This window comes from Cetorhinus maximus, chromosome 8, assembly GCF_964194155.1.
Source record: "Cetorhinus maximus chromosome 8, sCetMax3.hap1.1, whole genome shotgun sequence".
Lineage (NCBI taxonomy): Eukaryota > Metazoa > Chordata > Chondrichthyes > Lamniformes > Cetorhinidae > Cetorhinus > Cetorhinus maximus.
The window spans coordinates 17,691,748-17,763,836 of record NC_135886.1 but is presented as its reverse complement, the minus strand read 5'-3'; the positions used below and the strand labels follow the sequence as shown (position 1 = coordinate 17,763,836).

Sequence of the window (72,089 nt, the reverse complement as noted above, 5' to 3'; positions counted from 1 at the left end):
TAATGCGACTGACCCAGTCAGACATCTGATATATGGGTGAACTTGGGTTATGATGATTTGTGTCCCACTGGCAGAGGTGAGTCAATGCCCAATGGGTCTGACAATGCCTGACGCAATCATGATATCACCATGTTGTACCATAAAACCAAAAAGCACTTTATATTCATTCAACATTGCAAAAACCCTTGAGCTGGTAGATAAAACTGAGAAGTAATTTTAATTAGTGTGCAGTTAGTTGACTTGCTACATGTACTAAATGCTGCTCTTGCATCTGAATCTCGGAATGCACAGATGTACATTGCCATGAGTGTCATGCAATGCAGAGTGTACCTGCATGTAGAATAGAATCGAATCATAGAATGGTTACAGCGCAGAATGTGCAGAAACACGGCTTTGGGAGAGAGCTGGAGTTTGCACTCTGTTCAGCAACACGTTAGTGAGATGGAATTTGCATTTTAATTATTCCAGCCAGCTAAAAAGCACTGATCAATGCGTGTTAAATATTTTCACAAAATTGACGCGACTCCCTGTTATTGTAGCTCAATGATTAGAGCTTTGGTCCCCCGTGTTTTTAAACTCCTCCTTTGCCATTTGTGCTTTCCTGCCTTAGGGGACAACCAGGTGACTTGCCACAGGGCTCTGCTGCTGCTGATCACTGCAATTTTCATGTTGCCAACAAAATTTATAGAGGTGGGAGTGACAGCCTTTGTAATTAAGGCAACATTTGACTGACTGTGACATCAAGGAGCCCTTGAGAATTAAAAACATTCAATGGCATCACCATCACTGCACCCTAACCCCACTTTCAACAACTTGTGGGTTACCATTGCCTAGAAATTGAAGTGGACCGACCAGATAAGCACTGTGGATATAAGAGCGGGTCCAAGCCTGGGGATTCTAAGGTGAGCAATTCATCTCCTGCTTTGGTCATCAAGTCCTGCATTGGGACTTGAACCCAAAGCTTCTGGTTCAGAGGCTGGGACAAAACTGGCCCACATGACCTCCTACTGCCAGCTACTCAAGCACAATTAGGGTTGCGCGACAAAGGCTGGCCTTACCGGGGATGCCTATAATCCTACTTCAACCTTCCTCCTCTTTCCTGTGGCACATCATGTTGCGAAATGTTTGTCCTGCGCTGAGGTATTTCTGTTCAATTAAAATTTAGCACCAAAAGGAGAAAGCAGTAGAAAGATTAGGACAATAATGATTTTCACCGGTTACTTGTAGTGGAAATAAATGCATTTGCTTATGTTCCTTATTCTAAAAGCACAATCTGTTCAATTTTACAACAGAAACGAAAACCTTAAGACACTCCTGTCCATCGGAGGCTGGAATTTTGGAACTCAGAAGTAAGATGGAAACATTTATTTTAGTATTGGGTGAAAAATGATGATTTTCCAATTGCTAATAATGTAAAAGAAGCTGGTGTCAAAGAGATAGATTTGGAAAAGATAATCATGTAGCTTTAGATAAATATACTAATTATCTGATAATGAGCATACTGTGACTATGTTCAGCTGCCTGTAAGATATAATCCAAAGAATATTAATAAGATGATATCTGCAAGAAACAAATGCATCATTTTTGCATGGACTTAATTTAAGATAATGCACTCAGTGAAGATTGATTCAACTGATTATCAAGTGCAGCAACAATGCAGCACCATATCATAATTATATTTTTGTAAATTATTATTGGTTTCCTGGTATATTTTGAAATTATAAAAAATACGAAGCTCTTAAAGGTTCAAGTGGCAAGTACTGAAACCAAAATATACCTGTTCTGACTTGTTTTATATTCTACTCTACTCTAGATTCTCCGCTATGGTTTCCACATCAGAAAATCGCCAAATTTTCATAAATTCTGTGATTAAGTTCCTGCGTGGTTTTGGGTTTGATGGTTTGGATATTGACTGGGAATATCCTGGGACACAAAACAAACATTTCTTCACTTTGTTGGCACAGGTAGGACCAAATGTGTTTAACAGGATGTTTAGTCTACTAGCTAAAATAAAGCATCATTCAAACCTTTTTGTGATTGTAAATTTCCTCTCAAGGTCCTCACCAAGGACAAGGGACATAGGAACAAGCGGAACAAGTGTAGGCTATTGAGCTCTTCCAGCCTGTTTCGCCATTCAGTGATATCATGGCTGATCTGCAACCAAAGCAACGAGATATGCGTGCTTTGAGAGTCAGTTTTAAAGGATAGAATTTCACAGAATTTGTGAAACATGAAAATGGTATGTTCAAATGTGAAACATATGAATTTATGCAGCAAAATAATTTAATAAAATCCTCACTAATCACTGTACTGGCTACTGTGCAATAGCAGTTATCGATTTAGACTCCACTTAAATCCGGTCCTACCTCTGACTATACCCTTAGATTAGATAAATTATTGTCTGACTCTTGGCCATGGATACATTTTATGAAGCTGAAAAATTCTCTAGTCCATGTTTGAAACCCTCCATTTGACGAGGATCTGTTGTTAAGAGAAATCTTATTCATTTTCAACTTCTAGGAAATGGTGGCAGCCTTTGAAGCTGAGGCGAAAAGCACTGGAAAACCAAGAATGTTGCTCTCAGCTGCAGTTCCTGCTGGAATGGCTCTCATTGAGATGAGCTATGAGGTTTCTCAGCTTGGACAGTAAGTATCCATGTTAGTCACACAGTACATAGTGCAGGGGAGATGAAGAGAGAGAGGGGCTGAATTTGCCAACTCGAGTCTGAGCTCGACTTCTGACATGGTAATGCTGAGAAAACTGTACAAATGCTTCTTTCTTTCTTTCAATGAGTAGTAAAATATGAAAAGCAGGTGAGTAGTAGAAAAATAAATTTGAATTATGCATCTCCTTTCAAAGCTTCAGGGCATCCCAAAGGTATTCACTGTCAAGAGTATTTAGGAGTACTGTAGACACTGTTGTAATGCTTGGAAATGCAGCAACCAACAAACTCACAGCAACACCCCAGAAACAACAATGAGATGATGACCAGGTATTCTGACATTTTTCTTGTGGTTATGATTGAGAGATAAATGTCATTCAAGAAACAAGGAGAACATGTTACTCTTTTCTTTACTAAAAAAGACATTTCTAAGTTATATAAGAAGTGTCCATGCGTTTAGATTCCCTCTCCTCTATCTGTTATGTAGTCTATTATGCTTTGACTTTGTTTTCTCATTTCGATCCCTGAATGTAAAGGCCCTTCTCATCAATTGGGTTTGATGTAAAAGTTATATGTTACAGATTCTACTGCATTGTGCTCTGGGCAGACCATACTTACTATATCCATTTCTGGTCACTGCAGCATTTTGGAGACATTCAAGCAATGGGGACAGTGTAATAGAGAGTCACATGGTTGAACCTGAGTGTCAATGGTTCCACCCAGTGATCCATAATGATTCCATTTGGCTTCGACAATGGGCGTATTAGCCCATTTAGGTGCCTAAATAAGTTTCTTGTCTGTTTCAGATGAGCACTGGCCGCTTCCTAGCTTGCTTGAAAATCGAGTTGGACAGGTGTCCGGCTGTCAGTGGCCAGTACATTTCATTACTCTTCATTTTTCAGCATAAAGAGGGTGATAGGATTTTAAAAAATGCCTCAAACATTTTAATATACTATAGAAACACACGGAGGTCTTAGTGGTGGCTCAGTGGTAGCAGTCTTGGCTCTGAGCCACAACTCAATTTGATTGTCTCAGCTGACACACCAGTTCCATGCTCAGGGGGTGCTGCACTGATGTCTTTCAGATGTGATGTTAAACTGAATCCCAGTCTGATCTCCTAAACAGATGTAAAAGTTTCCATGGAATTATTCAAGGAAGAGTTCTCCCTGTGTTCTGGCTAACATTTATTCCTCAGCCTAATTTGTCATTTATCTCAATGTGACAGTGAGTGCGCGTTGAAAATAATTCATCATCTGTGAACTGCTTTGGGATATCCTGAGGCTGCAAAAGGTCCTGTATAAATGTAAGGCCCTTGCTTATTTTCCGTAGTTTTAATTGTCAGAGCTAATTTATTTCATGAGTTACATGATTACCATTTATTTTAGTAGACAAGATATAAGTGTAACTCAGGTCTCTTTTCATGCAGATACTTGGACTTTTTCAATGTGATGACATATGATTACCATGGATCCGGGAGTATTGTTACTGGAGAAAATAGCCCTCTTTATCCTCTCCCAAATAACAACCACTATACCAACCTTTACTTTAACGTGGTAAGTGTTCATGAAAATAATATCCAATCCTATTTATTATTTCCAATGGGTAACTGTCTTCAACCAGATGGTTTTCAAAGCCCTTCTAACATATACTTTCATGCTTTTTTCCTTCTGTAGAACTTTACAATGAATTACTGGAGAATTCAGGGAGCTCCTTCAGAGAAACTGAACATTGGATTCGCTACATATGGCCATACCTTCAAACTGACCACATCCGACACTGGGATTGGAGCCCCATCAGGAGGTCCTGGACCACCTGGGCCGTACACCAGAGCTACTGGAACCTTGGCCTATTATGAGGTGTTGATGCCGATGCAACTTCTTTATTCGAAAATATCTTATACTAATACTATTATAATACTAACCAACCAAGTACTGAACTCTACCCGATAAAAAGCTCAGTCTATGCTGTGAGAACATCTGCATTAGCTCAACCATATGAACCTCCTCAGGCAGATTAGGTAGCATGTTGCAATGTATTTTAAAAGCATGTGCATCCCTTGTGCATTTCAAGGGATGAAAGCCCAATTTAAGGCAAGCAATGCATTCTGACATCCTTACCAAAGACATCTCCATCTGAACATCTGTCCCATGTATGAAGACCTTGCTGCCTCTGCCAGCATCACAACACATGGCCTGGCTCAGCTTAGGCACCAAAGGAACAGGAGCTGAAACATGTGTCATCATACTCTGATGGACAGAGACATAATGCTACACCCTCCATTATCGGAAGGTGTTTGACCGTCTTTCTCTGGCCATCGTTGTTAGTTTTGTAAAATACACATTGAGGTAACGTGGAGAATATAACCATTTACATTCCCAACCTCTCTCCCTACACGAAATTCCAGGGTTTTTTGTACAGAGGTTACAGTCAATCCTTCGCAGTTTGTGTGCCAACCTATGCCTTATTTCCACATTGTTGGAAGGGTAAGGAAACTGATGTTGATGCTATTACTTAAATCGATCTCTTTATCATGTGTGTGAGTAAACTCCAGATGCTTCTTTGGCTCCTTCAGTGCCTCAGATTGGAAACATGCAGTGTGAGGGATCATTGATTACCTTTTAGTAAAGGGTAATATTAGCCAGCATTTGCTGTTTATGATTAAAAATACTTTTTCAACAGCAAAAAGAATATTGCCCCTAGTTTAAGGATTGTAATTGAGAGAAAATGATGGCTGAATAAATCAGTAAAGAAAAGTTAAGTGAAAATGGTCGTCAGTCTACATTGCAAATCACTGATCATTTGTGACCGCTGATGATTTGAATGCCATTGTCTCACTCTCCTCACAGATCTGCACAATGTTGAAAACTGGCACTTCCGAATGGGATGCTCCACAGATGGTTCCATATGGTTATAAAGGAGATGTATGGGTTGGATATGACAATGAGAGAAGCTTTGCAGACAAGGTATCTTTGATAAACTGATGTCCTACATTTTTTATTTGGTGGTTTTGCAATATTTGTTGTGATATACAGCTAGTTTGTCACAATCAGCATGAGGATCATGATGTTTTATCGATTAATTGAATAGCTGGAACATTACGCCATTACACATACGATTGTTGGAGAACACCTTATGGATGAGATATCTTGTTTGATGTAATTTAACTAGCATTTTTATTTATAATTGAGTCTTCTATGTAAGTGTTAAGAGAAGTTCATATTTCTGTCAACTCACCTCTTTGTAGCAGATAGCAGTGCATTCTAGACCTTAACCGCTCACTTTCAATCTGTGACCTCTCGATCTTGATCCTTTCACAAGTGGGAATAGTTTCTCCACATCTCCTCTGTCCAGACGTGTCATGATTTTGAATACCTCAATCAAATCTCTTTTCAGCATTCTTTTCTCAGAGGTAAACATCCTAATTTCTCCAATCTATCTTCATAATTTAAGTTTCTCTTCCCTGGAATCATTCTCATGAATTTTTTCTGCCCTCTCATCTTCACGTCCTTCCTAAAGTGCGGTGCCCAAGACTGGACGTAACACTCCAGCTAATGCTGAACTAGTGACTTATACAAATTCAACATAACCTCCTTGCCCTTGTAGTCTATGCCCCTATTAATAAAGTCCAGGAGACTGTACACTTTAGTCAGCACTCTCAACCTGTGTTGCCACATTCAATGTCTTATGCACATATATACTAATGTCCCTCTGCCCCTGTATCTTTATTAAAGTTGTACCCTTAATTTTATACTTTCTCTCCTTGTTCTTCCTATCAAAATAAATTGCTTCACATTTGTCTGCATTGAACTTTATCTGCCACCTGTCTGACCATTACACCAACTTGCCTATATCCTTCTGAAGTCCAACTCTAATCTTCTCACAGTTCACAATGCTGTCAAGTTTTGTATCACCTGTAAACTTTGAAATTGTGTCCTGTACACCAAGGTCTAGGTCATTAATATACATCAGGCAAAGCAAGGGTCCCAACACTGACTCCTGGGAAGCATCAGTTATATTTGGGTAAAAATAGTTATTTAAATTCATTCACGGGATGTGGGCTTCGCTGGCTGGGCCAACAATTATCGCCCATCCCTACTTGCCCTTGAGAAGGTGGTGGTGAGCTGCCTCCTTGAACTGCTGCAGTCCATGTGGTGTAGTTACATCCATAGTGCTGTTAGTGAAGGATTTCCAGGAATTTGATCCAGCAACAGTGAAGGAACAGCAATATATTGCCAAGTCAGGATGGTGGGTGGCTTAGAGGGGAACTTCCAGGTGGTGTTTGCAAACAAGGATTTGTGAATTAAAATGATGAACAATGTCTTTCAGGCTGAGTGGTTAACAAAGAACAACTTTGGAGGTGCTATGGTGTGGACTCTTGCTATGGATGATTTCTCTGGTGCTTTCTGCAACCAAGGGCCTTATCCTCTTATTGGTGCACTGCACACGAAACTTGGAATTTCTACAGGTAAATGTCAGGATTGTTTAGACTTTGACTGGTTACTTGTTGTTACCAGAAAGTCAGCATGGAGAACCGCTAATAACTAATATAACTTAGCAATTATTTGGAGTACCTAAAGGTATTTCTATTTCAGCATTGTTGGAGCCACATAAATCTGACTACTGCATTATTGCTAAGTGTCTACAAGCATAAAATTCATAAAACAGGATGAACCATACAGTAAAATAGTGAAACATGTAAATATGTTATTGCGGCCCAGGTTGCAGGGATGAACTGATTACTCTCTTTATCCCACTTTTGAGTTGGTTGTAACAGAGTTTGAATTTAAAAAGGAGGTACGGTTGCCAATTTATATATATTTGACCGTGTATAGCTTGGTGTAAGAAATAAGCCAGCCAGGTTCCTTAAGTTAACAAGTAAAGAGTTAGTGTTATTGGTAAAACTCACTCAGGTGAAGATGTAAAAGCTATGAACAACAGGTTTAAAATGAACAAATATGTCCAAATCCAGCTCACACTGTAGTATTAGGTTTGTAAGGTTTAATGTGTGGCACTGTATAAACAACACTGCCCATAATGATGATGCAAGAGATCCAGAGTCGAGAGTGAGAATGTTTCTAGCTTCAGCAGACTAATATCTCGATTTGTATATCTGTATATAGTTCAGTTAAATCTAATAAACCAGCTATTGTTTAGACATAGAAATGTCTCAGCAATCATTCCTCAGCCAGTCCAACCAACATACAATACACACAATCCATCACTCCCCATCCCCCACCCAACGAGCATACAAAAAGGAAGTCAGACTCTGCAGGATATCAGATATTGAAAACTTGGCCAAGTCACAAGTAGAGTCTGTGAGAAAAAAAAATCACGGGGTGACCAGATGCCGCTTTGCAGCTGAAGGGTCCTGGTCCACAGTAGCCACTGGTTCTAGGTGTTTTTCACAGAATCACAGAATCACAAAATCACACAGTGCAGAAGAGGCCCTTCAGCCCACTGAGTCTGCACTGACATGTGAGAAACACCTGACCTACCTACCTAATCCCATTTACCAGCACTTGGCCCATAGCCTTGAATGTTATGACGTGCCAAGTGCTCATCCATGTACTTTTTAAAGGATGTGAGGCAACCCGCCTCCACGACCCTCCAAGGCAAGCGCATTCCAGACCGTCACCAACCTCTGGGTGAAAACAGTTTTCCTCACATCCCCCTAAACCTCCTGCCCCTCACCTTGAACTTGTGTCCCCTCGTGACTGACCCTTAAACTAAGGGGAACAGCTGCTCCCTATCCACCTTGTCCATGCCCTTCATAATCTTGTACACCTCGATCAGGTCGCCTCTTAATCTTCTCTGCTCCAATGAAAACAACCCAAGTCTATCCAACCTCTCTTCATAAATTAAATGTTTCATCCCAGGCAACATCCTGGTGAATCTCCTCTGCACCCTCTCCAGTGCACTCACATCCTTCCTATAATGTGGTGACCAGAACTGCACACAGTACTCCAGCTGTGGCCACACCAAGGTTCTATGCAACTCCAACATGACCTCACTACTTTTGTAATCTATGCCTTGATTGATAAAGGCAAGTGTCCCATATGCCTTTTTCACCACCCCACTAACATGCCCCTCTGCCTGGAGACAGTGGTTTTGATTTGTAACTCTCCTTTTGGAACTTTTGGTTTGCAGCAATAAGGTCTTCTGGTGAGTTTTTCAAATCACAAGCAGGTCAGCTTTGTTGAGAGAGGTAACAGAAGAAAGACAGATGGGGTAAGGCTGTTGCCTCTGAGGCAGTCTCACTTTGAATCTTCAAAATTCAGTATCTTTTCACCCAAGAGCTGGATTATGTGACCTCTCTCTGAGATCTCCAGGTCTCCATAAAAAGCAACCTGTGTCCTTCTCAAATGAAACACAATAGTTGCTGTAAGCCAGTGTCCTTTGCTTAGAAAAAAATGCCCTTTTCAAAAAAGGTTAATTCACGTGAATGTCCATCCGATGACATTATAAATTAATTTCCAGATGATGACATAATAAATTAATATACATCCAGTTGATGGCATTATAAATTAATATTTTATATAACACATCATCACAACATTAACAGGCTAACTCATGATTTTGCACAGGTTGTTTCATCCAATATGCATTAATAGTTAAATAAATTGAAGATGTGCAGTGTATTATTGTGTCATTTAAAAGGATAATGGAAAGTGATACAAATGTATCAATTTTTTATCAGATGGAGTTCAATAACATTTTGTGTACCTTGACTTAAAATAAAACTACAATTAAATCGCTCTTCAAAATTTGCACACCCACAAATAGACTCCAGACAGAACTGGCTATGTCACAAGATTTGCTCAGTAGCCCTTATTGAACTGAATTTCCAATCAGCTCGCTCCTGACCCCGTAAGGAATTGAGTTCTAGCTGAAGATTTTCAATGCAGCAACAGCCCTTGCCTTTAGAATGTTTACCATTGTTTGCTACTAATTTTGAAGCAAGCAATGAATTAATTAATTTCATTCCCTTCTAGATTGTGTTCCATCTAAAACAACACTGCCGCCAGCTGTTCCTCCTACTCATGCCTCTAGTGGTGGTGGCAGTGGCGGAAGTGGTTTCTGCGCCGACAAAGCTGATGGTGTCTACGCTGATCCAAAGGACAAGAGCAAATTTTATCAATGTGATGATGGAGTGACCTACTTGAAGCATTGTGTTGCTGGATTAGTCTTTGATTCTTCCTGTGCCTGTTGCAACTGGCCGCAATGAGAAAGCAGAAGGTAGGCTTGCTTAGTAACCTAAGTTACAGTTTAAAGCAGGCTTTCTGTGAAAACAATAATGTTGAGGTGGTGTAAAAGATCAATGTAGCTTTTATTAGAAGTCCTGAAATGGTGCATCAGGAGTTCAAAGTAGATGGGTAAAATTTAATAAACCACATCGCTGGGTATACAATTCCAACGAATTCTCACAATGTGCATGTCAAATGAATGTAGGTTCATTTTCCTAGTTTTGGTTGGGTTGAAATGGATGGAGTGCTCTCACATTGGTGTTATTTTTATTAGTTCATGGGGTGTGGTGTGGCTGTCATGCCCAGCTTTTATTGCCCATCCATTACCCATCATGAGCCACCTTCTTCAACCCTTGCATTCCCACAGCAGTCCCCTGGCATCATAGAGATCTGCAATGATATTTTCACAACACAAGGTTACTGAGTTTTATTTCAGCCTAAGCTGCTTTTACATAAATGTTCCAGAAACTGGTTGTGGAATTGGGGAAGTCTTTGCGTGTGATCCTGGTCAGTTCTGTTGGGTGAAGATGTGTTGTTGGGGAAGACAAAAGGCGAGGAAACAAGAAAATGATTACAATTCAAAATAGGCCCAATATATCAGTTGTTTATTTTTATGCTGCTGATGTGATATTGAAATATTATTGTTGAATAAGAGAACACTAAAATAGTCTTTATTTTTCCAGCCTGCCATAAATCTTCGTTGGGCACCAGTGAAGCTGTAACTGGTCTTCAGTTTAATTACTGAGATGACACTACCTTGTGGATAAAGACCATTCCTGTACCACATCTAATTTGTCTCAACTGAAGATATAAATTGCAGTTTAAACAGCAAAATAAAATGGTGGATTCATTAAGAAAACAGTTTACTTATTTTTTTAAATTAATGAAATACACCAATTTCAGTTGAAAGGAATTCACCTGCATGAATTTATTTCCAACATAACAGTTTAAGGCAGAAACAGACGTTTGAAACTTTGACACAAACTCAAAAGCACAGCACCCTGATATCTATAGGCATTCCAGCACTTCACAGGGAAAGCATTTTTGGGTTCAACACAGGAAGGAAAGTGGAAGTAAATGAGTTTTGGTATCCTGCATTCTACTGACATTTGTTTTCACAAGAAAAAATGAAACTAATCATTTATATAGTGGATTAATTAAATCTTTGTAAGATAGATATGGGGTGGGGGTGAAATTTTAATTGGCAGTACATTTCCAACGCAAAAACACTGTTTTCAGTTAGATTCCAACCTGCCTGAGGGGACTTTTTTTGTTTATAAAAATTTTTTGAATGTGAGTGTCATTTGCAAGGCTACTACTTGTTGGCCATCCCTAATTGCCTTTGAGAAGGCAGTGGTGAGTAGCCTTCTTGAACCGCTGCAGTCCATGTTGTGGAGGTACAACCACAGGACTGTTAAGGAAGGAGTTCCAGGATTTTCACCCTGTGATGGCGATGGGAAAGTGATTTAGTTCTAAGTCAGCATGCTGTGTGACTTGGAGAGGAACCTGCAGATGGTGGTGGCCCGATCCGTCTGTTGCCCTTGCCCTTCTAGCTGGTAGAGGTCATGGGCTTGGAAGATGCTGTGCAAGGAGGCCTGATGAGTTCTTGTGGTACATCTTGTAGATGGTACATGTGGCTGCCACTGTGCACCGATGGTGGATGGAGTGAATATTTAAGTGGGTGAATGGAGCACTGATCAAATGAGCTGTTTTGTCCTGGAACATGTGGAGTTTCTTGAGTGTTTTAGAGCTTCAATGTTATATTGATGCTGCTTCCTCTTGTGTGGGTGGGATATAGGCCCAACTTTCAGAGTATTGACCTGTGCATTTATCCCTGAATGTTTCTGTGCGAGCGCAACTAAATATGGGACAAAGCAAATTAAATATCCAAAACAACATAGCTGAAAATTTCCAATCCAAACATTTGACTTATCTTTCAATATATTTTGTCAGAAAAAACATTACAGAGAGAACAAAAGAATCCAGGGAAAAGATGACAGTTTTAATAAATCAAGCAGTGTCATTGTTTACTGTGTCTAGGGGCTGATTCTAAAATCACACACTTATCATGCTTAGGTGCTTTGTTGACACCATTGTACCTTTTCCCATTGAGAAATAGTCAAACTATTTTCATTTGTGTGATTCTCTGCTAACTTATTAATGAATCATAAAACCAGCTTGCTCATAAACAAGTAATTTATCACAGCAATTGACTTAATAACATTAAAATGCAGTTGTGGTTACTTAAGACACAATCTTACATTATCACACTGAAATGTGGTAAAAAACAATGACAAACCAGTACATTAGCAAATTCATTTTCATTTTGCATGCTTTAATTGTTTATTTATGCTTTGAGGCTGTATGTTGCAAGCAAATGTATTTATTACCATTACATTAAGTAAGGCCAATTCCAACAACTACACTTTTCATCAAAGATCAAACTTTCAGCACAAATCATGTGGTGGTAATATTTACTAAGATCAGCTGGGTCAGCATAGGACCCATCAGCCTTGTCTCGGCAACATTCGTGGAGTATAGAAATAATAAAGTGTTAGTGAGAATTATGGGTGGAATTTTCCGGTCCCACTAGCAGTGGGAATCGTAGTGGGTGAGGGCAGAAGATCTGGTGGGGTGCGAAAGGTTGAAAGGATAAGGGGAGTGGGCAGGGTCCGGGTGGGCAAGGGAATGGTGACAGGTGTGGACTCAGAGGGGAGGGAAGGCATGTGCAGAGTTATATTTATGGGTCCAGTGTGATGGGAGGATTTCAAGGGCTGCAGAGTGAAGACTGAAGGTGACTTTGGGCGTGGCGGGGTCGATGGTGATGGGAGGAAGTTGGTGGGTGACTGTGGGAGGGTTAAAGGTCCTGGAGCAGGTGCAACAAGTGATATGTACTGTCTTCCCACAAAGGCAGCTCAGTAGCAAGGCAATATCCTCAATGTACAAATGCAAAAAAATAAGCTGGGAGGAGGGTCTTCTTGGGTGGGTGGAGCTGAAGGTCAGCCCATCTGGCAATTAAAGGAACACCCTAATAAGAGTGGGAGATATGGCTATGATTGCTGTGGTCATTTGAAATCCTAACAGAATGGTGAAGTCCACAAAGCAGCAAGCCTGGCCCAGAAAATTCTCCATGTATTGAGATTGCAGCAAGGTGTTGGGCTGCCGCTCGTTCTGATCCATTAGCCCTCGGCTGTGGTCAGAGTGAGGGATGAAGGGAGAGAGGGAGGCGGATGCCCACAAGGAGCACGCTGGGTGAATGGCTGCCAACTTGCAACTGGTCATGGTCATGCACAACAAAGACTCGTGCTTAGCCTTTCTATTATGGCAAGGCAAAGATTTCTCTAATGGTCTTAAGGCAAGTGGAGGCAAGTGGAATAGCGTGAGAGGGAGGCTTCAAACACATGGCTCTCATCGCCCGTGTCAAATAGCGATGGCTCCATGTGCAGTAACGCATTAAGGGGCGGGACACCCATCCTTGGTCCTCATGGATGTCCTTCACCTGAAGGGTGTGAAGTGTATGTGAACATTGCAGCAACTAGCAGCAAGAATGAATCCAGGAAACTTCCAAACAGTGCAAGTTGACATATACCGACAAGTGCCCAAACATACATATGATTATATACCCATACACCCACCAGTGTGCATTTAGGACTGCTTAATCTTTCTAACCCCACAGCTACATCTAGGTGCATCCCTGATATCTGCAGCACAGGTGGAGGCAGTCTGCTGACTACTATGCCCTCCTGTCTGTGATGACTTTGGCAGGCATTGCCTGGAGGTCCGAGGCCTTTTTTGGGTCTCTTGCTAAGGGGCAGGTGCACCCTTCTTGGCCTGAGCAGCTGGAGTTGATCGGGTCACGGGCAGAGGGGATTGGGAATGTCTGGACATGCTTGGAATGTCCTGGGTGGATGCCCCTGTTATGTCCGGCTGGTGCTCCTCCTCCTATTGGATGCCCAAGGGGCACTCCCTTACTCCTTGAGGAGAAGGAGCACTTAGAGTAAGATCGAGGTGCCACGTCCCCCCTCTCACCTAGCCACTGCTGGAACGCAGCCATGACTACAGCGATTGAATGCAGGCCTGAGCACATTTACGGCAGAAACTGTGCATTCTGCTGGACGTGGGTCTCTATGGCATCCGCGATCCTCCCCATGAAGACTTCGATGTGCTCACATGCCAAAGGCACAGCATTAGAGAGAACACGCACAGACTTCTCCATCTCTCGTGCCGCTCTGTTGAGGTTCTCTTGCACCTCTAAATGATGTTCCCATTCTTCTCACTGTATCCAGCATTTTCTCTATGGCCGATTTCAAAGGCTCGTCATCGGACTTGGGTTTAGCAGGTGCCTGGTATCTAGCTATTCTCCGAGTGCCAGAGACCTTGGCTGCTCCTGGCTCCGCCTCTGCCTGCTGTGGGTCTGGGTCTGTGAAGTGACCACCAGAGTGTGACCCGGAGCCTACACTAGATCTATGACCCAGTGAGGTGTGTGTTTCTGGGCTGGTGGAGGGTGCAGGCGAATGTTGCGATTGCTCTTTGGGTGAGAACTCGTCTTCCTTCATGGGCACCTGGGGGCATGGGCTTTATTCCCTCTTCTTCATTGAACCTGAAATGGAGAAAAGAGAATGAGCGGCTGGCTGGACTGGCACAAACATTGCACGTATCAATCACCTTGAATTTTCAAAGGTCTCACAATAATGCATGCTTGCTCACTGGATTGTTGGGTGAGGCCGACCTCGCCCTTGGCACAGGCACGGTTTCTATCCTCCCCTCCCAGCTCTGTAGCTTGCTGCGCGAATGCAGTGAGGGTTGCGGCTCTTACATCCCACCACCTGTCTGCTCTCTCTCCCTCCCGGTGTGGGCTGTCTTCTCCTGCATAAAGACAGATGGATGGATGGTGAGCAAGTTTGATGAAAGACCAGGTCACAGGCTACTTATTCTGTGGTGACTAACTGACCCCCTGACTCCCTGAAGTCTGACCACCATGTGCAAGGCACAAGTCAGGGGTGTGATGGAGTGCATGAGTGCAGCTGTAGAAAGATCTTACAAACTAGACAGCATGTAGGGTGAAACAGCCTGCTTGATTGGTACCCCTTTCACCACCTCCAACATTCAGCCTCTCCACCAAATGACAGCAGTGAGTACCATGCACAAGGCAAATTGCAGCAACCCATCAAAGCTCCTTTGATATCACTTACCAAACCCGTGGGTGCTACCAGCTAAATGGGCAATGGCAGCAGGCGCATAGGGACAGCAGCACCTGCAAATTGTCATCCACTCCACACCCCATGGCTGTGGCTTCACTGTGGCTGAGTCAAAATCCTGCTGTTGCCTCCCTAACAGCACAGCACATGGGCAGCAGCAGATCACAAAGGCAGCACCCCAGCACCATCTCAAGGCACTTAGTTATGGGCATAAAAAATACTGGCCTTGACAGTGACACCCACATCCCATGACAGAATCACTAAATGAGTGGTGATATGAGTTTGAAATGAGTAGAAGGTTCACTTACCTGAACGGAGCGGATTAGACCATTGGCCTGTTTCCTGCACTGCCAGGTAGTACTCCTATGGACCACACGGCTGCTGCCACCCTGGCAAACTCCTCCCAGGCTGCCATGGTCAGTTGGGAGGGCCTCCTGCTGCCATCCTTTGGAAAGGAGGGGTCCCGCCTCTCCTCGATGGCTTGGAGGAGTGTCTCCAGGGAGGCAATGCTGAAACGTGGTGCCAGATGTTACTGCCTTCTGCTGCACATCTTTCAGCCAGTGTCCTGGCACCGCTAGTGAAGGGCTGACCGCATACCTTTTAAATATGGTGCCCGGAAGTAACAGTGGGGTGGCCGACTTTCTGCCCTCTCTGCCACAAGACTCGATATAAACCACGTGGCTGCACAATGAATGAGCTGAACATCGTGCGATTCAGCGTGCTTACCCACCATGTTCTGCAGCGGAAGTCCCTCTGGCATCTTTTCCAGCAACGGGACTTGGTCCCGGAGCGGACAATTCAGCCCAATGATTGCGGTTGGTGATGTTATATCTGCTGATGGCTCAAATTCTGCAAAACAAAATACAACTAGTATTTTAATGATTTGGATTAGACTATCAAAAATAAAATATCCAACATCAACTTAATTGAATTAAATTTATATTACCCTCATAAATTTGCAAAGTTATTGCAAATTGCAGCATCAGAAACCCAGATCACTTTGTTATACTTCAGGTGAAAGTGCAAAATTGAAAAAATCAGCTATTTCAATAAAGGAATCCATTGGAATAAGCGCCGATAGATATCATGTCCTACTGAAATAGGGGCTTCACTCTCATTTGCATTAAATGGTAGAGCTACTCACCCCAATCAGGAATGTCAATGCAGCTCTAACCAATGCTGTGTGGCTCCGATGCCAGATCTGCTTCCAATCAATATTTTCTTAACGGAAAGTGTATAAAATACATGTTAATCCAAAAATGACCTTACTTTGGACAGGCAGATACTTAAGGGAAAGAGGGTACAAAGTGATCGTGAGACAACTGAAAATCACAAGGTCAGCAACCAGAGGGTGGCAAGTTAAGGTGATTGTTTGTCATGAGGAAACATTTTTGTGTACAGTGAGTTGTTGTGATCTGGAATGCACTGTCTGAAAAGGTGGCAGTGCAGCTCATTGGAAACATTCAAAAGAGATAAATATCTAAAGGAAAAACATTTAAAGGGCTTGGGGAAATGTGGGGGTACGTGATTAGTTGGATAACTTTACCAAAGAGCTAGGGAGAGGTGTCATCGGTGATAAGCAGGTCTGTGCTGACAATCCTTGTTATCACATGATTTGAGCCTAACTGGCAAACTGTTGGATATCTCCCTAACATAAGAAATAGTAGAAGGATTTTAATGTCTTGGCCAACTGAACTCTATCTTCCTATGTTCTCCTTAATTGCTGCTTGCAATCAATATTGGGGAGAGATTGATGTAAGAATAAATGGTGATGGTTTATTGAGACATAGGGCAGAGTACCACATCATATGTGCTCACTTAGAAACCTCCTAAGCTAGACTTACAGTTCCCAGTTGCCCATGCTGTACAGTGATTCGTCAATGCTGTCACATAATCAGTACACTTGCATTCTCTTAAAGGGACAGGGTACCTCACTTTACCACATCCCTGCCCTTTACTTAAAAGTGCAGTTAACAAGCTGAAAAACCTAACTATTTACAGGTCAAGTCACTCAGAAGGCCTTCTTTCACACAGGTTGAGCAACACGGCCCAACAACCTTGGCTGGTGTTTCTGAGACCTCCTTTTCAGGGGCAATTGCTCACTATACCCCTCAGTGGATGATTTCACCATCTTCCAGGAGTAGTCACATTCACTCCTGCTGCCCCTCCCCTCCAAGCTGAAACAGATGAAGGGCAACAAGCGCAAAGCAATACAACGATGAGCTACATGATGTGCGAGGAGAAAGAGGAAAGGGAAAAAATAAATCTTTTTGTATTTCTTTCTGAGGACTGTCAATGATTTCTCTTTTTCTCCCTGCGTGTGTCCTTTCCTTGGCGGCACTGACCGGTATCTCTGTCTTCTCTCTAATTTCGCTGTTGGCTGGACTAGACTCAGGCGCGAGCTGAACGTGAATGAGCTCAGTAGTTGGAATTTCTGACAGCTCTTCTGAGATTTCAAGGTCTCCTACCTTTGAAACATCAGGGCTTTTACGCAGCTGCTGCTTCAGCTCTCCCAATTCTTTCCTCTTCTCATTAATAGGTTCCTGGGGAATCGCATATTGTTGCCCCTTCTCAGCTAATCCATTCCTTAACTTGGCCAGGGACAGGCTCCGTTTCTTCTTCGTATCTTTTTTGTGGCACAAATTGGGAGCTGATTGAATTTTGTAGCACATGAAAGTTCTTTAATAGATTTTCCATTTCCTTTTGAAGGATGGTAACTCCAGCTTGAACTCTGACCCGGTGTAACACCTCTACGGGCTTCACCCGTTGGGTCTTTACATACTCATTTTTTCTTGCAGCAACATTTCTGATTTTCATTTGGGAACTTAGCAATCCCTCAAGATTTGTCCCTCCCAGTCAGTTCCTCCCAAGGAGACTCGGTCCCCTGCCTGACATTACAAATAGGTGTAATTTTGCAGACTGGTCCTCATACTGCACCTTGACTTGACATACCCCTTTCACATTTATTTCTTTGGTCGTGTATGTCCTCAGCTTTGAGTTCGAAACTTCTAACTTCAAAGGATGGGTTCCTTTACCCAGATTTCTAAATGTATGTTCTCCAATGGCGGACATCTCCTGTATCAGCTTCCATCTTAATGGGTTGTCCGTTAATTGTAATGACGACTTGGATTCTCTCAGTTCTACCCATTTTGAGGTTATATAATGTACGGATATCTGATTCTATTTCTTCTGGCTCTTCCATGAGGCATATTTCACGATTTTTCCTTCTGCCTTTATAGTGTTGTTTTAGCCTTTCTCTGCAGTGCTGCCTTATATGTCCATAGCGGTGGCAGAAAAAGCACTCGACTTGTTTGAGTTGTCATTCACTCACCTGGAGGCCTGGATGTATTTCTCTCATTCATTTGGTGGGTTTTCACTGTGGTACCATTGTTTTTCAATGGTCTGGAGCTAGAGAGTGTTTCCTGCCTTTCCGTGGAGTCCGAAGTTTTCGTGCCTTTTGTTGCCGGATTGTCCCACTCGACCAGATGGACGGCGCCATTTTGTGTAACTTTTAGAACTTTGGAATTTCTAACTGTACCCTCCAACGTGGTAGCTAATTCTAATGCCTTATTGAAGTCTTGGCTAGGTTTGGCTAGCAAATGCCTTTGGATAATATCATCTCCAATCCCGCATATCAGCCGATCTCTCAACAAGTAACTAATGGACGTTCCGAATTCGCAACACTCAGTTAATGCCTTTAAAACAGCCAGATAGTCAGCTGTTGTCTCCTCTGGAAACCTGTTCCTTGAATTGAACTTGAAGCACTGCGTAGTAACTGAGGGGTTTGGCCTCAGGTGGCTCTGTACAATTTTTATTAACTCGTCAAAAGTCTTTGAGTCTGGGGCGCTAGGTGACGTAAGGCTGCGGATCAGCCCATATGTTTTGTTCCTGCATGCGGACAAAAGAATTGTCCTCTTCTTCTCCTCCTCCACGATGTCGTTAGTGGTAAAAAAGAATGCTAGCCATTCGACATACAGAGACCAGCCATCTGAAATGGGGTCGAATGGATCGACACGCCCGAACTGCGGCATCATGAACGACTGCAGGGGGACTGCACTTCCCAATAAGCTTTCCAGGTAATGGCGAATGTAGGTGTTTGGCTTACTGTGGAGTCACCCACTCTCTGGGGTCTCATAATTTTCAGCCCATAGCCATTTTTCATGTATTTATCCTTATAAATGTATTGTTGCTTTAAGCGCAGTCACCATTTAAAAAAAATTCTGTCTCTTCAGCTGTCGGCTTTTCTGTGCTGGGTTTTGCATTCTTTTTGATTTTTGACCCTCAGCATGAGGGGCATTTTTCTTTATTCTTTCATAGGTGTGGGCATTACTGGCAAGGCCAGCATTTGTAGCTCATCCCTAATTGCCCTTGATTCGGCCATTTTAGAGGATTCTTAAGAGTCAACCACTGTGGGTCTGGAGTCACATGTCATCCAGACAAGGTCGGGTCACAGATTTCTTTCCCTAAAGGAATTTAGTGAACCATATGGGTTTTTACAACAATCTATGATAGTTTAGTGGCCACCACTGAATTTAATTGTATTTAAATATGACCAGCTACCATGGTGGAATTTGAATCCATGTCCCAGGACATTAGCATGAGCGTCTGGATTACTAGTCCAGTGACATCACCACTGTCTCTCCCCAGTCGGCAGCTTTCTGATTGAAAGTGCACCCTTTGCTATATTGGTTAAAATGGTTGCGCTGATGTCAGAAGCTCATGTCAGGAACATTGAAAGGCAGAAATAATTTATGTGAATTAGAGGCCTGCTCGTCTTGCAGGATCAATTTTTGATTTTTGAATTGTCCACCAGTTCATTCACCATGTACTGGACTTGCACAGCCCAACACGACGCTGACCAATAGGAAGATTCATACTTACCTGGACCTGAAGCATCGAGCTTTCCCGCTCTTTTTGATCCCACATTAAAATTTGGGAAATTGTGCAGCTTTAAAAATAATGCTGTGATGTAAGATCACATGGTCTGTGTAAACCAATGTGTTAGCAGCACGGGGAACCTCTGGAGCAGAGTACTCTCTCAACCCTCCTCACCACATTCCTAGCCTCCGTTTATAGCACAACAGTAAGTTTTGGGTGATAGTGAAGGTCGACAATCGAGATGACATTGTAGAGGAGACAAGTTGTTACTCAAGAGAAGGTGAAGGTAATATTACGAAGATAAGATAAGAACTGTTATTTTTCCATTGTGGCTGATCCTTTTCCAGTGATAAAGCTAATGGCTTATGGAATTGTTTATCACAAAGGATAAACTCAGTGTATAAAAGAGAGAGGTTGATGCCCACAACGTACCAGCTGCAAGATGGTAAAACTTCTATTTGGAACAGGTAAGCCTATTTTACTATTTAATTACCTTTCATATTGTTATAAAACCATGTTTTATATTTAAAATGACTTTATTGATTGAGGAGCTGAACTTAGCATATAAGTTTGAAAGCTTGAATAACTATTTTATAGAGTTGATCTTCAAACAACTTTACTTAGCGGAAACATTTGGTTTTATTTACAAGACAGCAATAGCAACTACACGCTTTCAGCAAACTCCGTAAGTAGGAAGTACTCTGCTCCAGAGGTTCCCCGTGCTGCTAACATGTTGGTTTACACAGATCATGAGATCTTACATCACAGCATTATTCCTAAAGCTACACAATTTCCCAAAACTATTGTTACTACACAGCATTTTAAAAGTGACTTGAACAGCAGCTCTTAAGATGGTTGAACAGTCACATAGCTGTACCCTACAAATTATAAAGCCACAGCAAGGAGCTGGGCTGTCTAGAAGTAGTGCATAAGAAGCAATTAACATGGATGAATGACCCATCTCCTGAACCATTCACAACACATCCAAACATAACCAATGTATTCAGCTGGAGGTGGAACAAGGCATTAAATCAACCACTTTGGACAATGGACCCCGACTGAGTAAGGAACCCCACTGGGCATATAATGTAATAATTTTTAAACAGTGGGCTTGAAACCAGCTAAGTATGACCATGTTTGTATGACTGGCCAGTTTGTGAGAGGAGATTGTGTGAAGAGCAAGCAAACGCTCTTTGCGTTTTAAGAAACTGTTTTGTTCCAGGCCAGTCAGAGTGAGACAAAAAAGACGTTCAGTTGGCGCCCTCTCTCTCTCTCTCTCCAGCTGCCCTGCAAGTTTGTGCCCTGCCTGACTTTTGACCAGCCACACAGTGCAGGCAGCTTCTTAAATATCAACACAGCAGCTTCTGACTCTGCAAGAAAAGATGGAAATCTTCCATAAACATCTTTTTGAGCTGTTTGATGCAGAATCTGGAATGATCATCGAATCTAGGCTGAAATCATTGACACCATCAATCTACAAGATCTGCATACGCTAAACGATTTCAGACTTTTAAGATTTAACCTACCCTCCCTCTTTGTGTGAGTGTGTGTGTGTTTGTGAGTGAGAGTTGGAGAAAAACTATTTCCTTTTCTTGTAATACGTACAAGAAAACCTATGTGTGTGTGCCTTTTACTGTCACACTTAAACACCCATTAAATTGGCAAGCAAATTCTTTAAAAACACCTGTTGCGGTTAACCAAAGGGTGAAAAGAGAGGGGAGCCATTCTACCGTTCCCCACCTGACCTTAACAGATATTTGGGGGCTGCATCTGTGATTGGATTCATGGACAATGAGGAATTAGCAGCAGGAAATCAAATTGATCCCGGGACGTGTTTTAAACCTCACATCGAGGTTGTCCTGTGGTTTACGGTACTAGAATACTTAACATGTCCACATTCGGGGATGGTACCTTCATTGGACAGAATGAAGTTACTTGGGACACTTTTAAAGCCTTATCCATTGAAGAGTTAGGGAGCGTAGCTAGTGGCTGTCCAAAGTCGAGGAAACCCGAAATCCTCAATCTTCTGGTCACTTACATTTCAATTGAACCTGATGAACAGGAGGAATGGAATCTGAAACGGACAGGCTAACATTAGCAAAGATACAGCTGGAGCAGCGGAAACTAGAGCTAGAATTTCAAGCAAAAAAGAGGAAAGAAAAAGACAGGAGAGAAAGGAAAAAGAGGAATGAGAATTCCAGGAAAAAGGAGAGACAGGAAAGAAAGGAGGAAAGAGAATTCCAGGAAAGAGTGAGAGACAGAGCCTTCCAAGGAAAAAGTTTGAAAGGGAGTTAAATGCACAAAAAGACCAGGAGCTAATGTAGATGGAACTGAGTAGGGAAAGGTTGGCTGTATTCAGTGGAGCTGGCACTGTTAAAATCAATGACCATAACTCAGGACCAAGCATTGAACTTTTAAAGTACTCACACTTGGTATCAAGGTTTAATAAGGAGGATGTGAAGGTATTTTTTTGTTGCATTCGGAAAATTTGCAATGAGGTTGGAGTGACCAGCAGAGGCTTTCACCCCAATACTGCAAAGCAGATTAACGGGGAAAACCCATGAGGTTTATTCCCTTTTGTTCGATGAGAATTCGTCAAACTATGAGTTGAGCAAAAATTGGATCCTGACCGGACACGGACCAAGAAAAATTCCAAATTTCTTGGAAATGACCCGAGCAAACTTATATTGAGCTTTAAAGGCTTAAGCAACTCGCTTTCAACCAATTGATACGGGTGCTTCAGATAGATTGTACATACAAAAAGCTCAGAGATGTGATTCTTCTTGAGGAATTCAAAAACTCACTCTGTCTTTCTGTAAAGACACATGTTCAAGAACAGAGTGCCTCCAAAGCCAGGCAAGCAGTGATTATGGCTGACGACTATGAACTTGTGTCCACAAGCACTTTTCCCAAGAGAAATCCTTTCCTCGTCATCCTCAAAGCCCGAAAAGATAGAAGGTGGGAGAGTGATAGAATAAGCAGCCACAGGTGAGAAAGTAAAAATGGCAGCACAGGGGTTCCTCCTCAGACTCAGAATGAAGGTGCTGAGAACAGCAGTGATGCCCAAAAGCCTATGTGCTTCCATTGTAACAAAGCGAGCCACATTTGAGCTGACTGCTGGAAATTAAAGGGATAATTTGTATGTTTTGTGAGGTTACACCAGACCAGTGCACACAAATGGCCCCTGATGGAAAGCACAGCAAACAAGACTGTCTCTAAATGTGGCAGTAAATCCCTGTTAAAGTAGTGCTGTGTGTGCGGTACAATTTGACCAAATCGCTAAAAGTTACCAGGATTTTGGTTTCAAAGGGAAAGTGATGCCATACCCCTCAAATGAGGCAAGTTAGCTCATAGTGCTACTTAGGACCAGACAATCCTCCTTGCTGGATAAAGGCATGACCATCCCAGCTGAGAGCGGCTGAATGCAAAGCGCTAATGGAAGGTATTGGGGGGAGATACATGCCCGTACCTTCGTATTGAGTGCACCTGAAGTGCAGCCTTATTTGAGGACCGGTTGCCATAGTGATTGTCCCTAGTTTACCTGTGGATGGGATTGACCTGCTCCCAGATAATGACCTAGTGGGGGCTAAGTGGTAGCTGTACTAGTGGTCTTAGAGATGCCAAATGAGGTTAGGGAGACAGAGCAGTTACAGGAGAAGGTTCCTGGCTTTTTCCCTGACTGTGTGGTAATTCAGTCCTTTGTCAAACAAACTCCGTCAGAGGAGGCTGAACCAGCATCGCAGAAGGATGACTCTGCAGTCTGGTCACCTGAAGCTTTCTTCAGAAATTTAGATGAGCCAGAGGAAACATAAGCAGTCTTCCTTGGACAAGGCTCAGCAAGCTGACACCAATGTAAAAAACATTAGTCCAGACTAAATCTGGGGCAGAGGCAGTTCAGAAGGGCTACTATTTAAAAAACGATCTCCTGTTGAGGAATTGGAGAGCTCCTCATAGACCTGTGGATGAAGGATGGACAGTGGTCCCCCAGTCAGCAGTGCCTCTGAGATACTGTCATGAAACACTGAGGATACCCCATGAAATTCCAATGGCTGGACATGTCCTTATCCTAAAAAAACAAGCCCACATAAGGCAGCATTTTTATTAGCCACAACTCCACAAGCATGTGGCAGAATTCATAAAACCTGGTCACATGTGCTTGTCACATTGCTGGGAAGCCCCAACCTGCAATAAAAACTGCTCCACTAATTCCCATACCAGCTTTTGGGGAACCATTCAGCAGAGTGTTGGTGGAAATTGTGGGACTCCTACCGAAAACAAAAGAGGCTTACCAATATCTTCTCACCAACATGGATGTGGCTGCCCGATTTCCAGAGGCCATTCCCCTGAGAACTATCTCAGCCAAAGTAGTAGTTTAAGGGTCTAACTCAATGCTTTAACTTATACGGGCTGCCTACCTTGATCCCACCAGATCAGGGCACAAATTTATGTTTAGCATTTTTGAAAAGGTCCTGAGTAATCTGAGAATAATCCAGCTAAGGTGTTCAGCCTACCACCCACAGTCACGATGGGCACTACAACTGTACCACCAGGCCCTGAATACCATGATCAGGGTATTTGGCTGTGAGTATTCTCTTGATAGGCATAAAGGGCTGGGAATCCCCCTGTTTGCTACCAGGAATTCATCAAATGAGTCTACTGATTTTAGTCCCTTTGATTTAGTTTATGGACAAGAGGTGAGAGGTCAGCTCTTAAACTAATCAAGGAGAAGTTTTTAGAACAAAGGTGTGAGGCTTCCTTATTAGACTATGTGTCCATGTTCTGTGAGCGGCTCACGAGAGCCTGTGCTGTGGCTCAAGAGCACCTTAAAATCTCACAGAAAATTATTAATAGGCAGACAAACAAGTCAAGACTTGATCATATAAACCAAGGGACCAAGTGATAGTGTTTTACAGCCAATACACAGGGTGAAACTGAAAGCCAGGTTCAATGGCTCATACAGTGTAGTAACGAGGATTGGTGAAGTGAGTTATTTAATTGACATCCCAGACCGTAGGAAAAAACAAAGGTTGTGCTACATCTACAAGTTAGAGCTGTATTACAGCTGGAAACATGACTAACAAGCACCGATAAGCCAGTGAGGAAAGAGGAGGGAAAAAAGAACAGTGACGAAGAGTTAAAGGGAGAATGAAGCCTGGACGACTCCAAAATTGAACTGCCTGCCTTCCAGGCAACACAGAAAGACATGGGAGGGTAGACACTGCGCTGTCTTACATAGTTGCAGAACAGAGAGGCGACTTAACAAAACTGCTTGTACTGCTTAAAGAGATCTGTAAGGACAAGTCAGGATGCACGACCCTAGCTCTACACAGTGTAGATGGGGAGAGAGACTGCTGTGTAATAACTTGATGCACCTGTCACAGCCCAGAAGGCTAGGTCCTTCACCTGTCACTATGATCACTGGAAGCTGGGCTGCCTGTTGCCTCTAGGACACAGGCACAGGTACTGTGGTGATGCCCTTCACCTGTATGGATTCTCCAGTGTATATCTTCAATTGAGCCATTGTTCGCTGCAGATTCAGTGGCTGGGTACCTTCATTTGGGTATTTAAATTGTGCTCTCCCACCACTGTGGTTGACAGTCCCGTACCTGCCTCCATTATTAGTGGCTTCCCATTCACTTTGACTGTGATGGTGATAGGTTCGGTTTTTACAGATGTGACATTTTACAGGGAATAGATGTCAGTGTCAGCAGCTTGAGCTTCTGTTATATTAATCACTTCAATCATTTTGCTCTGCTGTCTTATGGGCTGCTTTGATTTTGCTCTGAATTGCTTTATTACCTGCCCTTTCTTATGCCAATAATGGCACCCTGCCTCCTTGAATCTGCAGTTGTCTGGCACATGGCACCTCCACACCTAGAACAGATTCCGCTGAAATCTTCCACTAGGCCTTCTCTTTTTTCCAGCATGCAGGGATTGTTTCTCACTTTGCTGCTGTGTACCAATGGTATTTGTACCACGCCTGGCGGTAGGTTCCCGACCCACATGAAGAACTGCGCCATGTTGTATGTCCTGTAAAGCCTGTGAGTCTCTTGCAGCACTTTCCATGGCTAGTGTTATTTCCATGGCCCACTTCAAATCGGTGCTGACTTCTGTGAGTAAACTGTGCTGAGTGGCGTCGTCGTGAACTCCACAAACGAATTGGTCCTGCAACATGCCATTGAATGTGACTCAGAAGTCGCAGTGTTCAGTCAACTTCTTCAACTTCGCTATTTAGATTGTGATGCACTCTCCCGGGGGGGCCCTTAACTCTGGAGTTAAACTTAAACCTCTGCATAATTACGGATGGCTTTGGCTGGTAATGCGTCTTCACGAGGTCCACTAATTCGTTAAAGACTTAGAATTAGGCAGGTTTGGGGCCATCAGACTGCGGATGAGATTGGATGTCTTGCTATCACATACACTCAAAGGATTGCTTTCTGCTTCTCCTCTGCGGTAATTTCACTCGCCACAAAATAAAAACCAAGGTGCTCTACATACTGGCTCCAATCTTCCACAAACACATCGTAAGGATTAATCCTGCCAAAGAGTGGCATGACTAGTGAGTATACTTTTCTTTTTTTTTTCTTAAGATCTGATGTACTCACATTCACAAGGCGAGGTGCAGTGTCGGAGCTATTTTACTCTCCTTGCCAAATATAATAACTTGATGTACCAGACAGGTTTCTACTTGAAATAGATAACTTTATTACAGAGAACTTTTTCAGGAGCTACATGCTTGAATCAGGCCCTCGACTAGAAAAGCCATACCCCCACCCCCCAACATTACCCACGCTTAGGGCTCATTGACCGGAGTCTCCAAGAACAATCAGGTGACCCCTGACAGGCAGTAGGAAAGGCTATACCTTCAATTACTACACCCTGCCATCAAGCAAAATCCTTATCTCTTAGGCCCCGAGGAACTGACCCAGGTTCAGGATGAAATTAAGTCCGTGCTGGATCACATCCTGATGGAGCCCGGCCACAGCAGCCTGAGTTCTCCAGTTGTACTTGTGCCCAATCCCAATGGCTCAACCAGGCTCTGCATTGATTACAGCAAAGCTAATGCAGTGACCAGAGCTGACTCATACCTGACCTCTCACCTGGAAGACTGTATTGGCAGAGTAAGAAACTCCTCTTACAGTCACAGAGATAGACTTGTTAAAAGGAATTTGGCAAGTTTCCTTCACCAACCGAACTAAAGAGATTTCGGCTTTTGCCAAACCAGATGGTGTTTTCCAATCCTGAGTTATGCCTTTTGGGTTAAGAAATGTCCCAACCACCTTCCAAAGACTGATGAAGCAGGTAGCAGCTGGCCTGCCCAATTGTGTAGCATACCTGGATGATGTGTTAGTATACAGTGACACCTGGAGGGATAACCTAGACCAGTCAGAATCCCCATTCTGAATGTTACTGTTACTAATTTAGTGTTAAACCTCACAAAGGGCGAGCTTGTTAAAGCTCGGGGCATATTATGTGTCAAGGGTGGTGTTGCTCAAGGCAGTGACAGCGCAAGAGCTGGTGGATTTCCCCATCACCAGGGCTGAATGGGAAATAATGCAATTCTTGGGGATGTGTGGGTTCTGCCGCAGGCTTGACAAGAACTTCACTACTTTAGCCGCCCCACTGACAGATTTTCTGCAGAAAATGGCAAAGGTAGTGTGGTCAGAAAAGTGGCAAACAGCTCTCAAGACATTGAAAGCCATATTAACAAATGAACCGGTGCTGTCAGCTCCAAACCTTAACTAACCATTTAAAGTGGCCAATACTGGTGACATAGAGATAGGTGCAGTTCAGCTCCAAGTTGATGAATCAGGCATCGAAAGGCCGATTGGGTATTTCTCATAGAAATTGAATCGGCACCAAAAGAGGTTCTCCATTGCAGAGAAGGAAACTCTCAGGCTGCTACTCACTGTCGAGCAATTTGAAATATATGTTCAAAATGGACATAGAGAGATCTTAGTCTACACAGATCACAACAAATTAACATTTGTGAAGAAATCCAAAACCCAAAATGCACGGATATTTTAATGGAGCCTGCTTTTGTGTTCATATCACTTAAAGAAAACACACATTGCAGGATAAAACAAAGTGATACCTGGTGTTTTATTGACAGTTTGAATCAGCACAAAACCATCCAAGAAGCTATGGATAATGGGAGACTGGGTCCAGGCTGTACTAAATTCAGCTGCTGTGTCTGATGTGGGCGTGAGCGAATGTATGAAAATGAATGTGTCTCTATTACTTTTCCTTTTTTGAACAAAATAATTGTAATGAAATGCTCATTTGCCCTGGTAGGGAGATGTTATTAAACCCTGTTTTATATCGAAAGTGACTTTATTTGTTGAGTGAGCGGAAACTAGCAGATAGGTTTAACACGACTGAACAACAGCATTTTAAGTGACTTAAACAGCAGTTCCTAAGATGGTCGAACACTCACAGAGCTGTACCCTATAAATTATAAAGCCATCAGCAAGGAACCAGGCTGTCTAGAAGAAGCCCACCAGAGACAATCAACTAAGCCGAGTGTGAATGACTCATCCCCCAAACCAGGCATAAAACATCCAGACACAACCTATGTATTCAGCTGGGTGTGGACCAAGCCATTAGTCTCAATCACTTTGGGCAATGGATCCTGGCTGAGAAAGGAACTCCACTCACCATATAATGAAATTATTTCTAAACAATGGAGTTGAAACCAGTCTCCAAATAAAAGGTGTGGCTATGGGTACCCGCATGGGCCCCAGCTATGCCTGTCTCTTTATGGGGTATGTGGAACATTCCTTGTTCCAGTCCTACTCCGGCCCCCTCCCACAAATCTTTCTCCGGTACATCGATGATTACTTTGGTGCTGCTTCGTGATCTCGTTGGGACCTGGAAAAATTTATTAATTTTGCTTCCAATCTCCACCCCTCCATCATTTTCACATGGTCCATCTCTGACACTTCCCTTCCCTTCCTTGACCTCTCTGTCTCAATTTCTGGTGATAGACTGTCCACCAATATCCATTACAAGCCTACCGACTCCCACAGCTACCTCGACTACAGCTCCTCACACCCCGCTTCCTGTAAGGACTCTATCCCATTCTCTCAGTTCCTTCGCCTCCATCACATCTGTTCTAATGATGCTACCTTCAAAAACAGTTCCTCTGACATGTCCTCCTTCTTCCTTAACCGAGGTTTTCCACCCACGGTGGTTGACAGGGCCCTCAACCGTGTCCGGCCCATCTCCCGTGCATCCGCCCTCACGCCTTCTCCTCCCTCCCAGAAACATGATAGGGTCCCCCTTGTCCTCACTTATCACCCCACCAGCCTCCGCATTCAAAGGATCATCCTCCGCCATTTCCGCCAACTCCAGCATGATGCCACCACCAAACACATCTTCCCTTCACCCCCTCGGCAGCATTCCGTAGGGATCAACCCCTCCGTGAGACCCTGGTCCACTCCTCCATCACCCCCTACTCCTCAACCCCCTCCTACGGCACCTCCCCATGCGAACGCAAGATATGCAACACCTGCCCCTTCACTTCCTCTCTCCTCACCGTCCAAGGGCCCAAACACTCCTTTCAAGTGAAGCAGCATTTCACTTGCACTTCCCTCAACTTAGTCTACTGCATTCGTTGCTCCCAATGCGGTTTCCTCTACATTGGAGAGACCAAACGCAGACTGGGTGACCGCTTTGCAGAACACCTTCGGTCTGTCTGCAAGTATCACCCAGACCTCCCTGTCGCTTGCCATTTTAACACTCCACCCTGCTCTCTTGCCCACATGTCTGTCCTTGGCTTGCTGCATTGTTCCAGTGAAGCCCAGCGCATACTGGAGGAACAGCACCTCATCTTCCGACTAGGCACTTTACAGCCTTCCGGACTGAATATTGAGTTCAACAATTTTAGATCTTGAACTCCCTCCTCCATCCCCACCCCCTTTCCGTTTCTTCCCCCTCCTTTTTTTTTTCCAATAATTTATATAGATTTTTCTTTTCCCACCTATTTCCATTATTTTTAAATATATTCCACCCATCATTTATCTATACCTTTTATGCCCTTTTAGTCTTATTTCACCCCACCCCCACTAGAGCTATCTGTACCTTGCTTGTCCTGCTATCCACTCTCAATTAGCACATTCTTTTAGATAATATCATCACCCTCAACACCTCTTTGTTCTTTTGTCTGTGACATCTTTTGGTTATCTCCTCCCATCACTACTTGCTTGTCCCAACAAGCACCCCCCCACCTTCTCCCCACCCCCCCACTTAAACCAGCTTATATTTCACCCCTCTCCTATTTTCACTTAGTTCTGTTGAAGGGTCATGAGGACTCGAAACGTCAACTGTACTCTTCTCCGCCGATGCTGCCAGACCTGCTGAGTTTTTCCAGGTATTTCTGTTTCTGCTTTTGTCCCAAGACCATGTTTGCATAACGCTGCAATTTGTGAGAGGAGATCATGTCATGAGCAACCGAGCCATCTTTGTGTTCCAGGAAACTGCTTCTTTCCAGGCCAGTCAGAGTGAGACCAGAGAGAACCTCAGTTGACTCCCTCTCTCTCTCTCCAGCTGTCCTGCTGTCAAACTTGTTTTTTGACTAGCCACAGACCTCAAGCATCTTAAGTATTAATGCAGCACCTACTGACCCCAGAAGCTCTAAAAGAAAAGGTAGAAACCCTCCACTCACATCTTTGAAATACCTTGACACAGAATCTGGAAAGACTATCAAGCCCAGTCTGAAATCACCTAAGCCATCAATCTACAGGGGCCACATACAATTGACTTGTTTTGGACTCAAACAATTTAACCTACCCTCCCATGTTGTAATTAACATCTATGTCTATGTGTGTGTAGTGTGTGCGCACACGTGCATGCGTGTGTGTGTGTGTGTGTGTGTGTCTGTGTCTATGTGAGAACTCTTGAATTCATGGTTAGGAAGTTCTGCCAAAAGTCAATGCACTTTTGGCCACCTCGCCAGATTTCCCACGATGGGTCCTGCCATGGGTGGGGCTGGCAAATTCCAGGCCATGGGCAGAGTTTTTCACTGAGCGGGCAGGCATGCGTTCGATCTGCTCAAGCGGAAACTAACGCATGCGATGTTAGATGAGTGTCCCGACGTCATCGTGCACTCACCCAACATTTCGGTCGGCGGGAGCACACAGGAGTCGGAGCTGCGCCTGCCATCAATTACAGGGCCAGTTAAGTCCATTAAAAAGGCAATTAAGCTGGACTTTATGTTGCAATTTCGCCCTCACTGCACAGGCAAAACGGGCAGGCGGGCAGCCAGCAATTAGCTAAACCTCATCCAAGGGCAGGATAAAAATGGTCAGCAGCATTGCCAGTGTAAGTAGTAAGGAGTTTTGGAGATAGTTTGCTGCTGGTGGCTTATCGGTACTTGGCAGTTCATCTTTGTTCGGGACTTCGTTCTTAGATTTACAGGTTTCATGTCAGGACTTTTTAGTGTCTCCAAGGCCCCCGGAGGATTCAGGCCGTGTGGACCTTTCCAGGTATCAGACAGCCTTCCGTTACCCTGGTAATGGGGATTGTGCTCTCCGCTGGTGGCACCTCCTCTGAGGAGGAAGAGAGGGGCAGAAGGGAGAGGAGGCCACATGTCCCAATGCAGCTTCCAGGGGAGGGACCTGTGGGAGGAGAGACACAGGCACAAGGAGCGCAGGGCCAGCAGGTAGCCCAAGGCAGGAGGGGCCACAGAAGATGCCACTATCCTGCTGCCAGGGTTTACGGGCGGTGATGCAGCTACCTCAGTATGTCTGAGATGTGATGCTGAAGGAGGTTCTGCCTCTCAAGGGATGATTGGGCCTGAGATCATCTCCGAATGTGTGGGTGGACACCCCATGCCAATGGCTCTGACGGTCACAGTGGCCCTCAACTTCTATGCCTTTGGCTCTTTCCAGCCCTCAGTGGGGGATCTGTGTGGAGTCTCCCAATCAGCTGTCCACAGTTGTGTCAAGATGGTGTCAGACGCTATGTTCAGGCGTGTATTGACTTTCATTCACTACCGTATCAGATGAGACGAGCCAGGCAGAGCGAGTTAGAGGCTTTGCAGCGAATGCAGGGTTCCCCGTTGTCCAGAGTGCCATCGACAGCACACATGTGGCCATCAAGGTGCCAGCGGGTGAGCCGGGTGCCTTTGTCAACAGGAAGGGATTCCACTGCATGAACATGTAGATAGTGTGTGACCACAGGATGCAGGTTCTGCAAGTCTGTGCAATGTACCCAGGCAGTGCCCATGACGCTTACATCCTCCGGCACTCCCAGGTGCCGGGGCTCTTCAGTGGATGGCTGCTGGGTGAGATGGGCTTATGAAGTCTCTCCACCACAAAAGAACAGAGGCAGAGCAGTGTTACAAGAGGAGCCAAGCCTCCACAAGGGCAGTCGTAGAGAAGACCATAGGTCATCTGAAGATGCTCTTCCGATGCCTGGACTGTTCAGGGGGTGCACTACAATACCCCTCAGATCGGGTGACACTGATAGTGGTTGTATGCTGTGCTCTCCACAATCTGGCGTTGGCAAGGGAGGACCCACTGGAGGAAGAGGATCTTGACACAGCCGCACAGGCCACAGAGGATGAGCCCAGTAGTGAGTCAGAAGAGGAGCAGGGTGAGGAGAATGATGAGGGCGTGGAGGCAGACTTTGGTAACCTCTAGCACCCCTGAGGTCCATGGGGGGACAGCCACACCTTAACACTTCTGCACACTAATCCATGCCAACACGGTACTCACCCTCCCTGAGTGCAGCAGGTCATTGAACCTCTTCCAGCACTACACTCATGTCTGCCGCACCACGTCATGGCTGATAACCAGTGCTGCAACCTGCTCCCATGTCCTCTTTGAGAGGTGCGGTGGCCTCTTCCTCCCATCCCTGGGGAGAAGGGCGTCCCTTCTGGCAGTCACCTCCTCCAGGAGGACTGCGAGACACTCATCCAAAAAGCAGGGGGCCAAGTGCCCACCCAACCTGCCCTCCTGTCTGCTGTGTCCAGCTGCACACGACTCCATAACTTGAATCTTGACAACGCAGAGGAAATGTTCTTCTGTGGCAGTCTTCAAGGGGCTGCCTGCGCCATTTTTAAACCGGTTGCCGGGTCGCCGTTGGACTCGGCGGCCAACAAGCCCCTGACCCCACTCGGCCCTTCGCAATCAGTGGGGAGCCGTGTTTCATGCTGAGCGGGCCTTAATTGGCCCGATAATGTGAAATCGTGGTCGTGGGCAAACCGTGGGTGGCGGCCCATTACCCGGCCAATCAGGGGCTCACGCCTACCAGCCAAAGTCAAAATCCTGCCCCGTGTGTGGGAGAGTGTTGGAGCGTGTGCGTTATTCTATTTAGATTAGGAGGACTATACTCACTAAAGTATGTAAAGTACAATAAATATTATTTCCTTTCTTACAAGACTTACAAGAAAAATTGTATATGTCTTTTACAGTCACTGCACTTAAATAGTTAAATATCCATTGTTTTGGCAAAAAGATTCTTTAAAAACACCTGTTGTGATCAACTGAGGTGTGGAACGAGAACTTGCCATCTGACCTGAAGAACATTGAAAGAATTATTTTGGAAAATAAGCTTTAGTAATTAAATGGGGAGTAGATCAAAGAGGAGATTCTCTTCTCAAGTTCAAGCTTAATTATAAATTAATTGATTCTTCGTTGTGTTTTCTGAAGACGCCTTATTGTTGGGTAGTCTGATGTCAAGTTTTGATCAAGCTCAAACAGCCCTTAAATAACCTATCGGATGATCCACCTGCTGTTCCTCCACTAAATGGTCTTTGACAGTAACATGTATCTCTATGTTTGTGCTGCAATGCAAAATAGCATCAAAGTACAAGCGTACAGATGAGTAATCACGGTTCTATGTTAATTCTCCGGTTTACCCATTTCCGTTTTTAACTAATGGTGGAGTTGATGAAAATAAATAGTAAGATTGCATTGGGTGATAGCAGTTTGACTGCAAGAAATTACTTTGCCTGACATTTTTAGCAATAGCATTAACCATTTTAGGGTTAACTGGTTAAATTAGCAAAGGAATACCATGGTAATGGATGATTAGCTCCAGAAGATTTCCTTTGCAAGGGTGCAGTCAGAAAGTTGTTTGGCATTTCAATTTCTGTTCATTTGACTGAAATATTTCCCTGAGTAATCAAATAGCATCAACTATTTGTTCATGGATAACAGCATTATGATTGTTTTTTCTTTCTCAGACTGCCTACTTATTCTATTTTGGTGTGTTAACATTGACATCAATTACAGTGCTCGATATTTCAAGTTTATGGAAATCTTAATATCATTCTAATATTTTCAGATGCATTTGAAGATTGATCTATCTGTAGAGTTTAATATAGCTACTCTCAAACTATATCAATTGCGTGACAACTTGAAAGAAAGTTTTAAAGCTTTTGTCGTTTAAAATATTTTACATCGATACTTTCAAACCACAGCTAAATGGAGCAGTTGAAAAGTTAACATCTGAGGTAAATTCACGGTTTGTAGGGTAGTTTTAATTAAATCAGCTGCTGTTGGATAAGGTCATTTAGTAATGCAATTCAAAAGCATTGAGCTGGGAGAGCAAACTGACATTATTTTAATTAGTCTGCAGCTAGATTATAGTCAAATGCAATAAATTCAATCAGTAATTCTATAAAGGTCCAGCTCGGATAAGAAGATCAAGTGTCCCATGTTGGTAAATCAATGCATCCCATCAACCTCAAAATGTAAACTAAAACAAGAATAAGTCACCCTTATATATCACCTTTAATGTAGAAAATCACTCCATTTCTGTAGAGCCGAGAGGAACTGGAGTGCTTCCCCTCACATCACAGACTTGGTGATGCACCCCCTTCCTTCCCCCATTGTCCAAAATGTGTTTCTCCTGCAGGGTGATCTAGCTGTGGAGGCAGGACTGATGCTGACAGCTCATCTCTAGTCAAGACCCTGACCCAATTCTGGCATGGACCAGTCTAATATCTATTGCCTTGAGCTTGGAGGTGACAATGGTGCTGATGAGACTTTTAGATGAAGATGGGGAGAAGCTGGATGATGTTGCAGAGGCGGAAATAGGCTGCCTTTGTGATTGAGAGAAGATGGGCTTGGAAGCTCAAGTGGCGACTGAATAGGACATGAGCTGCCAGCATCTGCGCTGATTCCTGCCTGGCAGAGATGGTGTGACGCTTCTAAAGGTGCAACTTCATGGCCCTCAGGTGTCAGAGGGGTCCCCTGCTGCTCCGGCTCCCAGCCGTGCGCCGATGATGCTGGAAGGCAGAGTAAGGAAATTCGATCAGTTAGCCTGCGAGCAATGTCAATGTACATGCCTGTCCTCCGGCTCATCATGCGCTCATCATTCCACACGCAATGGGAAAAGCCATGTTGGTAACGTCACTCACTCAACAATCAGCACTGCCATGGATGTTGGGAGACTACTGGTGACATGAGTGCTGGCCACACATACCTGACTGCGGAACCCCAGCCTCTCGGGCTCCAGTGGACCTGGGCGCGTGCCGTCTCTCCAGGCTGAGGGCTTCTTGCTCAAAATGGCTAAGCAGCAAAATCTGGCCTGGCCCACCGCCAGTCCTCAGCCGCTTGGCGTTGCTATGAGAATTCTTCTCCTGTAACTGAAAAAATTGCATTGATAGGTGATGGTTGTACCGTCAATCTCCTCGCGGCTGGCCCAACCCAAGCCAAGTTGGCCATTGCAGGGCTGCAGTGCATCCTTCCCCTGTTGGTGGCTGGCACTCACACAAATATGCCCGGTGGCCTGGTGTGCCCTCTCCCCCAACACCCCCCCCCTCCCCCTGCACCCCTCCCCCCCCGCCACCCACCCATCCACATGTTGCCTTCATCAAAGTTGGGAGTACACAATTGCACCTGCCGTTGCAAGGAGGCACAATGACGTGGACCAAAGACCAAAGAGGGCAGCACATCCACATGTGCCACAGCACCATGAACATCCCCTCCCACCAGGTCATCACCCTGACTTCAACATGTCCTGAAGTTTGAGCAGTGCGCCTGGGTGTAGCTCCTCCAGGTTGAACCCACCACAGTCATGTGGGTGTCACTCCACCACATGCTGCGGGTGCAGAACCCATCTCATCATAACCCTCTCGTGCTGAATGCATAGGCAATATTGGTGGCCCACCTAGCTAAGAACACATGCCGTCACTGACTCATTGCAATCAGGCCACTCAGATATGGGTGGACCGACAGCGTGGGAGAAGGTTACATGATGGGTGCAGTGAACAATACTAACATGCTACTAACCCTTCCTGTGCACAGCAGGTCATTGAAGCGCTTGCGGCACTTGGTCCATGAGCGCTGCAACACGTCGTGGGAACTCATGACCTCCGCAACCTCCTCCCACGCACGCTTGGTCAAGTGGGGTGGCCTCCTCCTCCCGTCCTCGGGGACAAGCACATCCCGCTGTGCTGCCACCTCCTCGAGGAAGGCAGCAAGGCGATCATCAGAAAACCTGGGCGCACAGTGGCCACCCGCTCTACCCTCCTGCATGGCTGCATTAGATGTGCCGTGCCCCCCAACCTCTGGCCATGTACAGCAGCCTTGGTGCGGCTGCAGCTTGGCCTTTAAACAGGCCGCCAAGTTGCCATTGGACTTGGCGGTGATTGCTGTTCTTCCTGCGCCCGCCCACTCCCGCCATCCCTGGGAGTCACCAAACACACTGGGCGGGCCTTAATTGGCCCGCCCGTGCTAAACGGCGGCGCGGTCCTGATCGCCACAGCCAGCGCCCGCTCCCGCACGCCCCACCCGATATGGGGGAAATTCCCCCCTCGATTTGGGAGTCCTACCCTTTTTATTTTTGGGAACTCATTTGTTCTGAATTTTCACTATCTCTTCTTTGAATGCCTCCCACGGCCCTGACACATATTTACGTTCAACTAGCTGTTTCCAGTGAACTTTTGCAAAATCGCATCACAGCTTAGTATAAATGCCCTTTCCCTCATATAGAACTTTCACATCCTTTAAACCTTGTTTCATATTATTTATAGTAAAATAGTAAAACTGACAGCAATGGGAAGTAGAGTTGGTTGATGCATAGGGATGTCCCTGCTCTATAGGTAAGGCATTGAACTGAGGCATGACAGCACTCCCACTGATGGGCGTGTGTGATTATAGTGCGGGAGGTTTATAGAGGCAGTTCCTGTAGTATAAAGGGATAACAGACGGGGCATGCTAATGGATGATATAGATGATGATGTACCGCTGACTTCACTCAGTCATGTGCTAGGCTCTCTCTTGAGGTTGGAATCATGCCTCGGGTCAACATGCCTACTCTGTAACCTCTTTAGATGTAGTACTAATAAACAAGTGCTAAGCAGATACCTGAGTATGTCTACAGTTTGTCTACTAACCGAGTCCCATGCCTAGAGTCCAAGTTGGAATGACCCATAACAGAACAATTCCCACTTTAAATATTGACATCAGAATTTTGAATGGAATATATAGGTGCAAGTATTGCAAGGTGAAGTGAGGTTTGTACACAAAAAGTGCATGCAGACACAAGGTTTGTTAACATATTGCAGATTGTAGCATTAGGATGTATTTCAAGTGAAGTTGAGTTGCATATAATATGTAAAAACCATTATAGCTAAGGAATGTCTTCAATGTGTTGATCAAAAGGTAAACTCCTTGACTGCATTTAGTTCTACCAAAATCATCCAGATCCAAAGTACACATCATGGCACCTCCTTGTTACCCTTCAGCTGCTGGGCCCACTGATGAAAATATATAAAAATACTATTACAAATAATTAAATAAAATGGGCATTTCATTGGAGACCTAATGCTTTTCTTTCTAAGAAAAATATTGGGTGATAAATATATTGGCTCTGATATTCCTCTTCTACACATTTGAAAAATACTCAGTTCCAAAACATACAGGAGGGGTAAAAGGAATTGGAGACCTTTGATACTTTTACATTGCTTTGAGATTTCTGGAGGGACCCCTGAAGAAGGTGAACAACAGTGACTTCTTTGAAAACCGGACAATATTAACAAACCAGTTTCCCCAATAAAATTATTTTGTGGTGACTTGTGTTGACCTTGGCTGGTATTGAACTGTAAATTGAATACTTATGACACACATGTGAAATTACAGAGACAGATTTATAGCATATACTTTGGTTTTAAAACTCTGCTGATTGTCATGTCCAACCCATTGATTATCCTTGAATGCATAAGGAACCCGCTGGTAGTTATCCAGCTGTTTGCCCTTGCTCTGGCCTCAGCTCCCAGTGTTCTGCAGCATGGTGGTCCCTTGGCACTGTTCACTAGATTAGCGGGCTCTAATTTCTCCAGAATCAATGTGATTGGTCCCTTACTTCACGACCATAAGTTAACTCGAAAGACTGAACCCTGTCGACACATTAGTGATATATCTAATAGCAAACAACAAGAATGAAATCCCTCAATCCCAATCGCATGGACAGTCTTGAATATATGCTCTAATCATCGTGTTATTGCACAGTGGATGGTAAATACTGAGCTGCTCAAATCTGAGAGAGAAGTTTGAAATTGCTGCCACAACTGTTTTTGCAATTTGTATTTTTATTTCAAGATGCGTGCCTTGAATTCAGCAGACCACCGAGCCTTAGAGGTTTTTTTAACAAAACTAAATTAAACATTTATTAATAAAAGAATGATTTTAAGCACATACATAGGTTTGCAGGTTACTACTGTGATAACTCCTAGCTCCCCTAATTAATCTAGCTCCCAGTTACACCTCCATTAAGGCAGCAATAAAACAACAGATTTCAATAGGCCCAGGCAAAGCACACAATGCCCTGGACAGTGATATTTAAAATGAATTCTCTTAGCTTTGCTTTCTGGACACAGCAGCTTGGTACATGGAGGCTGGAGGTTTTCACACTTGTTAGATCTTAGAACCTTCTTCCCTTACACATAACCTTATCTCCTTTATACATGCTTCTCCCCTTTAATGTAAATACCATTGTTGCAATACATCTTTGCAACTTTGCATTTTCCATAATATAAATCTTTCCTAGCATTCCGGTGCGAGAGCCTCATCCCCATCGTTGTCACCACCGAGGGCCCCCTGACCCTCATCCTCATCAGCGTCCTCCTCATCGGAGGAGACAAGCAGTTCCTCCATCTCCTCTTCAGCCAGCTCCTCGCCCCGCTGCAGTGCCAGGTTGTAAAGGGCACAAAAGATGGCGATGATGCGTGACACCCCCTGTGGACTGTATTGCAGGGCTCCACCAGACCGGTCCAGGCATTGGAACCACATCTTCAGCATCCCGATGGTCTGCTCCACCAAGTTGTGAGCTGCTGCACGAACCTCATTATAGCGTCGCTCTGCTGCAGTCTGAGGCCGCCGCACGGGTGTCATCAACCACGACCTCTCCGGGTAGCCCTTGTCCCCGAGGAGCCAACCCTGCAGCCTCTGTGGACCCTGGAAGACTCCAGGATCTGCGAGCAACTCAGGATGCATTTCTGGTGGTCGCATAGCAGCTGCACATTCAGTGAGTGGAAGACCTTGCAGTTGATGAAGTCCAATGAGTGTAACGATGGAGATCTGAGCGCTACATGAGTGCAGTCAATCGCACCCTGCACCTGTGGGAAACCTGAGATCGGGGCGAATCCAATGGCCCTTGCATCTTGGCTGTCCCGGTCCCGGGCAAAATGTACAAAGTTGTGTGCCATGGAGAAGATGGCATCCGTGACCTCATGGATGTATTTGTGGGTGGCAGATAGTGAAGTCCCACCGAGGTCACCTGTGGAGCTCTGAAAGGAGCCACTGGTATAGAAATTGAGCACCACAGTCACTTTCACAGCCACTGGCAGTGGATGCCCTCTATGTCCCCTTGGCGCCAGGTCCTGCAGTAAGTGGCAGATGTGAGGCACCAGGTCCCTGGCCATGCGCAGTCATCAGCGACACTGCTTCTCAGTCACCTGAGGGATGGGGGGAGGGTGGGGGTGGGGGGTTTGTGGGGGGGTGGCGTGGGCGTTATAAGGTATGAAGCACTTTGTGGCCCTTTGGTGACTCCGCGTTGCTTGCACGGGTGGGCAGGCTAGGAGCCCGACCCCAATCTGTGGCTGCGCCTGATCTGTCTGAGTTGCAGAGACATGATTAATTTATACAGGTGCCCCCAGTGCGTGGCCATTTCCCTCGCTCACCCTGCCCCCTACCTCGATTTCCTGTGCGCGGGATGCAGCGCCAGGGCAGCACTTGACCCCCCCACCCCGCTCAGCAGTCGCTTCCAAGGCTTGGCTAACACTTGTCCCCAGACTGTCTCTCCTTTCTTTCTTTATTCTAAGTTTCACTTTAGATGATTCATACTAATTGGCTTCTTTCTCACTCTGAAACTCTCTAACTCTTTCCTTTTCTCTGTCCTCAATTGCTAACTCCTCTGTCTGAAGTTGAAGTTCAAGTTTTCACATTTCTATTTCTTGTAATCTTTTGATTTCCTTCTCCTTCTTTCCATTGGAGCTTTTTTATTTCTATTTCTTTTAATCTGTCTTTTTATTTTTCAAGATTTTTCATTTCTCTTTTTCATCCAGTTCAATTCTTTTCGGTTCCATCACTCTTTCAAGTTCAAACTTCTTCATTTGCAACTGAAGCCTTACTACCTCTAGCTGTGAGACACTAGTTTCAGTTATCCTTTCTTTCAATTTTAAATGCTAGGTAAGTACTTTAACCATATCAGCCTTACAAAATTCTGCTTTTATCTCTACCTGCACAACATATGCTAACTCTCTCAACTTTGTTTTAACCAGAGATTTAAAATCACTTTAAAATCCCTTACCTCCTGAATGCTGAAAGCCTGTCCATTATCTACAAGGCACAAGTCAGGAGTGTGATGGAATACTCTCCACTTGCCTGGATGAATGCAGCTTCAACAACATTCAAGAAGCTTGACACCATCCAGGACAAAGCAGCTCAGTTGATTGGCAACCTATCCACAAACATTCAATCCCTCCACCACTGTTACACAGTGGCAGCAGTGTGTACCATCTACAAGATGCACTGCAGGATCTCACCAAGCCTTCTTAGACAGCACCTTCCAAACGCTTGGCCGCTAACTTCTAGAAGGACAAGGGCAGCAGACACATGGGGACACAACTACCTGGAAGTTCTCCTCCAAGCCACTCACCATTCTGTCTTGGAAATATATCACTGTGCCTTCACTGTACCTGTACCACATGGACTGCAGCAGTTCTAGAAGGGAGTTTACAGCCTAACGTCTGAAGGGTAATTATGGATGAGCAATCATTGCTGGTCCAGTTAGCAACACCCACATCCCATGAAAGGATAAAAAATATAGTGCCCCATTGAAATGGGGACTTCATTCTCATTTGCATTAAATGGTAGGGCCACTCACACCAATCAGGAATTTCAATGTAAGAAAAACTCAGCAGGTCTGACAGCATCTGTGGCGAGGAAGACAGAGTTAACGTTTCGAGTCCGAATGACTCTTCATCAGAGCATCTGAACTCTGTCATACAGACTCGAAATGTTAACTCTGTCTTCCTCTCCACAGATGCTGTCAGACCTGCTGAGTTTTTCCAGTTATTTTTGTTTTTGCTTCAGATTTCCAGCATCTGCAGCATTTTGCTTTTAACCTAACCAATGCTGTGTGGCTTTCATGCCAGGCCTGCCCAGAGTTGGCAGAGGAGTGAAGTGGGCAGGTTCAGGGCTGGACTGAAATTATTTTCCTGGCACGAGAGCAACATTTCTTTCTGTCGGCTCCACAGAACAACTGGGAGGATCAAATTCCACAGAGCAGCAGATCCATTTCGATTGGGATCCTACAGCCAATGTTGAGACCCTGATTTTGACATGTGAGGCACATGGCTTCCAATCAATGTTTTATTAATGGAAAATGTATAAAATACATATTAATCTAAAAATGACCTTACTGTGGACAGGCAGATACTTAAAGAAAAGAGGGCACAATGTGATCGTGAAACAACTGAAAGGCTCAAGGTCAGTAACCAGAGGATGGCACGTTAAGGTGTCTGCTTGTCACCTTAACAGTAGTTTCCAGGACATACTGGCCTCAAGATTAATTCGCACAGCAACGTTTTTCAAAAATACAAGGCCTACTATAGTCAAACCTGTGAAGAAGTAAGTGTGTTTTTTATTTATTTTTTGATGGAATGTGGAAGTCACTGGTAAGGCCAGCATTTGTTGCCCATCCCTAATTGCCCTTGAGTTGGCTATTTCAGAGGGCAGTTAAGAGTCAACCACTTTTCTGTGGGTATGGAGTCACTTGTAGTCCAGACCAGGTAAGGATTACAGGTTTCCTTCTCTAAAGGACATTCATGAAGCAAATGGATTTTTAGAACAATCTATGCTAGCTTCATGGTGAGCATTAGTTAAACTACCAGTGTGTTACGGATTTATTAATTTAATTTAAATTAGGCCATGGTGGGATTTGAGTCCATGTCCCAGAAAAGTATTTGGGCTGCTAGATTACTAGGCCAGTGACATCACCACCATGCCACTGTCACTCCCCAATCTACAGCTTTCTGGTTGAAAGTGCACCCTATTGGTTAAAATGGTTGTGCTGATGTCAGAAGCTCATGTCAGGAGCATTTAAACATGGAAATAATTTACTTAAGTTTGAAACAAAAACTAAACCGTGGGGCAGGAACAGGCTGGCAAGATCGGTCTGCCGGGACAGTCCTGTTTGTGGATTTTGGGTAGGAGGTAGAAGCGGGCTCTCCGAGGTTGGGAGACTATGAGGTTGGAAGCTGTGGAGGGAAGATCTCCAGAGGAGATGAGGTCAGTGACAGTCCTGGAAACAATGGATTGATGTTCTGTGGTGGGGTCATGGTCCAGGGGGAGGTAGGAGGAAGTGTCTGCGAGTTGACGTTCAGCCTCTGCAAGGTAGAGGTCAGTGTGCCAGACAACAACAGCACCACCCTTGTCAGTAGGTTTGATGACAATGTCAGGGTTGGACCTGAGAGAACGGAGTGCAGCAAGTTCAGAGAGAGACAGGTTAGAGTGGGTGAGAGGAGCAGAGAAATTGAGACGACTGATGTCACGCCGACAGTTCTCAATGAAAAAATCAAGAGCAGGTAAGAATCCAGAGGGAGGGGTCCAGGTGGAGGGAGAATAATGGAGGCAGGTATAAGGATCCTTGGCCTGCTGCAATGTTCCAGTGAAGCTCAACGCAAACTGGAGGCACAGCACCTCATCATCCGCCTAGGCACTTTACAGCCTTCCTGACTTAATATTGAGTTCAACAACTTCAGATCATGAACTGATTCCTCCATCTCCACCCCTTTTCCGATCCCCCTTTTTCCAATAATTTATAATTTTTAATATATTTTTGATATATATATTTGTCTTTTCCCACCTATTTCCATTATTTTTAAATGTATTTCCAACCATTGTTTTACCTCTACCTTTTAGGCTATTTCGATCCCTTCCACCCCACCCCACCCCACCTCACCCCCACTAGGGCTATCTGTCACTTGCTCTCTACCCTTTCTACCCTTTTTACTTTCTACCCTTAATGTCATCATTAGCACATTCCTCAACTAATATCACCACCGTCAATATCCCTTTGTCCCTTTGTCCATGACATCTTTGCAATCTCTTCCTTGCCTCCACCTATCACTGGCCCTCTATCCAGCCCTACCTGTCCCGCCCCCCCTCAACCAGCTTATATTCCACCTCATTTCTATATTTCTTAGTTCTGATGAAGAGCCACAGACTCGAAACGTTAACTGTGTCCCTCTCCGCAGGTGCTGTCAGATCTGCTGAGTTTTTCCAGCTATTTTTGTTTTTGTTTCAGATTTCCAGCATCCACAGTATTTTGCTTTTATTTAAGTTTGAGTTCATCTTGCAGGATCAATTTTTGATGTTCAAATTGCCCAGCAGTTCACAAACCAAGTGCTGAACTTGCACAGCCCAACATGACGCTAACCAACTGGAAGGTCCATATTTACAGAAGCGCTGTCAATGTAATTGCCAATCAGGAATAATGAGATTAAGCTGTCAAAAATAAAATATCCAACATCAGATTTATTGGATTAAATTTATATTTCCCTCATAAATTTGAGAAATAATAGTTGCCTCAGAACTCCTGATCACTATTATTCTTCAGGTTAATATTTAAAATTTAAAAATTAAGTTATTTCGATAAAAGGAATCAAATGGAATAAGCAATTCACTCACCATGTGCTGACCTCGCACAGCCCAACATGACTCTAATTAATTGGAAGACCCATACCTACCTGGACCTGAAGCATGGAGCTTTCCCGCTCTTCCTGATCCCACATTAACAGAACCTGGCCCTCTCGGCCCTCTCCTCCAATTTCCTAGCCTCCGCTTATAGCACAAGGACAAGTTTGGGATTACAATAAAGATTGAAAATCTAGATGACATTGTGGAGGAGGTAAGTTGTTGCGCACGAGAAGGTGAAGTTAATGTTATGAAGATAAGAACTATTATTTTTCCATTGTGACTAACCCTTTTCCAGTGATAAAGCAAATGACGTATGGAATTGTTTACCATAAATGATAAACTCAGTGTATAAAAGAGAGACTTGAAGCCCACAACACACCAGCTGCAAGATGGCAAAGCTTCTACTTGGAACAGGTAGGCCTGTTTTATCATTTAATTACCTTTTATATAATTTTAAAACTCTTTTTTTAACTTCATTTACGGGATGTGGGCATTGTTGGCTAGGCCAGCATTTATTGCCCATGCCTAACTGCCCTTGAGAAGGTGTTGGTGTGTTGTGTTGCTGACCTGCTGCAGTCCATGTGGTGTAGGTACAGCCACAGTGCTGTTTGGGAGGTTGTTTCAGGATTTTGAACCAGTGACAGTGAAGGAACGGCGATATATTTCCAAGCCAGGATGGTGAGTGGCTTGGAGGGGAACTTCCAGCTGGTGGTGTTCCCATTTGTCTGCTGTCCATGCCCTTTTAGACGGCAGTGGTCGTGGATTTTGAAGGTGCTGCCTAAGGAGCCTTGGTGAGTTTCTGCAGTGGGTCTTATAGATGGTACACACTGCTGTCACTGTTTGTCTGTGGTGGAGGGAGTGAATGTTTGTGGATGTGGTGCTTATCAAATGAGCTGCTTTTCCTGGATGGTGTCAATCTCCTTGAGTGTTGTAGGAGCTGCACTCAACCAGGCAAGTGGGGAGCATACCATCACACTCCTGAATCACACCTGGTGAACAGGCTTTGGCAAGTCAGGAGGTGAGTTACTCGTTGCAGAATTCCTAGCCTCTGATCTGCTCTTGTAGCCACAGTATTTGTATAGCTAGTCCAGTTCAGTTTCTGGTCAATGGTAAGCCCTAGGAAGTTGATAGTGGGGGATTCAGTGATGGTAAAGCCATTGAGTGTCAAGGGGCGGTAGTTAGATTCTCTCTTGTTGGAGATGGTCATTGCCTGACACTTTTGTAACGAATGTTACTTGCCACTTGTCAGCCCAAGCCTGGATATTGTCCAGGTCTTGCTGCATTTGGACATGAAGTGCTTCAGTATCTGAGGAATCACGAATGGTGCTGTACATTGTGCAATCATCAGTGAACACCCCCACTTCTGATCTTATGATGGAAGGGAGGTCATTGATGAAGCACTGAAGATGGTTGAGCCTAGGACAGTATCCTGAGGAACTCTTGAATACATATGTGAGTGAGAGTTGGAGTGTTTTGGTTAATTTATTTAGATCAGATGTATAATACATACTAAAAATACAATAAATACTATTTCCTAAATTCCCTTTAAAACTTACAGGAAAACCCGTCTGTGTGTGTCTATTACTGTCACAACACTTAAAGGATTAAACACCCACTGAATTGACATGCTAATTCTTTAAAAACTGTTGTGGTCAACTGAAGGGTAGAAAGAGAGGGGAGCCATTCTACCACTTCTCACCTGACCCTAACAATATTGTAAGTTTTTTTTACATTTTAGTGTTAGGATTTAAATGGAGATTAGAACAAAGCGAGAAACACTTCTCAAGTTCAAGCCTAATTATAAATGAGTGGATTCTTTGCTGTGTTATCTGAAGACACCTTATTGTTAGGTAGCATGCTATCGAGTGTATGTTTTGATCAAACTCAAACAGCCCTTAAATAATCTATTGGATTATCCACCTGCTGTTCCTTCACTAAATGCCCTTTGACAGTAACATGCATCTATATATTTGTGCTGTGATGCAAAATAACATCAAAGTACAAGTGTGCAGGTGAGCAACCGTGGTTCTATGTTAATTCTCAGGTTTACCCGTTTCCGTTTTTAACTAATGGTGAAGTTAATGAAAATAAATAGAGTTAGATTGCACTGAGCGATAGCAGTCGGACTGCAAGAAATGACTTTGCCTGGCATTTTTAGCAATAGCATTAACCTATTTATGATTAACTGGTTAAATTAACAAAGGAATGTTATACAACCACATTAGGAATTGGCTAACTGCAATGTGATTTGTCCCAGAAGATTTCCTTTACAAGTGTGCAGTCAGAAAATTGTTTGACATTTCAATTTCTGTTCAGCTGACTGAAATATTTTCATCAGTAATCAAATAGCACCAACTATTTGTTCATGGATAACAGTGTCATGGCTTGTTCTTTCTCAGGCTGCCTGCTTATTCCAGTTTGGGGTATGAACATTGATGTCAATTATAGTGCACGATATTTCAAGTTTATGGAAATCTTAATATCACTCTAATATTTTCAGATGCATTTGAAGATTGATCTGTCTGTAGAATTTAATATAGCTACTTTCTTAAACTATATCAATTGCGTGACAACTTGAAAGAAAGCTTTACAGCTTTTGTCGTTTAAAATATCTTACATCGATACTTTCAAACCACAGCTAAATGGAACAGTTGATAAGTTAACATCTGAGGTAAATTAACGGTTTGTAGGATAGTTTTAATGAATGCTATTGTGTAAGGTCATTCAGCAATGCAATTCAAAACCGTTGAGCTGGGAGATCAAACTGACATCATTTTCATTAGTCTGCAGCTAGATTATAGCCACATGCAATAAATGCAAGGTCTTGCATTTGCATTCAGCAACCCTCTATAAAGGTCCAGCTCAGGTCAGAAGATCAAGTGTCCCATGTTGGTAAATCAATGCATCCTGTCAGCTTCAAAATGCAAACTAAAACAAGAATAAATCACACTTATCACCTTTAATGTAGAAAACCACTCCATTTCCGATGAGACAAGAGTGCTGCCCCTCAAAGCACAGACTTGGTGATGTGCCCCCTTCCCTCCCCCTTGGTCCAAAATATATTTCTCCTACAGGGTGAGCTAGCTGTGGAGGCAGGACAGACACTGACAGCTCATCCAAAGATCTAGTTAAGGCCCAAGGCCCTACTCTGGAATGGACCAGTCTAATTTCCACCCCCTTCGGCATGGAGATGACAATGGTGTTGATTGGTATTTGTGCTGAAGATGGGCTGAGGTAGGAGAGCAACTGGACAATGTTACTGAGGTGGAAGTTGTCTGCCTTTGTGGCTGAGACAATGTGGGTTTGGAAGCTCAACTGGGGACTAATGGGATATGAGCTGGTGAGCAATCTGGTTCAGTCTGAGACCTTAGTCAGGAAGAAATTGGTGGTAAAGTTAGGGATGTGGGCTGTAGATGATCAATTGAGTCTTACAATGACAAATTTGGAACAATGAATATGGTTCATCCAAGGCTGGTTGTTGGGAAAATAATCTGACAGTACAGAGGAGAGGAGGGGAAGGTGTTGATGAGGTAGAGCCAGGTGTTATCAATGCACATGTAGATCCTGAGCCCTTGTCTGTTGATGACCTCACTAAAGGGCAGCAAATAGGTAAGGAAAAAAGTTTGACCAAGGATCGATTCTTAAGGGTTCCTATTCACTCATATAATAGAATTGTTGTGAACCCTTGAACCTTTAAGCATATTGTGATCATAATTTTAACACTTATCCTATATTCTCTATTCCAGCGGTGGTCTTGTTGGCGTGCCTGGAACTGGGTGAGTCTTTGTGCTTTTCAAGCTTTGTTTAACTTTATGTAATGAGTAGAAGCTCTGTCCTGATTTTCTTTTTTCTTCACTCTCAGGCTGTGCCTATAAACTGATTTGTTACTTTTCAAACTGGTCTCAGTACAGACCAGGAGCGGGGAAGTACAAGCCAGAAAATGTGGACCCTTGCTTGTGCACACATCTGATCTACGCTTTTGCTGGGATGAACAACAATAAAATCTCCACCATTGAATGGAATGATGTGACTCTCTACCACTCATTCAACGGCCTTAAAAACAAGTATAGTTATTCTATAAATATTGAGAATGTACCTACAATGCTAAATATAGTTTGAGATCCTTATCATATTTTGTTGCACTATGAAAATTTATGCCCAATTATATTTAAATATAACATGACTGCCCCAGTCAGATAGCGGATATATGGGTGAACTTGGGCCATGTTGATTAGTGTACAACTGGCAGAGGTGAGTCAATGCCCAATGGGTCTGACAATGCCTGACGCAATCGTGCTATCACCGTGTTGTGCCTTATAAACAAAAAATATTCATTCAACATTGCAATTCGAAACCCTTGAGTTGGTAAACCAAACTGAGAAGTTATTTTAATTAGTGTGCTGCTAGATTATACTTGCCACATGCATTAAATGCTGCCCTTGCATCTGAATCTCAGAGTACGCTGGTGCACAGACTGCCATGTGTCTTACAAAGTGCAGTGCATACACACCTGCATATGGGCAGAAACATTGGGGTTTGGAGAGAACTGGAAATTCCACTCTGTTCAGCAACTCAGAGTGAGTGAGATGGAACTTGCATTTTAATTATTCTAGCCAGCTATAAATCACTAATCAATGCATGTTAAATATTTTCAATAATTGACTCTACGCCACATTATTGTAGCCCAATAGTAAGTGCTTTTTGTTCACTGCTTTTGAACTCCCCCCTTGCCATTTGCCCTTTCCTCTCTTAGAGGACAACCAGGTAACTATTGCTCACAGGGCTCTGTTGTTGATATTCATTCAAAACTGTAATATGCATATTGCCCAGCAAGATGTTTGACAAAACTGGTTAATTTGCAAATAAGTACCAAATCTCCCCTAGCCAAACTGTTCCAGTGCAGTTAGAACACTGGCATCTACTTGACATCGTGCAAAATTCTGCAGGTGTATCTTATCCACAAAAAACAGGACAAATTTAATGCAGCCAATTACTATCCCATCAGACTCCTCTCGAACATTAGCAAAGTATCGGGAGGTGTTCGCGACAGTGCTACCAAGCGGCACTTACATAGCGGTAACCTGCTCACTGATGCTCAGGTTGGGTTTCGCCATGACCGCTCAGCTCCTGTCTTCATGGCAGCCTTGGTCCAAACATGGGAGGTGGGAGTGACTTCTGCATTTGACCGAGTATGGTATCAAGGAGCCCTGGCAAAATTGAAATCAATGAGAATCAGCGTTAAAACTTTCCACTAGTTGGAGACTTAGCTGGCACAAGGGAAAGTGGTTGTGGTTTTTGGTAGTCAGATGTCTCACTACCAGGACAGCGCTGCCGAAGTTCTTTAGGGTAGTCTCATAGGCCCCACCGTCTTCAGTTGCTTCATTACTGACTTCCAACATAAGATCAGAAGTGTAGATATTTGCTGATAATTGCACAATGTTCAATACCATCCGATAATCCACATATCCTGAAGCAGTCCATGTCCATGTGCAGCAGGACCTGGACAACTTTCAGGCTTGGGCTGATAAGTGGCAAGTGACATTCATGCCACACAAATGCCAGGCAATGACCATCTCCAACAATAGGGAATTTAACCATCTCCACTTTAAATTCTATGGCATTACCATTGGTGAATTCACTCCCCATGAACGTTTTGGAGGTTATCTGACAAGAAACTGAACTGAACTAACCATATAAATACAGTGTATGTAGAGCAGGTGAGAGGCAGGGAATTCTGATGTAAGTAAATTACCTCCTGACTCCCCAAAGCTTGTCCACCATCTACAAGGTGCAAGTCAGGTATGTGATGGAATACTCTCCACCTGCCTGGATGTGTGCGGCTCCAGCAATACTCAAGAAGCTTGACACTGTCCAGGACAAAACAGTCCTCTTGATCGGCACTCAAATCAACAACTTAAATGTTCACTCATCCACCACAGCTTCACAGTGGTGGCAGTGTGTACTATAGACAGGATGTACTACAGCAACTCTTCATGTTTTGTTTGACAGCACCTACCAAACCCATGATCTCTACCACCTAGATGGAGAAGGACAGAAGACATGTGGGAACATCAACACTTGCAAGCTCCCCTCCAAGCCACACATCATCCTGACTTGGAACTATATCGCAGTTCCTTGTCTGGATCTGGGTCAAAATGATTGGATCCCATTGCTATTAGCACTATGGGTGTACCTGCACTAGATGGACTGCAGTGGTTCACGAACATGTCTCACCGCAGCCTTCTCAAGGGCAATTAGGGGTGGTTAACAAATGCTGGCCTTGCCAGCGATGCCCACATCTCATGAAAGAATAAAATAGAAATTGTTTCATTGTTTTTTGGACATCCCCACATGAACTTATCCTCTTTCCTATGGCACATCATGTTGTGAAATGTATGTTCTGCACTGAGGTATTTCTGTTCAATTATAATTTAGCACCAAAAGGAGAAAGCATTAAAAAGATTAGGACAATAATGATTTTCAGCAGTTGCTGTTGTGTTAATAAATGCATTTGCTTATGTTTCTTACTCTAAAAGAACAATTTGTTCAATTTTACAACAGAAATGGAAACCTTAAGACACTCCTGTCCGTCGGAGGCTGGAACTTTGGAACTCAGAAGTAAGATGAAAATATTTTATTCCAGTATTGGGCGAAATGTGCTTCTTATCCAATTTCTCATAATGTAAAATAAGCTGGGGTCAAATGGATAGATTTGCAAATGATACCAAGTAGTTTTAGATAAATATATAGATTACCTGATAATGACTGCACTATGACTATTCTGAGATCTCTAAAATATAATTCGAACAATATTTATAAGATGATCTCTCTCTGGAAGGAAAGGTTGCATCACCTTCAGAAAGACTCATTTGAAGTTAATAAAACCTGCCCGGATTGATTGAACTGATTATTGAGAACAGCAACAATGCAACATGTCACAACTATAGTCTTGTAAGTTATACTTGGTTTCCTGGTAGATTTTGAAATTATATAAGCTATGAAGCTCTGAAAGGTTCAGTTGCTAATTATAGAAACCATAATACAAAGTGTTCTGACCTTGTTTAACATTCTATTTTTCTCTAGATTCACCGCTATGGTTTCCTCAGCAGGAACGCGACAAATTTTCATAAAGTCTGTGATTAGCTTCCTGCGTGGTTATGGGTTCGATGGTTTGGATATTGACTGGGAATATCCTGGGTCAAGAGGAAGTCCCCCACAAGACAAACATCTCTACACTGTGTTGGCACAGGTAGGTCCAGATGTGTTTAACAGGATGCTTAGTCTTCTAGCTAAAATAAAGCAGCTTTCGACCCTTTTTGTAAATTTAAATTTCCTCTCAAGATCCTCATCAAAGACACAGAACAAAGGAACAGACATAGACCATTGAGCTCCTTCCAGCCTGTTTCACCATTCACTGAGATCATGGCTGATCTGCAACCTAATGAACTGTTATAGAAACAGATGCAAAATACACTTTTTTGCACACTTTGTGAAACACAGAAGTGGAATGTTCAAATATGAAATTTATGGGCGTAATTTTACGGTAGCGGGGATTTTACATTCCCGCTGAAGTCAATGGGGTTTAGAATGTCTCGCCGCGTTTTACGGCCCTGGCCCTGCCGAAACGGGGCTGAAAAATTGAGCCCTTTGAATTTACATGGCAAAATGGTTTGATCACAACCTCATTAATCACTGTGATAAAAATATATCTCTTTTGGCTACTGTGCTCTCCATTTAGGATCCATTTAATAAAAGCAGAAAATGCTGGAAAATCTCAGCAGGTCTGGCAGCATCTGTGGAGAAAGAAACAGAGTTAATGTTTGGAGCCCTTTCTTCAGAGTTCCATTTAAACCTGGCCCTACCCTTGACTATAACCTTAGATGGATAGATTATTGCCTGACTCTTGACCATAGATACATTTTATGAAGCCAGAAAATGCTATCATCTGCATTTGAAACTCTGTATTTTTTGCGTAGATCTGTTGCTAAAGGAAACTTTATTCATGTTCGACTCCTAGGAACTGATGACAGCCTTTGAAGCTGAGGGGAAGAGCTCTGGGAAACCAAGACTGCTGCTCTCAGCTGCAGTTGCTGGTGGGAAGAATAACATTGACACTGGCTATGAGGTTCCTCAGCTTGGACAGTATGTATCCATTTTAATCCCTTAGGAGGTCGTAGTTCAGCAAGTTTAACTAGTTAGCAGCTGAGCCATACAGACCTGGAAAGTCCTTGGTTCAGTCTCCAGTTGATGTTGAGTTGGCTGAATCCAGCTGAGACAATGTTAGAGGTGCTAAGATTGTTTGGGATTGCTGTTCTCATTCCTCTTGCTGTCTCGTTAAACCCCAGACTTAAAGTGCATGTATCTGGCCAACAAGTGAGGGTAGAATGTGGCTCTGCTTTGAATCTCTACACAGTTACCTGCCTATGAGTTTTGACTGTCAAAGCTTAGACATCAATATTAGTTCATCGCGTGATTCCAGTAGAACTGTATTCTGGCAAAGAGATAGAAAATCATCGAGAAAAACATCTTATTCTGCCAGTATTTAAAGCAATGTGAAGGTGAGGGGGTAGTATGTGGGGAGGGTGGAGAGAGGGACAGGGATGACAGGGTGAAGGAGAGAGGGATATAGAGAAGGGGAGATGAAGAGAGAGGAGTTGAATTTACCTACTTGTCAAACATTCATAAAGTCTGTGCTTAACTTCTTGCATGGTTTTGGGTTTGATAGTTTGGTTATTGACTGGGAATATCCCAGTTACACTGTAGTCACAATGTGGGAATGTTGAGAAAGCTGCACAAATGCTTCTTTCTTTCAATGAGGAGAAAAATGTGAAAAGCAGAAAGTGAGCAATAGAAGAAAGAATTTGAATTATGTACCACCTTTCACAGATTTGCAGTATCCCAAAAATATTCAGGGTCAATAAAATATTTTGGAGCATTGTAGACACTGTTGCAGTGCCTTGTAATGCAGCAACCAGCAAACTCACACAAAGGTATGAGAAACAGCAATGAGATTTATCTTTTAGCGTGTGCACAGTCACAGAGCTAAGCAATGGCCTTGCCAGCACTGAGCTGATCTGAATCTTTTTAGTGATGATTGAAGGATAAATGTTGTTCAAGAAACAAGGCGAACATCTTGCTCTTCTCTTTCTTTAACAGAGGTAGGTAGGGTGTAATTCTGAAACTGTATAAAATGCTGGTTAGGTCAGAGCTCATTTAAAACTGATTTAAAAGATATTGAGATCGGCACCTGAAATGTTGTAAGCTACAGTTCTGGTTGCCACATTGCAGGAAGGGCTTAATTGCTTTGGAAGGAGTACAGAGGAGAATTAGAAGAATATTGCCCAGGCTTGAAAATTGCAGCAATGAGGAACGATTGGATAGGCTAAGGTTGTTTTCCTTGGAACAGAGGAGACTGGGGGTGACTCAATTGAGTGTCACAAGATTATGAGGGGCCTTGACAGAGTAGGAAAAAAAGTTCTGTTTCCTCTAGCAGAGAGGTCAATAACCAGGGCACAGATTTAAGGTGATTGCTAGAAGGATTAGAGGGGACATGAGGAAAAACTTCCTCATGCAGTGGGTGGTGGGTTTCTGAAATTTTCCCCCTGGTCTGGTGGTGGAGGCAGAAAGCCTTTACTCATTTAAAAGATACCTGGATCTACACCTGGGGGAACATTTTCTCCCCGTTGCGGGGGGAAGTGTGGGAGCGAGCGCCGGTGGCTGGCCTTCCGATCAGCGCCCCCGGTCGGGGGGACGCCGCTATTTTACGTGGGTGGTCCAATTAAGGCCCTCCCAGTGTGACGTCCACCAGGAAGCGCTATACACTCACTGTGCGGGCAGGGGGGCGATTCCCTCAGTCGGGAGTGCGCTCTATTGCGCATGTGCGAGGAAGAGCGCACAGATCTCCCTGAGGCAAAGTGCTACTTCAGGGAGATCGGCTCCGATTCAAAAGTTGACAGAAAGGTAATGAAAAAATTTCCCATGTGACACTGTCATATGAGTTGGGATATGTGTTTAACTTTTATTTAAACATTTAATAAACATGTAAAAGCCCTCATGAAACCTCATCCCGCCCAGAGATGAGGTTTCATGCTTTTTCCGAGGCCCACCTAGGCTCCCGGCCTGCCCGCCAACACTCAGGTTGGACGGGCAGGTCCATCAATCAAGTTAATTAGTATTTTAATGGCCTTAATAGGGCGTTGACAGTCTGGCGGGTGCGCAGCCGATTCAGACGCATGCCCGACGTATTCCCACATCATTTGACGCATCAGCGAGCAGGCCCCGCCCCCACTCGCTGACCGGAAAAATCTGCCCCTGAAGTGCTGTAACCTGCAAGTCTACTGACCAGCTGCTGGAAGGGGGGATTAGAATAGGCAGCTGGATTTTCTCCTTTTTCTTCTTCAGCTGGCGCAGACATGAAGGGCTGAATGGCCTCTTTCTGGGCCGTAACTTTTCTATCGTTCTATGGTATGTCTAAGTTACATAAGTAGCATCCATGCATTAAGATTGCTCCTCATCAATCATCATGTAGCCTATTACTCTTTGACTTTGTTTTCTCATTTAGATCCCTGAAGGGGAAGGCACTGTTCTCAACAATTGGGCTGTGATATAAAAGCTTTGTGTTATAGATTCTGTTGTATTGTCCTCTGGGCAGACCAAAACTTGAGTACTATATCCATTTCTGGTCACCGTGGCACCCGGGAGATATTCAAGCACTGGGGGCAATGTGGTAGAGAGTCACGTACTTGAACCTGAGTGCCAATGGTTCCACCAATTGGTCCATAATGATTCCATTTGGGTTCGACAATGGGCGCATAAACCCATTTAAGATTCCAAATAAGGCTCTCGTTTGTTTCAAGAGAGTGCCGGCCACTTCAAAGCTTGTTTGAAAATCGAGTTGGGCTGGCATCCGGGTGTCAGTGACCAGGAGTTTCACTAGTTTACCACTCCATTTTTCAGCATTAGCAAGGCTGTGGATTTTTTAAAAAAAGCCTCAAATGTTTTAATATACTATAGAAGCACACAAAGGTCTTAGTGTTCGCTCAGCGGTAGCACTCTTGGCTCTGAGTCAGACAATTGTGGGTTCAAGCCTCTCTTAAGGACTTGAACACACATTCTCAGTGAACACTCCAAGATATCAATGTAATTCAGATCTCTTCTCATACAGAATCATAGACTTTTTCAATGTGATGACATACGATTTCTTTGGGCCCTGGAGTCGCACCACTGGGGAAAATAGCCCTCTTTATCCTCTCCCAAAAGACAAAAGCACCCTCAACGTTGACTTTAATGTGGTAAGTATTCATGAAAATAGAATCCAGTCATATTTATTATTCCCAGTGGTTAACTATCTTTAGCTGGTTTGAAAAGCCCTTCTAGCATATACTTTCATGTTTTTTTTCTGTAGAACTTTGCAATGAATTACTGGAAAGATCAGGGAGCACCTGCAGAGAAACTGAATGTTGGATTCCCTACATATGGCCATACCTTCAGACTGACCTCATCCAACACTGCGGTTGGAGCTCCAGCATCAGGGCCTGGACCAGCTGGGCCATACACCAGACAGGCTGGATTCTTGGCCTATTATGAGGTATTGATACCGATGCAGCTTCTTTATTCCATAAAATTTTATATTTGCAAATACCAATTAATCAAGTATTGAATTCTATCCTCCCAAAACACTCAAGCTTTACTATGAGAACATCTGCATTACCTCAATCATATGAGCTTCCCCAGGCAGATTAAGTAACATGTTATAATGTAATTTAACAGCATGTGCTCCCCTTGTGCTGTTCAAATAATGAAAGTACCCAGGATGGCCCAATTTTAAGACAGGCAGTTCATTCTGACATCCTTACCAAAGACACCCCCATGTGATCATCTGTCCCATGTATGAAGATCCTGCTGCCTCTGCCAACATCACAACACATGGCCTGGCTCAGCTTAGGTTCCAAAGGAACTGGAGCTGAAACATGTGTCATCATACTCTGATGAACAGAGACATAATGCCACACCCTCCATCATCGAAAGGTGTTTGACTGTCTTACTCTGGCCATCGTTGTCAGTCTTGGAAAAAACACAAGGAGGTAAAGTGGAGGATATAATCTTTAACATCCCCAACCTCCCTACATGAAATTCCAGGGGTTTTTTGTACAAAGATTACAGTCAATCCTTAGCAGTTTGTGTCCCAAACCCTTGTGCTATTTCTACACTGTTGGAGGGTAAAGAAACTGGTGTTGTTTCCACCTCTTAAATCAATCTCTTTATCACGTGTGTGAGTAAAGTCCAAATGCTCCTTTGGCCCCCCAGTCCCTCAGATTGGGAACATGCAGTGTGAGGAATCATTGATTATTTTCAATGAAAAGTAATATTGTTCTGCATTTGCTTTTTATGCATTAAATTATTTTTTCCAACAGTATAAAAAAGTGCTTCCAATTTGAGGTTTGTAATTGAGAGAAAATGATAGCTGAATAAAACCAACAAAGGAAAAGTGATGTGAAAAAGCTTATCAGTGTAGATTGAGAGCATTGTGACCCACTGATCATTTGTAAGCACTGATGATTCGAGTGCTAATGTCTCACTCTTCTCACAGATCTGCACATTTTTGAATGGTGCCACCATGAAATGGAATGCCCCACAGATGGTTCCCTATGCTTATAAAGGGGAGGAATGGCTTGGATATGACAATGTGGAAAGCTTTAAAAACAAGGTATCTTTGATAAACTGATGTCCTTTTCTATTTGTTGCTTTGATGCAATATTTGTTATAATGTACAAGTAGCTTGTCCGATAAGCATTAGAATCACTATATCAATCATTGAACAACTGGAATATTACACCATAACACATAGGATGATTGAAGCATGCCTTTGCAAAAAAAAAAGTATCTACAAAAGTATCTAAAAAAAAGTCTTGTATCCCAAGCCGCAACTTAGGTGATGAGGCCAAGGAAAAATTACGCAGACAACTGCCAGTGAGACGACGCTATGAAAACAATTCACTCATGCCTGCTGATTTAGTTATTTGAGTGGATTTTAATTTAAGTGGGTGTGATATATTTTTAATGTGTTTTAATGTCATGATCAGCAGTAGAATCATGTTATAGCGATCAGTTGAATAACTGAACATTACACCATTCCTCATACGATTTTTGGAGCATGTGTAATGGATGAGATATCTTGCTTGATGTGTTTTAGCCACTATTTTTATTTCTGATTTAGCCTCTTACACAAGAGTGTTGGGAGAAGTTTATGCTTCTGTCAAATCACCTCTTTCCAGCCAAGATAGGGTCAATGACAGAAACAGAAACTGTTTCTGATCTGACTCATTTCACAGTTACTAATGCAGCAATATCAATGATATTTGGAATATCTGTTTTAATGGTCATTACAGTAAATCTCCCCTCATCTATGACAAAAGTTGAATAAAACAGTATTCATGCAAAGGTAGCAGAGGACCTTCGGGCATTTCCACAATTTTAGGAGCCTAATTTTGTATTCAGCTGTGTTGCATTGCAAATCTCAAATTATATCTGGAGTAAAAGTTGCATGAAATCAAGGATTTGTAAAATGAATTTGTGAACAATGTATTCCAGGCTGCGTGGCTGAAAAAGAACAACTTTGGAGGAGCTATAGTGTGGGATCTTGCTCTGGATGATTTCTCTGGTACTTTCTGCAACCAAGGGCCTTATCCTCTCATTAATACACTGCACACTGGGCTTGGAATTTCTACAGGTAAATGTCAGGATTCTTTATACTTGGAGCTGATGACTTGTTCCTACCACAAAGTCAGCATGGACATCAACTAATAAGTAAAATAACTTAGCAATTATTTGGAGTACCTAAATGTATTTCAATTTCAACATTGCTCAAGCCGCAAAAATCTGTCTGCTAGGATATTGCTAAGCGACTACAAGCATACATTTCCTAAACAGTATGAGTCCGAGAGCAAAATGCTGAAACATGTAGGTATGTTAACAGGCTAAATCATGGGGGAGAATTTTCCCTATGCTGGGTGGGCCGAGCGGGAGCGGGCACGGGCAGGCGTGGACCCAATCGCTGCCCGTGACCGGGTCTGCGCTGCCATTTTACGCGGGTGGGCCAATTAAGGCCCGACCAGCGTATTTCTCGACTCCTAAGGATAGCGGGAGTGGGTGGGTGGCAGCGGGCGTGCACAGACTGCTGGCTCCAATGGTGATCCGGTGGCCTGTTTAAATGAAGGCCCAGCAGCCTTCGCAAGGCTGCTCACAATGGTCGGCAGAAGTGCTTCTGTTGAGCATACAAGCCTGGAGGGTAGACCACTGGGGCAGGCCAGGCCGGAGGGTAGGGCAGCGGGGCAGGCCAGGATGGAGGGTAGGGCAGCGGAGCAGGCCAGGCTGGAGGGTAGGGCAGCGGAGCAGGCCAGGCTGGAGGGTAGGGCAGCGGAACAAGCCAGGCCGGAGGGTAGGTCAGTGGAGTAGGCCAGGCTGGAGGGTAGGTCAGCGGGGCAGGCCAGGCCGGAGGGTAGAGCAGCGGGGCAGGCCAGGCTGGAGGGTAGGTCAGCGGGGCAGGCCAGGCTAGAGGGTAGGGCAGCGGGGCAGGCCAGTCCGCAGGGTAGGCCAGCGGGGCAGGCCAGGCCGGAGGGTAGGGCAGCGGGGCAGTATGCCCCTCGGTTCTCGGATGAGTGCCCAGTTACCCTCCTGGAGGAGGTGGCAGCAAGGCGGGGGGTCCTGATTCCGAGGGACGGGAGGCAGAGGCCTCCCCACCTGACCAAATGTGCCTGGGAGGAGGTGGCCAAGAGTGTGAGCTCCCATGATGTGGTACGACGCACGTGGGTCCAGTGCCACAAGAGATTCAATGACCTCCTGCGCTCGGGAAGGGTGACTACCATGTTGGCTGAGTTCACTTAATGCAGCCGTCACCCTTTCCCCCCAATTACCCCCCGACCCCTCACCCCTCAGCAGCTCTGTGTACAGCTACAGCATTGAAACCTTCACAGTATGTATCCCTCGCTTGGTGGGCCAGCAGATACTGCCCATGCCTAGTTCACCCTGAGAGGATTGAGCGCAGATACTAGCACCTTGGTGAGAATTAGTTCTTCGGCTAGTGTCCCGGGAAACAGCTGTGAGGGCACTTCACACTCACTTGAGGTGTGGGCAGAGACAGAGAGTGCCCAGGGCACTGGCAGTCGGAGGACTGCTGGGGACCAGGCACATGCTTGGTCGGTGGCTGATGATGTGCCTCTGGAGTCGTTCGTGAGGCAGCAAACGCTAGAAGTGCAGCAAGGTATGCGAGAGGATCTGGTGGAGATACATGGGGCAATGCGTGGCATGGTGCCCGTGCTGGAGGAGTCCATGCGGAGCATCACCGATACAATGAGCCTCATGGCCGAGCGCCATGCTTCTTCCATGGAGAGAGTGTGACTTTTGTGGAGAGGCTCCTCCAGGAGATCAACCGGGGCCTCCTGGGGTTGCGCTACGGACCTGCAAACCCTCACAGCGGCATTGACCTCAGCTGGTCATTGCCCGTGTGGGAGATGGTTTGGGCACCAAGTATCCCGCCTCGGTGCCCATGCATCTGCGGTGAGCAGGGAGGTCTGAAGTGACCTCATGTCAACGCAGCAGCTGCCTGTCATCTCTGCGGGCTCCTCTCAGGGCACTCTGGATGAGGGCAGCAGCCCCTCCACCCTTCTGCCAGTGACTGTGGCATCTGATGAGGTTGTGGCGGCTGGGGAAATGCCAGCTGTGGAACTGGCCGCTCCCTCCCAGGCGGGGCCACCAAAGGCTCCACAAGCCAGGGGAGGCCAAGGTGAACGAGGCCAACAGGACAGCACAGTGAGCAGGCTGTCTCAGATGCCAGCGCCAGCAAGGGGACAACACCTAGACATAGCGCCCGTAAGCGTAAATTTAAGGCACATTAGGCACACCATGGGTTTCTCACTGGTGCTTTTATGTTGCCCCATATTAGTTCATTTAAGACTTGATGTGATGTGCAACACCTTTTTTTTGAGTTTCTGAAGTTACTTTTCTAATCTCATTAAATTTTGATATGTAACCATGGCTCAGGGTGATTCCTTACTTCTGCAGGTGGACGGGAACCCATGATGTTATGAGTGAGATGTTTGACATTGAGCTTTATTGACAAAGGCCTTAGTTAATGTTCCTATCCAGGCAGATTTAGCACCTAGGTATCGAGAATGGAGCCTGCAGCCCTGGCGTGTGTTGAAGGTCCATCTGTGGTGGGCTAGGTCTTTTGGATTAAAACCTCCTGGGTGTCCCTGCCTCCCTGCCCAGGTCAGCGTCTATCCCCTCAGCGTTCTCCTGTGCTCATCCTCGGACTCATTGCTGGACTCCTTGTGCACGTCTACATCTTCTTCGTCCACTGCGTCACCCCATTCCAGCGCCAGATTGTGGAGAGCGCAGCATGCAACCACTATCAATGACATATGATCTGGGGGGTATTGGAATGCGCCCTCTGAATGGTCCAGGCATCGGAAGTGCATCTTGAGAGGATCGATGGCTCTCTCTAGCTCAGCCCTTGTGGAGGCGTGGCTCCTATTGTACCGCTGCTCAGCCTCTGTTCTTGGATGGCGGAGAGGTGTCATGAGCCACTTTCTGAGGGGATGAGCCCTTGTCACCCACCAGCCATCCATCCAGCCGGGCTGGAGCACTGAAAAACCTTGGCACCTGGGAGTGTCTGAGGGTGTAGGCATCGTGGGAGCTGCCTGGGTACCTTGCACAGACTTGTAGAATCTGCATCCTGTGATCACACACTATCTGCACGTTCATGGAGTGGAAGCCCTTCCTGTTGACAAAGGCACCGGACTCACCTGCTGGTGCCTTGATGGCCATGTGTGTGCAGTCTATTGCATCCTGGACATGGGGGAAACCAGCAATGGCCGCATAGCCTCTAGCTCACTCTGTCTGGCTGGCCTCGTCCCAGTGGCAGTGGATGAAGGTCAATGCACACCTGAACAGAGCACCTATCACCTACTTGACACAAGTGTGGACAGCTGACTGGGAAACTCCGCAAAGATCACCCACCGACCTCTGGAAAGAGCCGGTGGCATAGAAGTTGAGGGCAGCTGTGACCTTTAGCGCCACAGGCATGGGGTGCCCACCCACACAGTTGGCGCAGATCTCAGGGCCCATCATCTGACAAATGGAGGTCACTGTCTCCCTTGAGAGATGGAGCCTCCTTCGGCACTGCTCCTCAGGCATATTGAGGTAGCTGCTTCACAGCCTGTATACCCTGGCAGCAGCATAATGGCGTCTACTGCAGCCCCTTCCGTCTTGGACTTCCTGTTGGCCCTGCGCCCTTTGTGCCTGCACCTATCCTCCCAATGGTGGCTCGCCTGGAGGCTGAATGTGGACTCCTGGCCTCTGCCCCTTCTGGCCCTCCCTTCCTCCTCAGAGGAGGTGCCTCCAGTGGAGAGCAGAACTCCCATTCCCAGGCTAAAGGAAGGCTTCCTGAAACCTGCAGGCCCCCAAAAATGATCTTTACTGTAGAGTCCTGACCTGAAGGCTGTTACTCCTGTCCAAGCAACTGGTATGACTTTTGAAGTATTCCTGCTCACACAGGCAAGTATCAGTAACTTTCACAATTAAATGCCTAACAGATACCATTCGCAACCTCACTCACTCCTCTTATCCCGCCTGTGGATGAGGTTTATACAAATGTCTCCTACCCGCCTGCCCGTTGCACCCGTGCAATGTACTGAAGATCGCACAGGCCCTGAAAAATTGCAGCCAATTGCTGCCTCAAGGGCCTTAACTACGTGATTAATTAATGGCGGGCGCGCAACCGAGAACATTGCGAGCCTGCCCACCTAAATATCGAGATGGCGCGGGGTGACGTCGGGTCACTTGCCCGACATCACCGCGTGTTATTTTACGTGTCGGTGCGCGGGGCCCAACCCCGCACGCCAGTGGGAAAATTCTGGCCATGAATCTGCACTCGGTGTTGCATGCACTGTGCATGGGCTCTTAAATAAACTGAAGATGTGCAGTGATTCGTTATGTCATTCAATGGGATAACATATTGCAACACAAAATTATCAAGTTTTTATTGCAGGAAACTCAATCACATCTTCCACTCACTTTCTAAAACCTGACTTAAAATAAAACTACAATTGAATCATACTTCAAAAATTGCGTTCCAACAAATAGGCTCCAGACAGAATTGGCTATGTCACAAGATTTTCTCAGTAGCCCTTGTTGAACTGACTTTCCAATCAGCTCGTTCCCGACACCGTAAGGGATTGAGTTCTAGCTGAAGATTTTCAATGCAGCAGCAGCCCTTGACTTTGCAATGTTTATCTTCGTTTGCAACTAATTTTGAAGCAAACAATGAATTAATGAATTTTATTTCCTTCTAGCTTGTGTTCCATCTAAAACAACACTGGCACCAGCTGTTCCTCCTACTCATACCCCTAGTGGTGGTGGCAGTGGTGGCAGTGGTGGCAGTGGTGGCAGTGGTGGTGGAAGCGGGTTCTGCGCTGGCAAAGCTAGTGGTACCTACCCTGATCCAAAAGACAAGAACAAATTTTATCAATGTGCCAATGGAGTGACCTACGTGGAACACTGTGCTGCTGGATTAGTCTTTGATCCTTCCTGTGACTGTTGCAACTGGGCTTAATGAGCAAGGAGAAGGTAGGCTTGCTTACTAACCTAAGTAACAGTTCAAAGGCGGTATTCTGCGGAAAACAGTAACGATGAGGTGGTGTAAAATACCAATGTAGCCTTTATTAGAAGTCCCAAAGGAATGAAGTTGGAGTTCAAAACAGATGAATAAAATTTAGCAAAACACGGTTCACTGGGTGTACAATTCCAATAAATCCTGACAATGTGCGTGTCAAATGAATGTAGGTTCATTTTCCTGGTTTTGGTTGGGTTGAAATGGATGGTATGCTCTCACGTCGGTGTTATTTTTATTGGTTCATGGGATGTGGGTGTCACTGGCATGACCAGCTTTTATTGCCCATCCATAGTTACCCTTGATTAGCCGCTGTCTTGAACCCTTACAGTCCCCACAGCAGTGCTCTGGCATAGATGTTGGCAATTACATTTTCACAAACAAGGTTGCTGAGTTTTATCTGAGCCTAAGCTGTTTTTACATTTTCCTGAAACTGGTTGTGGAATTGGGGAAATCTTTGTATGTGGTCCTGGTCAGTTCTGTTGGGTGAAAACGTGTTGTTGGGGAAGAAGGAAGGTGAGGAAACAGACCCAATATATAAGTTTTTTTCATGCTGCTGATGTGATATTGAAATATTATTGTTGAATAAGAGAACACTAAAATACCCTTTATTTTTCCAGCCTGCCATAAATCTTCGTTGGGCACCAGTGAAGCTGTAACTGGTCTCCAGTTTACTTACTGAGGTGACACTACTTTGTGGATAAAGACCATTCATGTACCACATCTAATTTGTCGCAACTGAAGATATAAATTGCAGTTTAAACAGAAAAATAAAATAATTGCTTCATTAAGAAAACAGTTTACTTGTTTTTTTTTTATGAATGAAACAATAGCACCAAGGCTGTGGGCCCTGATAACTTTCTGACCATAGCACTGAAGACTTGTGCTCCAGATATATCCACACCCCGAGCCAGGTTATTTCAGAACAGCTACAACACTGGCAACTGCCCAGCAATGTGGAAAAATGCCCAGGTATGTTCTGCCCACAAAGGACAGGGCAAATCCAATCTGGCAATTACTGCTCCATCAGTCTACTTTTGAACACCAGCAAAGCGACTTAAAGGGGTCAACGACTTTGCTATCAAGCAGCACTTACTCAGCAATAACATGGTGACTGATATTCAGTTTGGGTTCCACCAGGGCCACTCAGCACCTGATCTCATTACAACCTTGGTCCAAACATTGACAAAAGACCCGAACTCAAGAGTAAGATGACATCAAGGCAGCATTTGACTGAGTGTGGCATCAAGCAGCCCTCATAAAATCGGAGTCAATGGGAATTGGGGGGGAAATCTCTCCACTTCTTGGAGTCATACCTAGACAAAGGAAGATAGTTGTGGTTGTTGGAGGTCAATCATCTCTGTCCTGGGACATCACTGTAAGAGTTTCCCAGGGTAGCGTCCTAGGTCCAACCATCTTCAGCTGCTTCATGAATGATTTTCCCTCCATCATAAGGTCAGAAGTGGCTATATTCATTGACGATTGCGCAATGCTCAGCACCATTTATGTCTCCTCAGATACTGAAGCAATCCATGTGGATATGCAGCAAGACCTGGACAACATCCAGGTGCTAGGCAAGTGCCAGGCAATGACCACCTCCAATAAGAGGCAATCTAACTATCTTCCTTTGACATTCAATGGCAATACCATTGCTGAATCCCCATCTATCAACATCCTGGGGGTCATCATTGACCAGAAATTGAACTGGACCAGCATATAAATTCTGTAGCTACAAGAGCAGGTCAGAGGCTGAGAGTTCTGTGGAAAGTAACTCACTTCCTGAGTCCACGAACTACAAGGCATAAGTCATGAGTGGGTAACTCTCTACTTGTCCAGATGAATACAGCTTGAGCAACACTCAAGAAGCTTGACACCGTCCAGGACACAGCAGCCCACTTGACTGGTAACCCATTCACCACCTTAAACATCCAATCCCTCCACCACTGACATACAGTGGCAGCAGTGTTTACTATCTGCAAGGTGCACTGCCACCACTCACCAAGGCTCCTTTGACAGCACTTTACAAACCCAGGATCTCTCCCACCTTGAAAGACAAGGCAGCGGGCACATGGAAACACCGCATCTTCAAGTTACCCTTCTAGTCACTCACCATCCCAACTTAGAACTATAATGCCATTCCTTCACTGTCGCTGGATGCAAATCCTTGAACTCCCTTCCTAACAGCACTGTTGGTGTACCTACACCACATGGACTGAAGATATTCAAGAAGGCAACTCACCACCATCTTCTCAAGAGCAATTAGGGTTGGGGAATAAATTCTAGCATAGCTAGCAATGCCCGAGCTCTGTGAAAGAATGAAAAAAACATACATAGAAACATAGAAACTAGGAGCAGGAGTAGGCCATTCTGCCCTTCGAGCCTGCTCCACCATTCATCATGATCATGGCTGATCATTCAACTCAATAGCCTGCTCCCGCTTTCTCCCTATATCCTTTGATCCTTTCGCCCCAAGAGCTATATCTAACTCCATCTTGAAAACATACAATGCTTTGGCCTCAACTACTTTCTGTGGTAACGAATTCCACAAGCTCACCACTCTCTGGGTGAAGTAGTTTCTCCTCATCTCATTCCTAAACGGTCTACCCCATATCCTCAGACTGTGACCCCTGGTTCTGGACTTCCCCACCATCGGGAACATCCTTCCTGCATCTACTCTGACTAGTCCTGTTAGAATTTGATAGGTTTCTATGAGATCCCCCTCATTCTTCTGAACACCAGCGAATATAATCCTAACTGACTCAATCTCTCCTCATATGTCAGTCCTGCCATCCCAGGAACCAGTTGGATAAACCTTTGCTGCACTCCCTCTATAGCAAGTACATCCTTCCTCAGATAAGGAGACCAAAACTGCACACAATATTCCAGGTGTGGTCTCACCAAGGCCCTGTACAATTACAGCAAGACATCCCTGTTCCTGTACTTGAAACCTCTGGCTATGAAGGCCAACATACCATTTGCCTTCTTTACCGCCTGCTGCACCCGCATGCTTACCTTCAGCGACTGGTGTACGAGGACACCCAGGTCTCGTTGCACATTCCCCTCTCTCAATTTATAGCCATTCAGATAATAATCTGCCTTCCTGTTTTTGCTACCAAAGTGGATAACCTCACATTTATTCACATTATACTGCATCTGCCATGCATTTGCCCACTCACTCAGCTTGTCCAAATCACACTGAAGCATCTCTGCATCCTCCTCACAGCTCATCCTCCCACCCAGCTTTGTGTCATCTGCAAATTTGGACATTTGGAGACATTTAATTTGAAGGGAATTGACCTGCATGAATTCATTTCCAACAGTTCAAGGCAGAAACAGACATTTGAAACTTTGACTCAAACTCAAAGCACAGCACCCTGATATCTACAGTCATTCCAGCACTTCACAGGGAAAGCATTTTTAGGTTCAACACAGGAATGACATTTGGTGTCCAGATTCTACCAACATTTATTTTCACAAGAAAAACTGAAACTAATAATTTACAAAGAGGATCAATTAATGGTCTGCAGGACTGATATAGGGTGGGGCAGATATTTTAACTGGCAGTGAATTTTTGATCAGAAAATGCGGCTTTCTGTTAGATTCCCGCCTGCAAGTGGGGATCTTTTTGTTTCTAGTCTTTTTTGGATGTGAGTGTCATTGGCAAGGCTACTACTTGTCGCCAATCCCTAATGTTGATGGTACATGGGGGTGCCACTGTGCACCGCTGGTGGAGGGGGAGTGGATAGTTAAAAACAAAAAACTACTGCGGATGCTGGAAATCCAAAACAAAAACAGAATTACCTGGAAAAACTCAGCAGGTCTGGCAGCATCGGCGGAGAAGAAAAGAGTTGACGTTTCGAGTCCTCATGACCCCTGCTGAACCCCTGTTCTGCTGAAGGGTCATGAGGACTCGAAACGTCAACTCTTTTCTTCTCCGCCGATGCTGCCAAACCTGCTGAGTTTTTCCAGGTAATTCTGTTTTTGTTTTGGAGTGGATAGTTAAGTTGGTGAATGTGACACTGATCAAACAAGCTGCTTTGTCCCGCATCATGTTGAGCTACTTGAGTGTTGTAGAACTTCAAGATTATTTTGATGCTGCTTTCTCTTGTGTGGGTGGGATATAGGCCTAACCTTCAGCGTATTGTGATTGTGCATTCATCCCCACCCCCTTGCACCTGAACATCTCTGTGTGAGGGCAACTAAATATGAAACAAAGCGAATTAAATATCCAAAACTAAATAGCCAAAAATGTATTTATTTTACTTACCTTTCAATTTACTTCGTTTTGATGCTGAAAGAAAAATGGTTACAGAGAACAAAGATGACAGCTTTAGCATATCAGGCAGTGTCATTGTTTACTGTGTCTAGGGGCTGATTTCAAAATCACACAATTATCACGCTCAGGTTCTTTGTTGACACCATTGCACCAGTTTCTATGGAGAAATAGTCAGGCTATTTTCATTTACTTGATTCTCTGCTAACTTAGTTATTAACCATAAAACCTCTTTTCTCATAAAAAAGTAATTTATCACAACAATCAATTTAATAATATTAAAATACAGCTGAGGTTACTTAAGACAAAATCTTGCACTATCACAAAAATAAAAATACCTGGAAAAGCTCAGCAGGTCTGGCAGCATCTGCGGATAGGAGCACAGTTAACATTTCGAGTCCGTATGACTCTTCAACAGAACTAAGTAAAAATAGAAGAGAGGTGAAATATAAGCTGGTTTAAGGGAGGGTGGGGGGTGGGACAAGTAGAGCTGGATAGAGGGCCAGTGATAGGTGGAGATAGCCAAAAGATGTCATAGACAAAAGGACAAAGATGTGTTGAAGGTGGTGATATTATCTAAGGAATGTGCTAATAGGTGACATTAAGGGTAGAAAGCAGGACGAGCAAGGTACAGATAGCCCTAGTGGGGGTGGGGTGGGGAGAAGAGATCAAAATAGGATAAAAGGTAGAGATAAAACAATGGATGGAAATACATTTAAAAATAATGGAAATAGGTAGGAAAACAAAAATCTATATAAATTATTGGAAAAAGGGGGATTGGAAAGGGGGTGGGGATGGAGGAGAGAGTTCATGATCTAAAATTGTTGAACTCAATATTCAGTCCAGAAGGCTGTAAAGTGCCCAGTTGGAAGATGAGGTGCTGTTCCTCCAGTTTGCGTTGAACTTCACTGGAACATTGCAGCAGGCCAAGGACGGACATGTGGGCATGAGAGCAGGGTGGAGTGTTGAAATGGCAAGCGACAGGGAGGTCTGGGTCATGCTTGCGGAATTCTGGTAAATGCAATGACAAACCAGCACATCAACAAATTCATTGTCATTTTCCTTAATAGTTCATTCATGTTTTGAGGCTGTATGTTGCAAGCAAACAACCCCAGTGCAGGCAATCTTTCCTCATGCCTTCTTCACCAACATATCTACCTGCCTGCTGCCTTCATGGGTCTGTGACACGTGCTCCAAGGACCCTTGCTACTCTACACTTCTCAGTATCTGCCATTTATTGTGTATTCCCTTGCTTTGTTTGCCTTTCCCAAATGCATGACCTCACATTTCTCTGGACTGAATCTCATTTGCCACTTTTTTGTCCGCCTGACCTGTCTCTTGATATCTTTCTTCAGTCTACAGCTTTCTTCCTCTCTGTCAACCACAGCCAATTTTTGTATCATCTGCAAACTTTTTAATCATTTTCCTCTACATATATTGTTGATATATACTACAAGAAGCAAAGGGACCAGTACTAATTCATGCAGAACATTGTTGGAAACAACCTTTTGAACACAAAACACCTGTTGACCAGGACCCTTTGCTTCCTATCACTGAGCCAACTTTGGATTCAGCTTGCCACTTGCCCCTTGGATCTAACGGGTTCTTACTTTTCTGATCAATCTGCCATGTGGGATCTTGTTCACCACTGAGGTTAGACTTACCGGCCTCTAATTACTCAGTCTATCCCTTCCTCTCTTTTTAAACAGCAGCACAACATTAGCAGTCCTCAAACCCTCAGGTACCATGTCTGTAGCCAGGGAAAATTGCAAAATGTTAGTCAGAACCTCTGCTGCTCCCTCCATTGTTGCTCTTAATAGCTTGGGATATAGATCTTCCAGAACTGGTGACTTATCCAGTTTCAAAGATGCTAAATTTCTTAATATTTCCTCTCTCACTATGTTAATCCCACCCAACATTTCACAGAGCTCCTCCTTAACTTTGTTAGATGTAAATATATCTGGAGCATTCACTTATACTGATCCAATGGATTGCAGTCTGCTGATATCTTGATGAAGTAATGCAGGCAAACTAAATAGATCGCCCATATTGTAATGGTCCTTTGAAAGACTGGTTCAGTATTAAACTTTCAAACAGTTGTACATTTCTATATTGGGGCTTTTAGTATTTTTTTATCACCATGCTCCTGTTATTTTTCCGAGAATAAGATTTGAGCACCATTTAAACAAATAATAGTAATAATTTTCTAATTGGTTTATAGAAAATTACGGAGAGCAAATGATAATTTCCATAAAAGATGGCACATCAATCTATTCCCAGCACTTCTCTCATAGTCAGGACAGAGATTTCAATTGTAAACCCTTTAATCCATTAGTGTACATGTTAACTCCAAAAATTATCTTGAGGATAATATTAATTTCCCTGGCGGCTCTGTACCTGTAACAAAACTATGGGCAGAATGGTCCCAGATTTGCACTAAGTGTGGTAGTGGGAGGGAAGAGTGACGTTTTATCCCCCCCTCCCCCGGCCACAATGGCAGCTTCTTGCGCAATATTGTCCCAATCCTACTGCATTAATTATGCATTCCCAGGAAACACACTGTTTCGATGATGGGTGGGCTCCAATTTGCCCACCACTCTGTTACCTCGCTGCTTCATTATGTGGGGCACCACACTTAAAGCATAGATACGTACAAACCTCTCAGTGCTTCCAGTCCAGGACTGTTGCAAAGAAGACATGGCCCTGAAAGGCAAGAAGACTACAGTCCCCAGATTTAGAGACGCATCCCACGAGTGCCTTTTGGAGGCCGTGGAGGTCTGCTGTGGTGTTCTGTATTCTTGCTCTGGTTGCAGGAGGGGCAGCAACATTACCACTCCAGCTTGGTAGGCAATGCAGATGTGGTCAGTGCTGAAGCTGCACAGAAGAGGTTGGCTATCCAATGCAGATAGAGGATGAATGATCCCATCTGTATCGCCAGGGTAAGGCAACCCTCTCATCACTCTAAACTCACACACTCAAGCTCATCACACATTCACTGGCATCTCACTCACTGCCAGCCCAAGGCACATCACCACTCACTCTCCCACACACACCCTCACATCTCTAGCTGGCCTCATCTCCTCTGGAGACTGTCTTCTCAGCACTCACCATCTTGACGTTACTTGCACAGATCAACTTGTGCGCGCACACACATCCTAGGATATCCTCCTTCCCCAGTACAGCTCTCACCCTGTAGCCTCTTCCCTTGCCTGAGGTCACTTCTTCCTCTTCCCCAAGCAAGCCCTAATTCTGCAGCTTTTGAAATGCCACCCACATATGGCTGATCTGGTAGGTAGAGACCTGCCCATGAGCCCCCCTAAAAGTGATGTGGTGCTGCCTGCGAAGCCTGGCGCTGATGACTGTGAGTGCTGCCTGAAGCAAGGTAGGCAAAAAAACTTTGAAGTCCCAAGTAAAGTGCAGCCCACCAAGTGCACGCCTTGTATATGCTGTTGTGAAACACGTTGGAGTGTTTTCTTGCCGACATGCTTGGATGACCTAGCGCGGAGGAATGATTCCGGCAGGCTGGGCTTATAATTATATGCAGATGTATTACAATGAGGTTCTCAACATCTGATGGTGGGAAACGCGGCCCACCATTGATGGGCAGAGCGGACAATTGCAAGCTGGATTCACAATGTCGTGAAACCGATTTTTGGCCTTCTTGTCATATTGTCCGCTTACGCCACTGAACACACCCAACGCTAGCGGGCATGGAAAATTCTGCCCTAACGTTTCAAAATAATTTTGTTTACCAATTGAGAATGATTGATGGAAGAGAATAAGCAGAGATATGATGAATGATTCTGGGGGAAAAAAAATGACTTCACACTATTCTGATAGTGTATACAGTCCAGCATATGTATTTTTCAGCAATTTGTAATTGTGATTTTAACAGGGGCAGAAGTGTTGTGGAAATAATTGCCAGTCTAGAATAATGAGATTAAGGTATCGAAAATAAAATATCCGATATCAGCTTTATTAGATTAAATTTATATTTCCCTTGTAAATTTGAGAAATGATTGCAACCTCTGAACCTCACTATTATTCCTCAGATTAGAAAATGAAATTTGAAAAATTGTTATTTTGATATAAGGAATCCAATGGAATAAGTGCCGATGGATCTTGTGCCCTATTGAAATGGGATCTTCACTTTCATTTGCATTAAATGATAAAGCTACTCACCCCAATCAGAAATTTCAATGTAGCCCTAGCCAATGCTGGGTGGCTCCAATGCCAGGTCTGCCTACTGGTGGTGGTGAAGTAAAAGAGGTAGGTTCAGGGCTGGACTACCAGTATTTTCCTGGTACTAGGTCAACATTTCTTCTGTAGGCTCCACAGGACAACTGGAAGAATCAAATTCCACAGAGGTGTAGATCCATTTCAGTTGGGATCCTACAGCCAATGTTGAGACCCTAATTTTGACATGTGAGGCACCCAACTTCTATTTTAGGCAGATAACCTGCACACGGCTTCCAATCAATGTTTTCTCTACGGAAAATGTATAAAATGCATGTTAATCCAAAAATGACCTTACTTTGAACAGGCAGATACTTAAAGGAAAGAGGGTACGATGTGATCGTCCAGCAGATCACTCACCAAGTGCTGAACTCGCACAACCCAACATGACTCTAATCACTCTAATCAATCGGAAGATCCATACCTACCTGGACCTGAAGCATCGAGCTTTCCCGCTTTTCCTGATCCCACATTAACAGAACCTGGGCCTCTCAACCTCCCACCAATTTCCTAGCCTCCATTTATAGTACAAGAACAAGTTTGGGATTACAATGAAAGTCAACAATCTAGATGACATTGTAAAGGTGATAAGTTGTTACTCACAAGAAGGTGAAGATAATATTATGAAGATAGGATAAAAACTGTTATTTTTCCATTGTGATGGATCCTTTTCCAGTGATAAAACTAATGACGTATGGAATTATTTACCGCAAATGATAAACTCAGTGTATAAATGAGAGCTGATGCCCACAATACATCAGTTGCAAGATGGCAAA

General features: G+C 44.2%; 2 protein-coding genes across 2 annotated transcripts in view; both read left to right on the top strand.

The window, feature by feature from the left end:
- The window catches only part of LOC144684067 (acidic mammalian chitinase-like), a 14,979-nt gene extending 5,092 nt beyond the window's left edge, over positions 1-9,887 (top strand). The window contains exons 4-11 of the mRNA XM_078547781.1: positions 1,293-1,349; positions 1,814-1,964; positions 2,521-2,645; positions 4,089-4,215; positions 4,336-4,518; positions 5,509-5,625; positions 6,989-7,127; positions 9,655-9,887. Of these exons, the coding sequence (XP_078403907.1) occupies positions 1,293-1,349; positions 1,814-1,964; positions 2,521-2,645; positions 4,089-4,215; positions 4,336-4,518; positions 5,509-5,625; positions 6,989-7,127; positions 9,655-9,887 (1,132 nt within the window). The remainder of the gene's footprint in view (positions 1-1,292; positions 1,350-1,813; positions 1,965-2,520; positions 2,646-4,088; positions 4,216-4,335; positions 4,519-5,508; positions 5,626-6,988; positions 7,128-9,654) is intronic.
- Positions 9,888-20,120: 10,233 nt separating this feature from the next.
- LOC144683469 (acidic mammalian chitinase-like) lies at positions 20,121-63,593 on the top strand. The gene is made up of 13 exons (XM_078546517.1): positions 20,121-20,262; positions 20,369-20,449; positions 47,884-47,913; positions 48,000-48,201; positions 50,699-50,755; positions 51,221-51,386; positions 52,155-52,279; positions 55,302-55,428; positions 55,542-55,724; positions 56,727-56,843; positions 57,728-57,866; positions 62,488-62,761; positions 63,425-63,593. The coding sequence occupies exons 2-12, from the start codon at positions 20,425-20,427 to the stop codon at positions 62,745-62,747; spliced, it is 1,431 nt and encodes a 476-aa protein (XP_078402643.1). The 5' UTR covers positions 20,121-20,262; positions 20,369-20,424; the 3' UTR covers positions 62,748-62,761; positions 63,425-63,593.
- The last annotated feature ends 8,496 nt before the right edge of the window (positions 63,594-72,089 follow it).

What these genes read in the sequence shown, in the direction of transcription:
- LOC144683469 (XM_078546517.1), top strand. Translation starts at nt 20,425, where the DNA reads ATGGTAAAACTTCTATTTGGAACAG. An exon ending in TGGAACTTTGGAACTCAGAA is followed by an intron (nt 50,756 to 51,220) that starts GTAAGATGAAAA and finishes ATTTTTCTCTAG; the next exon opens with ATTCACCGCTATGGTTTCCT. An exon ending in GAGGTTCCTCAGCTTGGACA is followed by an intron (nt 52,280 to 55,301) that starts GTATGTATCCAT and finishes CTTCTCATACAG; the next exon opens with AATCATAGACTTTTTCAATG.